Consider the following 71,939-nt stretch of genomic DNA (forward strand, 5'->3'; position numbering starts at 1 on the left):
AGAAACGGGGAGAGATGCAGAAGGGAGCAGCTGAGCTTCACAAACAAACATACATAACTGACAAACCCCGTGCCAGATAAATCACTAGAAACCTCCAACCAAGCACACACGGAGATCTCTATAAACAACCTAACCCAGCAAACTCTTTTGAGGAAAACCTCAAAAACTTTGATCATTGTTGCCATGGTGATGTGATTTGGAATAAGTGTGGCGGAGTGTTTTTTATGATCAGCCTTTGTCATAAACAAATAACCTGCTGTAGACTTAGAAAAAAGGGATAGAGCTGGGCTCAGACCATCTAATCATCAGACCCAGCGGCTGCAACTAATAAATCAAGGAAATGGGAAGATTGTAAATTCCTCCAGAGGTCACTTGGTTAAACAAAGTGCAGGCATGGGAGACAGCCCGAGTGGGTGGGGAGTGAATTAACGGCAAGGTCTGGTCACTGTCACTTAGCATTCAGATTCTGGTTTATGGTGACAGGCACCTCATCTCCAAAAGCCTTTAGGAGATACAGCCTGCATACTAAGCACGGGCTAGCTGGTGAGACTGTGGCTTGTCTGGGGAGATGTTGCCCTGTGGTTTTCACTCCGGGGATGTGGGCTAGGCTCTCCCTTGTGTAACATCATCCAGTAGTTTGACTCTAGTGGAGGCATGAGCAGCCCCTGTCCTGCCAGAGGTCCTAAATCGCTCTGCTGGTGAAGATTGCTACCCCCAGAACACACTGGTTGCAACAGACTTAACTTCTTGTGCGTGTGGTGGCCCCGTGGTCCTTGTGCATCTCTGTGATCTGGGGCATTTAGTAAATTGCTGGATTCTGCCAATTGTGCCCCAGTAGCAAATGATACCTACATGAAAAGTCGCACTTCTGTTTCTCCTCCACATCGGCTTAAAAGGTGAAGTGGGGGTGAGCACAGAGCTTGCAACTCACATCTTGTGGGGTTTGTGCTCAGCGCTGGCCATGCTGCAACATGGATCCACAACCTGGGGTTCATCGATCTGGTTCCTCGTCAGCAGCTGATGACCATCAGTGCTGGTGAATGGTACCCTGGGGAGAAAGATGCCAAGACCAGACAGCAGGAGTGTGGTGAGAAGAAACATGGCTTTCCCCATCCCAACCCAAGATCTGGACGTTACCTGGAGCCAGCACAAAAGCATATTGAGGCTGGCTTCTTCTGTGAATGTTGTTGGGGCCAGGGGTGAGGCAGCCCTGGACTGCTCGATGCTCTCAAGAACCAGAGCACATGGGTGCATAACCCCGGGAGAAAAGAGAGCCCCAGCAAACCTGGTAATCCGTTAGAGCTGTGGGAACACTCTGTGCCATGTGGCTCTTTAGATTTGTCTTGGAGACATGATTTCTGTGGCCTCAGTTTCTCAGGTTCGCAAGTGTGCCAATTTGACAGCCAGACTGACCAAGGGAACAAGGCTGTGAGCTCACAGATGGAAGGGACGCTTTGCTCTGTGTCACCTCTGCCCATAAGTGTAGGTCATCTCCTGCAATTCCTCTGCCTCTGACTTTTGGTGTGGATATAATGAAAAGTAACAGCAAAATGTGCGTATGAACATGAAATACTTCCTAGGCCTCTCCCAAGTTCCCATGAGTCTCATCTACTCTTCTAGCAAAACCTTGCCCACTGTAGTGCAAAATCTAATCCCACGGGTCATCAGCATCACACAGGTGGTGGCTATGCAGAACAGGGTGACACTGAATTTCCAATACAAAGCAGCTACTGTGACCCATTTTCTTCTAATTCAAAACACCCCTGACTCTGAACACCTTTACAGCTGTGGTGCTTCCATCTTGCTGAAGCCCAGAGCAGCACATCAGTTTTGGTTTATCCAGAGGAAGCTTGAACCTCTGTCAGCCTAATTAGTGGCTGTGAATGCGGCATCGCTCTGTCCAGCTCTCCCTGGAGATGCGGTAGATCAGATGCCCTGGATTACGCTCAGAGAGCTTTTCCTTCTGCCTCGTTCTGATGCTCCCACCAGTGCTCTGCTTCCATGAGTCAACCACATCCCGTTCTCGTCGTTCAGCCTTAGCCTGGCACCGAATCCTGCCAGATAAGCCACTGCTCCTCACAGCCTGGTTTCGCTTCGCTGGCACTCCCAGTCTGAGCGATGCCCTCATCTCTGTCCTGCATCTTTGGAGAAGAGGGAAATCTGGTGTGATGACTTCTGGGAGTGAAACAAAGTCCCTCTTTGTTTCATTGTTTCATCATTTCATCCTTTCACACCTCACGTCTCCAGCTTGAGCTCGTTCATCTCTTAAACCATTTGTCTGTTCTGCTTTCCCTGGGGTTATGTGGCATGGCATGGCTTTTGTGTAAAGCTCAGGCTGCTAATGAACATCTCGTGGTCTCCTTCTGTGTGCAGAAGGCCATGCAAACACCACATGCATGTGCATGAAGGTTGCAACCTCAGAAAGCAGGAAATGAGACACGTGAACTCTTCTAGGGAGCGTCTGACCACCTTGTGGCTCAGCCTCAGCCAGTTGCTCAGCTGCATACGGGATCTAAACGCTCTTCATTGGGGCAAGCAGGGAAAGGAGGAGAGGTTATGTTTTAGTTTTGGATTAAGCAGAAGTCATGGAGAGGTGGCTGCAGAGAAGGCGTTGTATGAGCAGCAGGAGAATTCACTTTTTCAGCTCGAGCTTGGAGCTCATTTCAAAAGTAATTATCTCCTGTGAGTTAATTTTCTAGAAGCTTGGTCTGAGCGGTGGTTTGAAACTCCTATGTTTGAGTACCTCAGCTCTAGCCCTGGGGCAAGTATAGAGATAAAACTGCCACGTAAGAAGCACGTCCCACTCGAGGAAATGTTTTTCCTGCACAGAGAATCTGGTCTGAAACCTCCTAGAAACGTGCACCCACTCAGCAAAGGTGACTCTCATACTCACTGCTTATAACAAGGCAGCACTTTGGTCCACAGCATGGTTGTTTTGGGTGCAGGACAAATCCCTAACAAAGACAAAGTGTTTTACTGAAGAGGTTTTCTCTAATAAATGATACAAACATCACAAAACACAGCACATGGCCACTGCTGTTGTAGCGGTGACAGAGGGAACCACGAGTGACGTCCTGGGGCTGCTACTACCAAAGTACAGAACAGGGCTATGAAATCTGCTGTTTTTATGACGCTGTGACTGAAGCAAGAACCTCCGGTGGTCAGGACATCCCTGCAAGAGACAGGAGATTGTCAAGGGCCAATGCCTTGAGGAGTCTGAAGCCTCATTGCTGCAAGCAGGTTCTGTGTGCTGGGCCATGCTGCACAGGAGAGAGGAGGAACAGCGCGGGCATGACTAGAGCAAACCATGATGGCCTTGAACACTTCTCTTGACACATCTCCCCATGTTTGTGATGTGTGGTCATGTACAGATGCAACCCTGGCATTTCCTGCAATGATGGTAGTCACTGCTTGGACAATTTCTGTGATATCTTCTCAGCTGTATTAAATAAATCATTCCTGGTCTAGTGGAAGATGTCCCTGCCCATGGGAGGGGAGCTGGAACTAGAAGAACTTGAAGATCCCTTCCAACCCAAACCATTGTATAATTCTATGATTCTTTGGCCAAAAAAGCCAATGAAGATGCATGCATCCATTGTAAAGCCTAAACCGCCAAAGAGCTGCTGTGAAGGGTACATTTTCCTCACTATCCAAGCACCGGAGCACCTAACTCCAACTGGTGCCTTCCAAAACGGCTTCCCCCCATTACAGCTGTGCAGAAGGCTACCTGTCCTTCTGATATTCCCCATTACAGCAATGATTCTCTGCTGACAGCAATGGTCCTAGCTGAGAAATGCAATTTGTATCCTTTTTTTCCACCCACAGCACTGATTCTGGGTCATAATTTGTAATTCCAGAGTGGGCACTTTAGCCAGCCCCCACAAAATACTTTGCTGACCAAATTTGCTCAGCTTCTGCGTCAGATAATTTCTCCCTCATATTCAAGAGCCTACTGCCATCTACAAACAAATTCTAAAACTGCCCTCTTTCAGCTTGAGCCATCTACACCAAAGTCACCCTACCTTCATCCTCCTTTTTACTCCTAGCCCCTGCTCAGCCATTCCGGTGGGATGCGGGAACAAAACCGTGTGAGTTAAGTGATAAAATGTACACCCTGAATCCCATTGTGGAATGTGGCTGGCAACCAGCTGAACTCTTCAAGGCACGCTGAATCTCTGAATGACTCATGAAAACTAGTGAAAAAACCCTCTTACAAAATGACCCAGTTGAAGAAATCGGAATCTGCTCAAAAACAATTTGCTAACCAAAGAATGAGTCCATGGAGCCTGTATCTCATGGCCTGACTCATCCTCAGTAGTATTTCTTTTTTCTTCTTCGAGCAGTTCAAAAAATTTGTATGGAATTGCTAGAGTATTTTATAGATATTACTCACCAGCTCAGCATGATTAAATGTAACCTATAACACATATAAAGAGGGCAAAATTTTCAAAAAATGTCAGACTGGCTCAGGAGCTAAATTTCCCAGGAGCCTTAAGTGTTGCAAATGCTGAGGACTGCAACACATCATTTTCAGGCTCTGTGCCACCCGAGAGCACTTCTCCTTAGCTCTGGGGCTGCCTAGGCAGTGCAGGGGGACTCGCTTACACTGCCCAGCTCCTCTTCAAGCATAGGTAGCATTTGCCAGATGCAGGATAGAGTCTCTTTTAACCCAGAACTGTCTTTTAGGGTGAAACTTTTAAATTCAGGTAACTTCAGTGAATAGACTCATCCTTAGCTGTCTCCATTGATGAGAAAGGGACTTTAGGCACTTGATGTAGGAGGACTGCTCTGCCCCAGGATAAGCTCCTCCAAGGTAGGTGTGGCTGTACCTATTTAAAGATCATAGAATCATGGAATGGTTTGGGTTGGAAGGGACCTTAAAGATCATCCAGTTCCAACCCCCCTGCCATGGATAGGGACACCTTCCACTAGATCAGGTTGCTCAAAGCCTCATCCAACCTGGCCTTGAACACTGCCAGGGATGGGGCAGCCACAGCTTCTCTGGGCAACCTGGTCCAGTGCCTCACCACCCTCAGAGTGAAAAATTTCTTCCTTAGATCTAATTGAAATCTTCCCTCTTTCAGTTTAAAGCCATTGCCCCGTGTCCTGTCACTACACACCCTTGTCCAAAGCCCCTCTCCAGCTTTCTTGTAGCCCCTTTAGGCACTGGAAGGTGCTGGAAGGTCTCTCTGGAGCCTTCTCTTCTCCAGGCTGAACAGCCTCAACTCTCTCAGCCTGTCTCCATAGCAGAGGTGCTTCAGCCTTCCCATCATCTCCGTGGCCTCCTCTGGACCCGCTCCAACAGCTCCATGTCCTGCTGATGTTGGGGACCCCAGAGCTGAACGTAGCACTGCAGGGGGGGTCTCACGAGAGCAGAGGGGCAGAATCCCCTCCCTTGACCTGCTGCCCATGCTGCTTTGGATGCTAAAAGTTAATCCCAGGGGATCTATTTTTTCCTTCTGAAACCAGGGAAAGGATCAGAAATCACATCTTCAGGAAGAGAAGGTGACTAGGGAGGGCCGAACCTCTGTTGCACTCTTAGAAGAGCCTCTTGGAGTCGAACATCTCGCTGCACGGTGGATCAAAGCCAGTGAATTTGAGCCGGTGCTCAGAGTATGGGAAAAACACAGCTCTGCTGAACTGCTTATCCCTGAGCAGAGACAGCTTAAGGCTTCCGGAAGGATCAGAAGCTTTGAATTTTTGCCCCTTATAAGTGCCGGGAGAGACTACGAGGACACAATGTGATGGAGGCAGAGCGAGCTCTTGAGAACCTGCTTGTTCCTCAGGCTGCTTTGGGGAGCACCCACCTGCCCCCCAGCCGCTACCCTTCTCATTTGGGAGAAGAGATCACATCCGTCCTGCGTTGCTCCAAACATCCAGCACAGGCAAAACAACTTTTGTGGCCAGAGCAGCTCTCTGCTCGATTTCTGCCTGTAGCTGATGCTGCCTCTGGGAAACTTCCAAGCAACACACGGTACTAAAGGTAAAGCAAATCAAGGGGACACCTGGGGTGGGAAAGTATTTCTAATCCCCTTCGATGCTGAAACTCAGGAAACTTGCAAGAGTGACCAGGGAAAGGCTTGAGCAGGGCTGCGCCCCGTCCGTGCAAGCAATGGGTGTTTGCAAAGAGATTAGTCAGCAGCTCCCGTTCTGACAGCAAGAGCAATCTTGGCTTTTGTTAGCTCTCTGCTAGCTCAGGAAGAAGGAGCAGCTGACCATGAAACAGCAGCAAGGGCATCTGAAGAGGCCTAAAAATGTAACATGTGAATGATATGTTTTTAAATAGAGCACACAAAGGGAAAGAGAAAACTTGGGATAAATCCAAAGCTGAGAATCCACTTTGGGGGAGTAAGTGAACGCTCGGTAAAGAGCAAATTATCACTTAGCTCTCCAGTGAGAGGGAAGGGCTGAGCTGGCAGAATTACACCCGTTCCTGGAGAAAGAGATTCAAAGTTTCCAAACGGAGAACACTTTGGGAGGGCACATTACGCTCTGCACCCATCAGGGTTTTGGCTATCGGGATGTTCTGGGCTCTCAGTTGTCCAGCTGGGTCAAATCCCAACACATTACAAAGAAAACGAAAAATCCTTAGCAAAGTAGACATCACGTCTAGTACTTCTCTCAGTGGGTCAGCTATCACAGAAAAGAAAGGAATGCCCCTAGCCTGATGTGATTTGTTCTTCAGAAATCCATACCTGGCATCTTTATTACCTTACCTTTTGGGTGGCCATAATCTAATTGTTTAATATTGTTTGCCTGAAAAGTCTCCAGGCTCTGGAGTCAAACTATCATTTGAAGCTGGTCTGTAATTTCAAACCCCTTTATACTTCTGCCTCAGCCCCTTCTCACCCTCCCATGTTCTTATGGCTCCTTGAAAGTGCAGCGAACAGTTCAGAGAGAGCTTCAGCTGAATCCTCGGATGGATGTCACCAGGTGCTGCGTATCTGGGTACCTCTGTGCTGGTTCAGTCATCTTTAACTCATCCTTCCTCGCACCTGGCCCCTCTAATCTCTTTGTGAAACGCCTTGCCTTACACAGCTTGTTGCAATTATTTCTTTATTCTGAGCGTTGAAGAACACGCTGAATGCTTCAGCCTCATCTGTGTCATCTGTTATTTGCTGTCGTGGTCCCACAGGGCTAGGCTTCCCTTTGTCATCTTCTTACTTTGAAGGTATTTCTGGAGCCTTTTCTTGTGCCCTTTCCGCTCCTCGCCAGCCGGGCACGTGTCGGGAATGCTGTTTCTATTCCGGTATGATTGTGCTGCTGCTCTACACGATCCGCGCTCACATGTTCACGTGTCCCTACTCCCATTTACTGTGCAATTCTTTATTTTTAAGCCCTAAAGAGCTCGCAATGCGGCCGTAATGGCTCTTATTATTCTTCCCTTTCCTCTGCACCAGTATCATTTGCTCTGAAAAGGGAAACATTTTCCACTGCAAGCAGGAGAGAGATATCTGGGGAGACGTGAATCCGGTAGGCACACTCCGAGGAGTCCCTGGGCACTGGGGGGGTCAGTTTGAGACAGCTCTCCAGTGAGAGGGTGTGTGATTGTGGAGGGGTGGGCAGGCAAAATCCCAGCTGCATCCTGGGCTCCTCTCTGATCTGCGCTCCTATCCATCCCTTTTGTTTTGATAATCTCACCTCTTGTCAGTGGCCCTCTGGGAACAGATTTCCTGCCAGGCTAATTAACTCTTATGGTGCTGTTCTCTTTTTTCCGCATCATTTTTTGCCGTGTTTCAGCTGGGTACAGATACCGGTGGGGGGTACCGTTAAGGTGAGGTGTGCTGTGCCAACAAGACACGATGCCTCTGATGGCAGTGAAGTGATGATCTGGTGGCCCTGTCTCTGTGTCGGTCTCACAGAGATCAGGCGTCTGCAGTCTCAAAGGAAACACAGCTTGATCTCACCTGAACAGAGGACGAGCGGAGGAGCAGCTCGTTGTGCTGTAATTCAGGGTATCAGTACAGGGTGGCCAGGACAGCACAGTTATATTTATATTATCTGTTTAAAAGGGTACTGCAGTACAAGGCAAAACTTCCTTGGAAGATACCAGAATTGGGAGCCCTAAAGCGATATAGAAAAACATGCTTAAAGCTGTGTGCAAAGGTCGTTTAAGGCTGCGAGATCCAAGAGAAGAGCTGGAGACGTTTCGTGCCGGCTTCAGAGAAACATGGACACCGAGGAAGCGCTACAAATTGTGTTTCATGCCAAAATTCGGCTTAATAAAAGAGTAGGAGATAACAACAGGAGACCGGGGTAACTGCTGTCCAGTTACACGTCAATACCCGTTAAAAGTTGATGCGTCCTTTGGGTGGGTTATAGCAGAGCTGGACAGATCAGACATGCAGCCAGAGATACAAGTCCTTTAAAATAGGAACATAAATACTTAAAACCCTTTCTAACTTAAAAAGGGCCTTCCTGGAGTCTTCAGCTGGGTTTTCCTGTCTTGGACTCAGGTCAGGCTTGGCACAGGAACGCTCTGAAATCATTCAGCTGCTTTGTGTCCTTGGACAGAAGCAGACATTTTTCTTGGGCCAAATTTGAATCCGAAGCCTGCTTGGCCAGGAACCTTTAATAGCTGGCGGTCTTTCAGCTGGTCTGCCGTAACAGAGATACAGGAAATAGGTGCTGTTTTTCAACAGCTTAAAATACAATACAAGGCAGCTTTTCGCTTGCCGTGGTAAACTCAATGTGAAGGTCATCAGGTTAATTTCTGACTTGCAACAACATAAATGTTGATAATCCAGCTCTCAGAGGGTTAATTCAAACTTCAGTTCTAGTCTCCAGATGCTATCCATCTCATGCTCTGAGACCCCCGGTGATGTTTTTAGCACATTCCCGCCTGGCTACTATATGAAAACAGAAGAGATGTTTACAGAACAGCATCCTTCATTCCTTTGGAGGCAGCTTCTCTGTTGTGAAATAGCCCAAATGACTGACTGTGAAGAAACTGTGACAGGATTTCAGTGCATCAAACTGACCCAGGACATAAATTAGATTCTTAAATGATGAAGTCCTGTTCTTGATCTAGAGCTGGAAACTGAGGCTCAGACTTCCCAATCTACAACCTGTGGCCATTGCCCCATTGCCTCTTGTTATCCTGGCTGTCACTGCTGAGAAGAGTTTGGCTTTGTGATCTTTCTGACTTCCTTTCCAGTACTCGTGGGCTGCCCCTATATCTCCTCTAATCCACCTTTTTGCTGGGCTACACAAGCCCAGGTCCTTCATCCTCTCTCCACAGGACGTGAGAGTCTGACAATGATGGTAGCCTCTGATAGACCTTCTCAGCTTTCTCCGAATTCCACTAGATCCTCAGATCCTCCTAGGACATCTGGGCTCTGAGGTGATGATAGCTTCCCTCAGCCTGCTGGCCATGCTCCTTCTGATGTACACCAGCCTGAGGTTTACCTTTTCTGCAACTAGAGCTCACTGTCATCTTAATAGCCAACCTTGTGTCCACTGGAACCTCTAGGTCATTTCCAGCATTGGTAGACTTGATTTTGATGGAAAATTAATGGATATGTTGGATCTGATAAGAAATATTAAATCTCCATTCGAGGTGGCATTTCGTAAATTACATGTCTGCAAAATTACGGAGCACTCACATCTTTTTCAGTAAAGATATTTACTCCCATTAGGAAACACAACTGGGCTGTCATTCTTGGGGTAAAAACCCAGAAGACCTAGGACCACCAGAGCTCCCATGAATGTGATTTTGATTCCATAAATCTGCAAATGCATAGACCGGAAGCTGCATTTATTGAGTGCACAGCACAGGTGCTGATATCAGTGCTGCTTTTATCTGGTCCCAGTACTCATAAAGCCCAAGTGTGGCTCGGAGTGATCCTTATCAGGACTCACATACGTAGGAAGTTTGGTTATGGCTTCAGGCTTAGCTAATGAACGAAAACAAGGGGCATGCCCCCACTCTCCATAGGGTGTTTCTGTTCAGCTGTCAGTCTCTCCAGTGTTTTCTGGGCTCTTGGCTGTTATGGCTTGTGTTGGCCCAGGCATCTGCAGGCAGGCTGTCCGTATGGATCCCACGCTGCCAGCCCACTGGGAGTCACAGTGACTCAAACAGCCATTTGGCCCTTTATTGCTTTTCTCTGTTACCATCAGATTGGTATTTTTATTTCTGAAAAAAATGTGACTTCTGACAGCAGCCCGTTGCAACCTTTGTCTGCTTTGTGGGTCATAGTGTGGGCAGGACGTCGTGGCTGTGGTGCTGTTGGCCCCTGCACTGGTGCTGAGCGTGGTGCTCGTCTGCTCTGCGGTCCTTTGTCTTTTTCTGCCCTCCGATTTTGCATAAAACCTGGGCTCAGGGTGAGCAGCAGCAGAGCTTTTAGAGGGAGATTTGTGAAGACTGCCAGCACTGGAGAGTCCTGGACGCACTGGTTTGATGGCCCAACGGCTAATTATTCTCTCTAACAAAACGTGTGTCACATTTCAGTTAGACTGATCCGATTTCAGAATTCACCCACTGGGACTTACGCGTGCGAGCCTTCCAAAATGAAGAGCTCTCTGCTTTCAGAAGCACCTTCACCTTTTAACCGATGAGCTCAGTGGGCTGAGCCGCTCTAGTTTTAGTGTTCCAGCACTTAAAAATTGTAAGCTGAGCTTTCCTATGGACATTTGCATTTTTTCCCTCAGCCTTTTGAAAGCATGGAGTGTGGACCTGAACACAGCCCCGTCCTTTTGCTTCACCAGGTACTGTCTGCACCGCCTGTAAGATTGCTCTTGCTGGCTGTCCGTGATGGTCAGCGCATGGGAGCTCTCTGGAGCATCCCTGGAGCGCCCAGTAGAGTGCAGAGCAGGGGTCCTTGGGGTGTCTAGACCTTCCAGTGCTGGAAGACTTTCCAGAAGATGACCTGCAGTCAGAGTACACCTGTCTGGAAAACCTGGAGCCCCCAGTACATGTCCCACGAGCAGTCTGATGTAGCCTCTGCTCACACTCCCGGGGCATTGAGACCCCTCACATGCACCAAGCATCGTCAGAAAATTGCCAACATAGGCAATAGAAGTAGTCCTCTCGCTTGTAATGGTGTTACCACAGCACTTACCATAGCACATGGTGTTACCATGACAGGGTTCATGCATCTTCAGCACACCTAGGTAACCATGATGCATGTCCATAAAGCTAACACCTTTGGAAGGGGAAAGGGTGTCAGTCCACCTCTGGTGAAAACCTCTGAATTGTGAAATATGGGTGGAGGGAAATGGTGGAGATCTCAGGCACCCAGCTGTTTTACCAGCAAAATGAGCGTATTCGTTCCTATCTGCTTGGCACAATGAGAAGTCAGACTGCTAACAATTGCTTTAAGCAAGACTATTAATGAGTACTAGGACAAGAGCCAATTACACAAGCAAGCAATGGGTTGATTATCCTGACTAAAGGCACTTGACGTCTGGCATTCCTAGGTGGTTGGGTTAATGTGTTTGTGAAGCACAGCTTCTCCTCCTAAGCAAAGGTTGCGGATTTCTCCTGCCTGCAGAGTGCTCTCTCTCCTGTACCGTACAACTTTGCTATGTGATTCTCCCAGCAAGAAGTGGTACAGCCATGCCTTGATTCTCCATCCTGCTTCACCCTTCAGCCAGGATGCCATCAGACAGCTGTCAAGGTTGAGCCATCTTGATGTGTTTGAGCAAGTCAGCTAAGTCACTGGAGAGTGGCACCTGCCCAACTACGAACTCAGAGTTCTTTGGCAAACATCTTACAGCCTTCACCTGTTCAGTGCTAAGGCAGGAACTGAAGTGTGGTTCAAGTGGTGTCACTGATGCCAGTGTGTGCCAGGAGCAATGGGTGTGACCCTGGAGCAGGGATGGAGGAACCCTACTCCTGGGGATAGACAATCCATGTGTCCTGCCAATGTGGTTTGCACAGGGCTCTGCCATTTCTGCCACCAGCTGAGATGTTGCCTCATTGTAGATGCTAGGAAGGACAGCAGATCCTATGATAAAGAGTAAGAGTGTGCCTGTGTGATGCCTCCTCTCTCCTAAACTGGCAGCATTAACTGAGAAACAACCATTCAAACAGGCGGATGACACCAGGGTGGACAGCCACCTTGAATCAACACCTTAGAACTCAGTTCTCTGTTGTGAGATCTGGGGTGTGTGCCAGAAATGCCTCATGAATGAAACCTGGATGAGTCTACAGTCAGTCATGCATGCAATTGCCGTTCGGTAAAGCTACAAAGCAAGTCAATGGAAAGCTGTAGAGCAAGGTGATCCTCATCCTTATCTCTCTGGTTTCTCGGATGGGGGATACTGGCTTGTGTGCTAATGGGAATCCTGGCTTTTGCCTTTTCTGGTGACTCTGACCAGAGGTCAGTAGTTGTCGATTAGGGAGATGCTTTGTCAAGGCAGGACTCAGAGCTCTCTGCAACCTCAGCTCCAGCAATGCAATGATTTACAGTGAGGGTAGAAGAGCAGAGCAGACATCCAGCACCATCATAAGCATTTGCTCTTGTTGCTGCCTGGGGTTGTGCTTGCCAGCAGCACGCCTGGTCTCCAAGATGCCCCTGGCCACATGCTGTGTGAGATGCCTGAAGCTGTAACACCACTGTGGGACGACGGCTGTTTCCAGGGCTGTGCTGGAAGGCTCCAGACACAGCTGAACCTGCTTCTCTAGTTCAGATGAGTGATGGCAGTGAGAGTGAGGATGGAACCTCCTGTGCCTTCACATCAGTGAGCCAGGGGAACAAAACCTGTACCTGGGAACCTCCCCTGCGAGTGGCTCTCTCAAAGTTCTGGAGCTGGCTCAGCACGCAGCAAAGCTGCACTTACCCCCTGAGTTCCCATGGAAGAAGGAAAGGATGGTTAGATTTCAGGGTTTCGGTTTAAGAAGGTGACTGGGGTGAGATAACCAGGACAGCTTAGTGTTTGATTAAAGAGTGGTCACTATCTATTTAACCCTGGTCACCTGCCATGTGCCATCATAGAGCAAGCAACTAATGCCAATAAAATGCAGAGTACATAATTGGTGGTGATGGCTGGAAGGTGATGGAGGATGGTCTGTAGGACACAACTCAACTGTAGAAATGGCTGAATAACCAAGACAGATTGAATTCCAGGTCTATTCAGTAGGAGATTCTCCTCTACCAAAAGCAGAATATAGAAATAATCCCCAAACACAAAAACCTTCTACACCAGGGACTGTGGCAGGCCACAGGACAGAGGTGTGGTGGAAATGTCCTCTCTCCGGCATCTCCCATGGGCAGTGGACATAGCTGAGTGTGAGAGATGTCAGATTGGATTTATCTCTCTTAACGTTAGACTCTTACAACGTAGATGTCTGCAAATGAGCCGGTCGCTTGGGGCTCTGTTAAGGTGTGTTTCACTTGATATTTAAAGTCTCTTTCAGAATGAGAAGCACATTTGTTTCTCTCTACCAACCACAGAGGAAGGCTGTGGTTCAGTTCTAGGTGGTTACATTTGGTAGAGGAATTCATCAAGTGTGAGAAGAAAAAGGGTGCAGAGACTCTTTGCATAGCTAAGGAACCATAAAAGCTTACTTATGCAAAATGAACCGCCTTGATTTATTGTAGGACATCAGTGAGTCCTGGGACAATGAGAAGGATATTCTCTGATGAGATTTCAAGTCTTGTCCACTTTGTATCCATCTGTCACTACCTTGTCTGTAATGCCAAGGAAAAACACAGCAGAATGGGGGTGTTTTCCATATTTTCATAGAACAAGAAATATTATAGTAAAAACCAGCCAGAACTGCATCTTCAGAGTGTTCCCTCTGGTACGCAGATGAAAATATCACCATCTGGAGAACTCACCTCAAGGAGGAGCCCCTTAAAAGCTACTGATCCCTCCTCTGGAGGGCCGATGGGGTTGGAATAACAGGAAATTTCAGTTCCAGCCTGGTGATACTAGCTCAACTGCCTGAATTCAAGCTAAGTGAGGAATGGATTCATCAGACAAAGTTCTGTGATGGGTCAGGGGAAATCTGAAAGGCAAGGATTTGTGCACAGTAGTAATGGGAGACACAGGTTGTAGACAGAAAAGAGAGGGATGCGTATGATACGTCAAGCTCAATTACACTTGGTAAAAGTCCAAGGATGCCCTTGGGGCTGTGCCAAGCTTAGCAGACCGTAAACTGGGTTGGAAAGGGCACAGCAAAGAAAAAAAAACACAGAGTGTCTGATGGAAGCTGCAGAAAGATCTTCTGAACCTGAAAACCAGAGAAGACAACCGGATCGGAGGTCTTCAGTTGAGAAAATTGTATAAATGTAACTGAGAATGACCTCTGGTAACAATAAAATCAGAAAATTAATGCTAGAGGCTTGCAGAGTGGAGATATGAAGTGTTTGCACAAATATTGGAAGAGAACAATGCTGTGAGGGAAATGGATCCTTGACCAATTGTGAGACTGACGAAGTCAACGGCGGCGTCAGCAAGCTGAAGCAGCTGCTGTTCTTGCAGCTTTTTCTATAAAGGGGAAACGGAGTAAGTTCTGACAACAAAGAATCTACAGCAACTTTACAAAGCAATTCCTTGGAAAAAGCAGGTTTGGAGATCCCGGGAAAGTGCACAGAGGAAATGTCTGAGTGAATGGGTTTTGGAGAAGGTAAAGGAAGTAACTGATGAGCTTTCAGACTAGCAGCAAGCTATTAAGGCAGTTCTTTGCCGGTGAGAGGGAGAGCAGTGTGTGTGTGAATGTTTTTGACTCATTATAAACTGAAACAATGAATCTTTAGTACCATAGAGCAGAGCTCAGCAACATTGCCGGACTGTAGTGCAAAAAGGATGGGTAGACATTCTTGGAGATTCCTGTCTATTAAAGCAGAGCAGGCACTGCTTTTTGGCGTGGAGGTCAAATGGCACAATATGGTTCATGTGCACACAGCGAAACGGGCTTTGCTCCTGTGCCTGGGGAGCGTCCCCTGTCTTGTGCTACGTGTGGTATCAAGTCTCGCAGTTTTCCGAGTGTGTGCTAGTTGTCCTGGGCCAGAGCTGTGCCAAGATCCATGCAAACTGTTGAATAGCCTGGACAAATGAGGGACTGTGCTAAGCCTGAGTCCTCTTTTATTTTCTAGAAAACAGGTTGGGAGTGCAGAGCCTCCTTCTTGCACCTGTGCAGTTGGTTAGGTATCTTTGCAGTGCTCTCAGCTTTCCTGTTCAGCTAGTGCAAAATATGTGATAGAGAGCTGGTGAGCCTTGCGAGGCACTCATCATCCTCAATTTCTTGGCCACGTACAGTGGTTCCGTAGCACAGTATAGCAGTAAAAACGCTGCAAGCTCCTGGCTATGCAGACATGGCTTATTCCCGTGTGGAAGGAGTATGTTGGAATATCTCTTCTCTGTTACCGTCAAATTACAACCTAAACAGGCACAGTTGCATCAGCACAAACCTGGATACTAGAATCCCAAAAACATTTAATCCAAAGCCACCACACAGGGAGAGAATGCAGATATGGACTGGGAGAGCTAGGAAGAACAGTGACGGAGTACACGCATCCTGTACTGGGAGAAATAGCAAAGACCAGCAAAAAAAAAGGAATTTGCACATAGAAATGAAGTTAAATTTGTTAGGAGTTTCCAAATCCAGCAGCTCAACAGAGGCGAAACAGCTGCAGCTCCTTGTTCCCAGGTCCAGGCAGTAGCGAAGCTGAGCCTGTGCTCCCCGTAGGTGCACACGCACGGTGTATAAATATGTGCGTACACAACCGACCGCACAGATAGACTAGACTGGACCAGGATATTTTCAGTCAGCATGGATGAGGAACACAGCACTCATGCAAATATGAACAGCGGCAATGGCCTCATCCCTGTCCCCTCTCTGGCTGATCAGGATGGAAGACCAGTAGAGGACAGTTTACATACATGCATATATGCAATATGGATCCTTCCAGTAGCCAGGCTTAGACACTCAGTCTTCCCAGTAGCTGCTCCTGGACCCTGGGTCTCCCCAGTTTTTGGCACCTGAGACCCACAGCCCTGCTCCAGTTGCTAAGACCCCTCACACACAGATGTGTGCAGACACACGCACTGAGGACTCACATCCACACCTCCCTTTTCCCATCTTTAGTTCCTCCCTTGAACATCCCAAAATAAATCTTGTGCAATCCCCAAACGCCCTTCCTGGCATCACATAAAGCATCCCATGCCCTCAGGCAGTGACTCCTCTCAGCCTGTGAGGCTATCTGGAGGGCTACTCCCATTGACTGGTCCAATGGGTGTCCCACTTGGACTATGAGGGTGATGGATCTGCGGGGTCAGCCCTGGGAGGAGCTGGAGTAGGGTGCTATGTTCACTCTGATTAGGTTATTTGAGTTCCCTTGACTTAACAGTCAATGTTCCTTTATGTTTGTGGAGATGAGCTGACGAGAATTGCAAAACTACTATTCCTGGGGAAAGGTGGCTTGGAACAAAATGTATCTTAGAGAACAGCGACAATGAGCAAGACCTTGAAGAGGAATGGAAAAATAAGACAAGGATAAGAAGAAAAGGTTAAAACCTGTAAATAATCAATGCAGATAATATTAACAAAAACATGTCAACATAACTGTACTTCCCTTGGTATCAGAGACAAAGTGTCTAAGATGTTGGAGCACTTGGCAACAGCTTCTCTGAAAGAATCTTGTTGATAGGAGCTGCGTAAACCTAACGGCAAAAACGGATTTCTCCTCAGCAGAAGCTTCGCGAGGAAGTGAAATTCAGAGAGAAGTCCAGACGGCAAGCGGGGGTTTTGCTGAGTTCTGGCTGAGGACCATCTTACCAAATCCCAAGTAATCCAGCTCTTGGGAACAATGACAAAGAGTCTGTCTACTATTCGAGGAGTTTCTGGGACTGCACAAGTGCACTGAACGTTGTCTAGCGATGTGATAAAGATATTCAAGAGGAGTGACGTGTTTGTCCTTACTGGAAACAGGTCCTTCCTTCTTTGAAAATGCTTTGCAGACAACATCCTTCTTTCCTGAACATTAAGCAGCCTCCTCTTGAAATGTGGGATATTACTTTGACAATGGAAAGAACATATTTAGGAGATCACCTGGAATAGCGTTTGTATCTGTAGTTTCACTGGACCCTGTTGCCCTGTAAATAATCCTAACCAAAACCACTTTAGATCAACCAGTCCTTTTCTTAGCACACCTCCTGTTCACTGCTCTGAGTCATGGTTTCCCTTGAAATCTAGGGCAGGGATTGGTCAAGGTCTTACTTCAGAGTAGTCTGGAGAATCTCAAGGTACTTGACCATAAATTGAAGCAAATGCGAGAGAAAGATTCCCACGTGGGACAAGTGGTGATGTTGCAGCGAAGAAAACAGACTCCAGCAGGACCTTAACACAATAATGAACAGCAAAAACCTTTCAGAAGTGCTCCAGTTCTTGTCCTTGCTATCACAGGCTGCACTAGGTGTTCAGTTAGCAGGTCTCCAGGCAACCCTGGTGTCCTGTGGTCCATATGAAATGTCTAAGGGATTGAGAGTCTTCCCTGGGCATCATCAGGGAGGGGATATCCCCAGACTGCTGGAGTCTCTTCCCTATGGCAGAGTCCAAAGGGATGGCTGCTGCTGGTGCCCCCAAAGATGCCCAGATCGCAGCATTGGGAAGGGACCAACCCAGTTGGGAACACGTGCCATGCAGCAGAATGACTGCCTTGGCAAGTGTTTGAGTCCAACGCCCTGGGGCTGCTGTGATACAGGGTGGATGCGGACTCAGGGGGTGTCTGATCTCAGTTTTATTGCCTGTATGGGATTTTATGTAATTTTCTGTGTGGAATCTCTGCAAAGAGATTGAGCTCTAGGCTGTTATTTTTATAAACTACTAGTGCTTTCTGTCCATTACCCATTCCGACATCTTCCAGCTCCCTTCCATGTCTCTCTGTGTTTCCTTGTCTTCTTTGTTGGCTTTCCTTTCTGCACCAAAATGCTACCTACAACCCAAGGCTGACGATGACCCCATACTTACAATCTCTCTGACATATAAAAAAATATTCCCTCCCTCCCAGCCTCTCATTCCTCTGTACTTCCTCCTGCTGAAGCTGATGGTGCCACAGGGGTTAAAAGATCAAACATCTTTAATGCAGGCGAATAAGAAAAGGAGCAGTACAATACAAAAAGAGCTTTGTTCCACAGTGAGAACAACGACCTCAGCTTTCAACTACCTCAGGGTTTCAGGAGTTATATCCTCCAAAGTGAGACATCTCATAACCCATGGAGATTGGAAGACACTTTAGATTAGACTCCCCATGCTGTTGACTCCTCCTGCGCTCAATACACCCAGATTTCCAGCCCCTGGCATTTCTTTTCCCACCTCACAGCAGCAGCTCCATCATCAAGCCTGCAAGTACAAGCAATGTCTTCTCCCATCCTCACTTAAACCCCAGAATAAGATCAGCAGCCAGAAACCCAGCATCAATGCTCCTGGGAGCGGCGCAGCGTGACCATATGGGCACTCAGTGCTTTTAAAGACACGTACCTATCTGTGCTGTTATCCCACAAAGTGCACATTGCTTTTTGTTGGGGTTTATGCTTCACTGTAAAGCTGGTATTTGCTGTCTTCAGTTAAGTTTTTTATTATTTTCCCTATTTGATGTTCATTAAGGTTTTTATTGACAAACGTTCAATAAAAGTTTATAAGTTACACAAATGCCTTACACCAAATAAAATGAGCTTTCATAAAAGCTCTGCCCAAAGCCTGATGAAGCTCTTCCTCTCATGGGCAGAGCACCCACATCTCTGCTTGTGATTTGCAGCTATTTGCTGGAGGAACATCTTGTAGCACTGAAGGTCTCACTGGTCCTGCCAGCATCATCATCTTCACTTCGCTCTTCCCTGTGCATGTCCCAGTGCTCATCTGTAACTACTTGGGTTATTCTTAAGCTTGCTCTTCCCTCCTGTGCCAGTGCCAAGGCTAAAACCTCGTCAGCCAGACTCAAAGCCTACGAATTGAGCCTAAAGTCCTTGAGGACTAACGGGGATGGTGAACAATTCTGACTGGAGAAGCTCTAGCTGTTGCTGAATATCCATTGCCCAATCCAAAACTGCATCACAAGGGTGCTGACCATTCTGCAGCCTTGGAGAAGCACCTTTAAATGTTGCTTTCAGTATCTGAGTGTTAAGAACCGTAATGGGGAAAGAACAAGCATGTAAATCAGATCCTCCAGTAAGAGGGAGATGCTACAGAAATGCAAATATATTGAGAACTACTTTTCTTTCCCAAGCTCTGAGATTCACTGTTTCAAAGACAAAATGGATTAGACCATCTCCTGGGAACAGGAGCCATGTTCCTTTGGCTGAAGGAGAAGTCTCCCTCACTCAACAGCTGCAGAGGACAGACGCTGTGCTGGGCTACCTGGCCCTTCTCTCTGCTACGGTGTGATGGATGTCTCAGTAAGACTCCAGAGGGAAAGGAAATGTTTTGGGTTTGTTGACATAAAATATTTCTTCTGTCCACAAAAGAAACTTCTTCCTTTTCATCAGAAGTGTTTTCTCTCCCATGAACTTTCAGTTCTGACCCCTAAGTGTCCATGTAGTGAGTCCCAGAGCACGAAGAAATGGGTTTGCAAATGCACTTAGCATGACCCAAAACACTTAGGGAAGAGGGTTATTTCCCTACAAGTCCATCCTTCACTGTCCAGATTGTCACTCAATACCGCTGCAGGCACCATGGGTGGAAAGCAAGACTTCTCAGCTTATTTAGACAAGTGCTTCAAAACACTTCTTGAACTACAGAGGCTGCAACCATCCTCTGAGGCTGCTGGGAAATAGTACGCACTGACACTGATCTGTGTATTAACAACCGGACCAACATAGCCATGGAAAGACCTTTCTGTCACCAGTCATTTCTTGCAATACTGCCAGGAGGACATGAAGGTCACGGGGATCACCCTGGTCACCAGAGCCGTTTCAAGCAGTCACTCCTCTTAACATGCAGGAAGATGTCTGTGGAGCTCCCGGAGTTTGTGCTAAATCAGCAGATAAGAAGACGTACCGCTCTTCCCTCATGATTTGAATTCTGTGCATTTGTAGAAAGAAAGACTGCTCTAACACTTAATCTAAGTCGTTATTCATGTTTAGTTTACTGTTTGTCTTTTTTTTAACACAACTGAAATTTATCATAAATGTTTCATGAGTAAACAATGATGTTAATCTATTTGCTAAGCATGGCTGCTGCTTGCAGTGCTGCAGAGAACATGACTCAAAAAAAGTCCATCTCTGACACCGGTGCTGGGCACGCTTGAAAAACACCCTCCTGTCTGCGTTCGGGGACATGGAAAGATCAGGGGCGTAGGCTGATAACAAAAGGGACAAGGCCAGTTGGGTGAGCATTGATGCAGCCACTGGGGAGGACAGTGTTATCATCAGTGCCCCAGGATGCCTTTCTTCCAGGTTTCGGTGGAGGGCACAGTGATAGAGCACATGGTGTGGGAAATGGGAACCAGACTTGTCCCCCTTACACCTCTGTCAGATGTCCTGCTGGAGACTGACTTTGTTGTGACCCCCAAGCAATGTGGTGTGATACCGGGACAAGGAAATGATCCTTCTTGGACACTCAGTGCTTGGCCAGGACATCCCAAGCATCTCCTTGCTCGCGTTTCATTGCAGGGTCAGTCAGATATTGTGCCAATGTGGGATGAGTCCTTGCTGAGGAAGGAAGGAAGTCCTTGGTGTTCCTGCTCTTCAGGTGAGAGGAGGTGCTGCTGGGATGGAGAGGTAGAACCAGGAGACTTGATGCTTTTGGGAGGCTTGGTGAGACCCTGTGCCCATGTCACCAGCAATGGTAAGAGGTGCTCAGTACCCACCGGCCTTGCAGGGTAGACGGCAGCGTTGCCCAAAACCCAGGGGCAGCCTGAGACTGTGCCTGCCAGTGTTCTCCACGAGTGAAAACACCATGGTCAGGCTCAGCATGCAGAGGAGACCAGCTCCTTCAAGGTACCTGGTCTCCAGCCTGGCCTAAAAATAGTCTTCATGTGAGATAGCAGGGACCTGCTGCTCTCTCTTCCAGACATCCAGGGGTTGGCCAGCACCAACTTGACCAGCTGTGGTAGCATCACTGTTCTTCAGCTGGCCCTGTGCTCTTTCTGGTGGGGCACCTGGTGCCAGGGTGGGCTGTATATCCTGGCAGACACACTTTCCACCTAAGGCTGAGAGCGTCAGGGGACGGTCAGGCTGGAGGGATGCCTGCTGAGAGCAGCTTCTGCTGTCTGGCAGCAGTAGCTCCTTGCGCTGGCAGAGGAACACTGCAGAGCATCTCTAGGACTCCTCCTCCCATGGAAATCCCACTCCAGTCCCCAACGGTTAGAAACTGGCTCAGCCCTGCTGTAGGAGGTTTAGTAATATCCTTTCCAAAACACGTTAGTGTTAACTCGGCTAATTGGATATTCTCATTATCCATATAAATTCCAGTCCCACCAGGGTTCTGCGCTACGGATGTGCAAATCCAACTTTACAATCCATTGCTCTGGCATTTCTGGGTTGTGCTCAGCATGATTTAAGTGAAGAACAGTAGCGGCTGATGACTGCAAAGGCATCTAAGTGTGCTGGGGATTTAAACCGAACCGCTCAGACGCATCACTTTGAAAAGTGGCTTCTCTGGGAAGCAAAGGGCTTTTCGGATAGAATTTCACAGAGTGAATATTAAGACAATTTGACTGTAAGCTCCTTGGGAGAGACAATATCTGTTCCTCACATTTGTGTAGTTCGCAGCACCACTGCCTGGATCCAACCAGCACAGCCATTTAATGGGTTTGTGACTGCCACTGATTGAACACTACCCTCCCAGCTCATTTCCTAGAAATTACTTAAATAGCCCAATCATTTGCAGTCCTTGGCCAGCTGAGGGCTGAATGTACCTCCTCATGTCTGCTCTTGGATGTGAATCAGTCCCCAACGTATCTTATTCTTGAATGGGAAAGTATTTGGAAATTCCCTGTATTGTAAGACCAAGCCAAGAAATGTGAAGCTAATGTAGAGGACAGAAACAGAAGGAGCTGGAAGACTCGACATGGCTCGGCTGTTACCACTGTGTTGGCAGATGGAAAAGAAGGGTCAGTGACACCTCCAAATGGGATCAGAGCACTCTGTATTAGCTTTTCACTGAAAAGTGTTTTTTTAATTCGTAAACAGAAAAATCTTCAAAATACCCAAATGCACATTAGTGTGGTTGGAGATTTTTCAGATGTAGGTATTTGTTTTCAATAAGAAATTATCACCGACTATGAAAAAGAGGAGAAAAGAGAAAAGGAGCTCACAGGGGTTTTTCCAGTCTAATTTTTGAATCAGCTCCAGAAAGCATGTCTTCACTAAAACAAATTGATGCAGGATATGTTTGTATGGCTATTTTGAAATACCTGTAATTTCCCTCCTCCTGTTTATAAAAGCCTCAGAACATGATCAGGGAACAAAACCAATAAAGAGCAATTCTAGCCAGTTCCCTCATTTATGGGTTGAATCTCACACTGTGAATAATGAAGAGTGAATAGCTGAAGTAAATAGTCCACAATCAATCTGCCTTGCCTGGCGCAGCAAATGCAATCAAACCAGACGCAGTGTAATACAGCTGGATGCAAGGTCACTGTCTAGAGACAAAGAATACAGGTTGCAATTACGCGATGGGGGACTGTGTCCGGGAAGGCGTGGAAGGAGCTGGGGTCATGCTGGAAACCAAGTTAACTGGCAGTGTTGTGACTATGAAGATGCATATGATCCAGAATGGATAAATAGCAGGCTATCAAATCAAAGGCAAAGGGGCTTTGTACTGTCCAGAGAACAAGGGGAGGTGATATACTGTTACCAAAAAATTTAAGCAAAAGTGTAAGATTCAAAGCCATGGTATTACTATCTGCCAGGGGTGAGTTCTTGGGAAACCTCAGGCAATGGAGGACATCAGTCTTTGGCTGCTTGGTCACCCTGTGTGAGCACAAGGCTTTGATGTGTCGAGAAGCCCTATGCCTATTGAGGTTTGCCAGGAGGTAGGTGAGTTTGATCTCTTGGGCATCCCCCTGAAAATCCAAAGGACATTGGCTTAAGCAGTGGAAAACAACTGACACCATCTGAATGCTCCCAAGAAATAGCTTTTCCCCACTTGGAAGCAAGATTCCCAATGTTCAACCAGAATGAGGCGATGCAACGGAGCAAGCTGGGGAAAGACAAGTGCTAATCTTCAGCAAGGGCGGTGGTGTCGCACCTTGCTCCCACACTGCCTCTCTGGTGCTCCTGCAGGACTCCAAGCCACTGAACACCTCAGAGGAGACACCATGGAGATTCAAGACTCTAGGAACAAGACCTGGAAGTGTGTGGAATGAAGCCAGAGTATCTGCTGCAAGGAAAGACAAGGAGCAGGGTTGAAGAGTGGGGAATAGGCAGGGCAGGGCTCCTGGAAGATTTATTCATGTTCCATTGCATCCAGGAGTTCCCTTGGCTCAAAGGAAGAAGCAAAGGGAAAGGTCTGGAGATAGCATGACCTGGGGGTCGTCAGTCATCAGACACCAGCATTGGTTATGCCAGTGCTCCCGTGCTCCCTCTGTGGAGCTGTAGTCCACCTGGGAGAGCATGACACAGTGGCAAGGGTGTTTCTGGAAATGCAGCCACTGAATTTAGGTACTCACAGGTCTTTTATAAAAGAAGCATTTGCACAACACTTGGTTTTGGATGTGCGCATCCTTGAAGAAAAAAAATGCAAAGTAGAGCTGAACGTTGCTCTTTGGGGAAGTCACCAGAGTTGTCTCTGATGCCCTAAATTTAGGTGCTGATGATTTCAGGTATAACCTGCTGCCAGTGATGCCACAGAGCCAGTCCTGTCTCTAAGCAGTGTTCACACACTGCAGAGCACGAAGAGTTAAGCCCTGCAGGTCTCAGATCAAGAACCATCTGGCTGGCAAGGCCTTTCTTAGGAAAATTACGGATTCTTGGCAGCAAGCTAATAAACCAATCAGTGGTAATTAGCATCTTTCGAGGAATGAACTGTCTGGTGGCATTCAAGGAGTAGAACATCTTGCCTGAGTGAAACGAAGTGTGAAAGAGCTCTGCAGAGAGGTGGGTCATTGCTATGGTGCTCTCTTCAGAGGCCCATCATCTTCAAACCTGCTCCAGAGGAGGAAAGCCTGGACTGTTGGTCCAGACTCCACAAACCACTTCTGTCTCCTTCTCTTTCCTTTCCGAGCTGTGATTTTTTGTTGCAGGCTGCAGCCCTGTCTTGGATGAAGAAGGACACTCGCTTGGGGCACTTTGCAGCTGGCCCAGATTTGGACCTATTGCTAAACCAGTAGTTTTCCTTTTGCTTTGTGGAACGCCTGAATTTTTAACAGAAACACATCACTCAAAATGCAAAATCACTGCTTCCGAGACTGCCCATTGACGCCTTCGTTTTCCCCCCAACAGTCTGAAACCTTCACTTTCTGTGCTCCCGTGTGCCCTCGGGGTGATTGCTCCTCTCCAGCATGTACCAGGTTACACCAGGGAAATGATGCTGCTGTACCACAGGGACAACTCTTCTGTCCCTCAGCTGAGATACTTCTCCATCAGGCTTCTAGAGTTGGAGCTATCGCCAGAAGGGAGTAAAAACAATCCTTGTTGGTTATGATGGTTTCATTGCAGCCATGTCAGGCAGAGTCCAGATGGCTGCAGCCGTCTCATGGGCTGGGTCTGGCTCTGTGCACGTGGTGGTCTGAGGAATTTGGAGTCAAGAGCAGCCATGGTTGCTGAGATCAACAGGGGCAAGGAGGAGCTGGCTGCTTACATTAAAGAAATTAGAAACTGCAGAAATTCAAAGGCAAAGGACAGCTGGGGAAGGCAAGAAAAGAGAGAGTCCAGGAGCCTGAGACATCACTTGGAAGTACTCGGCTTCTCAAGAAAGGTGGCCGCTCTCCAGCACTGATGGCTGCAAAGGTTCAACCTTGTACTTGTCTTGCTGCCGCAGCGGATGGGCTGTGCTAGACCTTTGTGTGACTGACCAGCACAGGGAAAGGGTCAGTCTGAGCCGGCCAGCGTGTGCTGTGGGAAGCGGGAGACTGATGTTGAGGAGCCCCCACTCCAGCAGTAAACATTTCCATCGGAAAAAATGCTGGGCCAAGCATGGTCAGATTTGGGCCAAAAGATTTTCATAGGAATGAAGCAGTCTAGAGAAGCTTAGATTTTTTCCTGTGGAGGAAAATTTATCCTGAGAATTTACAGTCCACAGAACCAACAAACCATTCCTGATGCCTCCATCCCAGTGACTGGCTTCCTTTGCCCTGCACGTGCCGAGAAAGAGAATATGGGACACCTTGGCAAGGTCTCCGCTACCTGTGCATCAGCACCGCTTCCTTCTAGAGCCCAAAATCTGGCTGGCAATACAACTACCAAGGCCATGGCTTGTCTGTCTGTCGGCTTGCTTCTCGTGCTACAGGCTCCATGCAGAGGCTGGTGGTTTCAGCAAAGCGTGTCTGGTCGGAGCTGTGATAAGTGGGTGAGAACAGGCCCCTCAGGATGGCAATGTGCAACATATGGCAGGCATACTGTGACATATTGCTAACAGACCTCCACTTACAGGTCCATTAGTCTCAGTTAAAGTGGATTGGAATATTTAGCACAGGTTCAAGTAAAAGTGACTGGAAATGGTGTATTGGGGCTTATCAGTGTGGCTGGTGGGGCTCAGCAGGAGCCAACAAGAAATGCTAGACTAGCATGAAACACGATGGCTCAGGGGTGGAGGGTGATGCTGCAAAGCTCTGCTGCCAGAGGACCCTCGGAGCTTGGGCACGTTGATGTGGCCGTTGTGCATCAACATCTCAAGGCTCGTCCTGAAATAAATGCTGAGCTTGAGATACACAAAGGAGCACAGTGAGAGGGTTGACCACCAAGGGATGGACTGAGGGAGCAAGCAGGTCTGCCGAGCCCTGAGCCCAGCAAGTAGCAGCATTGCTGAAGACAACCAGGCAAGCACGGGCAACTTTTTGTCTTCTGTGTAACAGAGATATGTGTCAAATGTTTCAGCCCACCTTGCCCTTGCATGCAGGCTGCAAGCTCTCCTTACCCTGTAGCCACAGTCCTGCCCCTAGCAGCAACTCACAAATTTCCATTCAAGCTCTCTCCGCAGCACTGGTCTGTATGTAACCACAGCGCTGAGGCTTGCAAAGTGTCTTGGAGAAAATGTGACACAGTGTCAGTTGTCAGTGTCGGTCCCACTGACTGGGAGGATGGGACAAGGCTGTGCCTTGCCAAGGACACATGGAGGAGTCTCACCAAAGGCAGCCATGAGCCCAGACCCAGCAAAGAGCTCAGCCAGAAAACCATCATTAAGAATGGCCTCATGGAAATGCAGACATGCTGTGAGCCCTGCTTAACTCCCCGCAACGTTTAATTGCCTCTGTGGGACACTGTAAGAAAAGGAAAAGCAAACATTAAAATACGCAGTGGGATGGGGATGACAGTTGATTGTGCAGCGAGAGAGAGATCAGAGAGTCTGGCACAGGCTGTGCATCTCCCTATGCCAGTGGAGAAGTGTGGCTACAGGCTTGGCCCTCTTCAAAACCAACTACAAAGTTCATTTCTGGAACCGTGTTTTCCCTCAATATATTATTTCTGTGTACAAACACAAATGTGCATGGACCTATGGAGAAGTGGAGGAGCAAAGAGGGAAGCATATGCGTACAATTATAAACTAATAGAATTTTCCCCTCAAAAGCTGGAAAGAGACAGCTGTTTTGATGTCTATTTTCAAATGCTTCATGCACACATGGATATGAAAGAGATGGAAGTCAAAAAATACCTGGAAAAATTATACTTCTTTCTTAAATTTCTCATGAACATAAGCTATGAGACTTCATGAGTCAAATCATTCTCTATGCACAACACACAGTGTTTCTAGCTGAGATGAACTGCTTCCTGGGAATCGCATTTGTTTGTGCATCAAAATGCTGAAAATGGATCCTCACACACATCTCAGACACATCAGATGTCTCAGTCACATGTTTAGCCCCTAAAAACTTCAAGGAGAAGTAGAGTAACTGATACCTTTGGTGGTCCTCATGCCCTCAGCATGCCACCTTGGCTCGGAGAGCTTGAATTACCCTTCTCAAGACCCAGGAGGATCCAGCCTGTGGACGAGGCGGCAGGAACAGCTAAACAAGGCTGAGACAGGGAAGCACTTGGAAACCTGCCCGCATGTCCCACAGCAGCAGCTGCTGCAGCCACCACGGTCTCTGTGGCTGGCAAGTGTGAACATGTGTGTACCATCGTGGAGCGTGAAACAGGCTCTCCTGAAGGTTAAGTGTTATTTGAGCAGATGTTCGCTGAAACAATTAACGGTGATGCTGGACTTCTGGATGGTGGCTCATTTGATCTACATGTGTCACCACTTTGTTTAATAGCAAAATAAGTGGTGAAATGATCATATTTGATGCAGTTAAAGCAGAAGAGTCTTGGTTTTGGTCATCAAGTCTCTGTTTACAGTGTGCAGACTCTGAAGATAAACCACCCATTATGTTTAGATTAATGTGATGCTAATGAGACATGAAGATAAGTGGCCAAAAATTATTTCCAGAGCAGGTACTCAGAGACCAGAAAACATTGTGTGGACACTTAATCTGTTCCCTGAGACAGTGTAATGAAGCAAGAGTGTCTGGAGCCCTATTAAATCCATGGAGACACTATTGTCTCCAGACTCTGAACTATTTTTACGTTTTCCAGCCTGTTGTTTGAGGGCTAAAGGAACATTTTCTACCCATGCGTGTAATATCAGTTATTGCACTGCCTGGATGGCATGTCGCCGTAGTCTGCTCGCTCTGGTGTGACCTCTCCTTAGGCAGCCGTGCACACAGTGACCAGTTTGGCCAGGGTCCATGCAGCACACTCTCACCATCTCCCGCAGGCTCACAGATGCAGCACGGAGCGGCCAGCACAGCCAGGTTGTGAACGTGTGACTGGTGCCTCTTCTTCCTCGCAAATGACAGCGCCGAAATCATCGGCATCATGTCTGGTTTTTATCCGTTGGAATGGTGACCAGCAGTCGTGATGCCTGGTGCTGAGCAGAGGAGGACCGAGCACGTCACAAAGGTATTTTGTCTCCTTAAAAGTCAAAATAAGACACAATGAAAATGTGAGGGAGGTGGAGCAACAAATCAAAAGCACTGAACAAGCAGCATTCGGTCTCTGTGCCTGAAAGCACATGGAGATGCCACAGTTACCAGCCTGGAGACAGGGATCCAAGGGACCTCCAGGCCTCTTCAATGGCTTGTGTTGAGGACTTTTCTGTGCCTTTCCTTCTGATGCAGTGTAGAAAGCTGAGTGAATAATGGGTAAAGGCTTGCCTGGATACTCACTCTGTCTGAAAGGTTCCTGAATAAATTTACAAGACAAAGCCCTGGATATGGTTCACTCCTGTTCATAGATGTTTAACAGTCTGCACAATAATTTGAGTATTCAAACATTTTTTTTAAACATCCTGATATTTACAAAGCAGTTTAATTTGCATGATTATTCAACCACAAAATCTCTCTGTACATGCCTTGGTTGCTATCTGTGACAATCCTGATTAAGAAGTGCAGGTTATGTAAGTAGAAAAGTTAATTCGACCAGCAACCCGAGACACAGCGCACAGAGTTAAATTCTTTGGATGTTAACAACAAAAACATGCCTAAAGGAGTCTGGCAAATTTACCAGCCATTCACCAGCTCACAGAAAAAGTGAATTATTAAGAGATTATTGTTGCAATGGGTAAATCAAACCATGCTGTTTGCAAAAGCACACTCTTAGCCCAGATGCTGCAGTGTTCACCAGACCAATTTCAGACCTTCCACTGTACACTAAAGTCTGCACTTGACATTGCAATCACAAAATACTCGATTTCATCAGAGATATGCATGGGGAAGCTGGCATGCAAGGTGCCAGGCTACAAATTTACAGTGCATTAGTCATGGCACATTAACTCTCCGTGTGTATATGGGGATTTGGATTCATCTCCATGAACCCCAGCCCTCTGAAAAGCAGCTGCCTAGTATAATCTTGTCCGTATGAGGAGTGGGAGAAACAGGCACCTCCTGGGGCAGTCCATTCTACCCGGGCAGGTGTCATGGTGAAGAATGGTTTTAAAATGAGTTCGAAGGTGATAATCAGCTTGAGTGATGCCTAGTTATCCATTAGGAGACATTAAAGACACAAGATAAAACTTCTGCTCAAAACGAAAGGAAGCTGTTCAGAGCAGGATGTGTGCATCCACTGCATGTGTGGTTGCAATAAAGTGCGGAGGGAAAAGAGAAGGAACCAGGACTAGAGTCATGAGGAACTTCACAAGAAGCTGGAAAGGAAATGTAAAAGGTCTTCCAAAGGAAACGCTGTGGGAGCAATCAATACAGCAGAAGAGGGTTGGCAGAGGGCAGACCTGGAAGATGGCTCTGCAGAAGGAGGAGGAAGGAAATTGATAGGAGAGGGGAGCTTATGTTGCATTTTGTCATGTCTCCTAGGAACAGATGAGAGCTCTGGGAAGCTGGTTAGCATGTGCTAGTTATGGAGCACATACCTGGACAACTCTGCCAAAATAGAGCAGCTTATTGAAGCTGCATAAATTGAATGTATGAATGAGTCCAGAGTCATAGTCTGGCAGGGGAGGGGATAGGACTGAGCGATGACAGTGATGCTCAAAGAGGAGAGTGCAGCACCAGAGTTGGAGGCAAAGGAGGGGATAAAGATAATTGACCACATCTTCTGGTCAAGTCAGGACTGTGAATCAAATTAAGCGGTGTGGGAGGGCAAGCAGGCTGCCAGGGTCCCTGGTGTGGGACACTGGAGCCTGAAGATAACAGAAGAATCAAAACCAGGCAGGATGGCTCCTGGGGAGGAGCAGAAAGGAGCGCAGGGAAGCCAAGCAGAGAGCTGGAGAAGAAAGGGCAGGAAGATGAGGGAAATGCTGGAATCAGGAAAGAAAGGTCAATGACAGCAGGGGAAAATGTGCTTTCATCCTGCAAGGAGAGCAATCTGCTTAGAGGTCGGGGAGATCCCTGCTGATTCATGCCCTGCTGCTGTCTGCTGCAGAGCGGGCCCTGGCAGGGAGGAGGCAGGGATGAGTTCGGGGGGATTTAACTCCTCTGTGCCTCCGTGGCAATGGCAAAAACTGCTAGAAGTGTCCCACTGAGCTCGGTTGGGTAGTGAAGTGGAAATGTATGATCTCCCCCTGAAAATCTTCCCTTTCGTCTCTGAGAGGGGAGAACTGAGCAATATAAAGAGGACACGAGTTCCCACGAGCCCTGAATCGTGGGTGCCAGCCCGCAAAGCTGAACCAGAACCTGATCAACGAGTGTCCAGGTGCTCTAGACATACGTAGTGTGCATAGGATGGCTCCATTTGCCGGGAAAGGCTCTCCACTCTCCTCCCACCAAAGGCAGCAAGGGCATGTGGGATGCGTGGCGGGTGGCAGGGCCCCCTGTGAGTCCCAGGACATGACAACGGTGACATGAACTCAGATTCGTGGGCACCATTTCCACGCACTGATGACGTCCTGCCTGCTCAGCGCTTGCTCACGTCGGGGAATCCACAGCAGAGAAGAGACACGTTTCCCGGCCGAAGCACCTCCAGCGGGCTCAGCATCTCCGACAGATCTTTGTCTGCCAGAACTTCTCAGAAAGTTGAGCTGCTTCTGGATCTTCAAACTGTCCTCTCAAACAGCAGGCTAAGCAGCCTGTCTGCAGTAACCCCCTTCTCCTTCCGCGATTTCAGGAACTACAGCTCTAACGATAACAGGAGCTGAGAGGGGCGTGTGAATACTGACGCGTTCAGGGTATTTATTGCTGGTGGTTCCTGGAGTGCCTCACGGAAAGAGGCTCTCCTGCACTGCTATTCTAAGTTTCTTTCCTGTGTGCGTTTTCACATCTTTCCTCTTATGTATCGCTTCATCATCCCCGCAGGAGAGAGGTGCTCCAGGACCCTTCAGCAGCGTCAGTGCAGGCCCACACGCCTCTCCATCCCATGGCAGGGTGACATTTCATCCATCCAGCACCGATATTCAACGAAACTCTTTGTTTCGCTGTGATAAATGGGGCAGGCAGGGAATCGATTTCCTTCCCCTGCCTGCAAGGCATCGGAGGGCTGCTTTCACCAGGAGGCCTTCTCTCTGCCTCAGCGCTCAGATTAACTTATTAGGAGTTAATTAATCAGGCCCATTGATTGGCTGTCACGAGTCTGCTCTCGGGTCGGACGGCCATATCAGAGTAGTTCCTGTGTCCTCTTTGCTGTGTGATGCCTGTTGATAACAGGCAAGAGAGGCCGAGCAGCAATGAGGAGCAGGAAGAAGAGGAAGATGAAGGTTGGCCTGTTTGCCAAACAACACGGTCAACAGAAGAATGGAAATATGACTCCCTTCCCTCTTACATGGAGTTTGCGGACTGCAAGGGATGGAGATGGCTTCCACCACTCCTCTCTTTCAAAATGAAAGAAGGACATGAGACAGCGCATGGTCAGATGGTCAGATGAAGCCTTGGCTCTTCAGCCCAGCAGACTCCCACTCCCTGCTGCCCACAGCTCTCTGATGCTGTTCATGGATACAGAAAGACGCTGCGGCCTGGGTGGGACATTGCCCACAATGAGTCGCTTGCTTGAACAGATATCCATGAGGCAATGAGCAGCGGGGTTTTGGAGCGTACAGATTTCAGGATATCAACATTGCACAACAGGAGGGAATGTATCCATCCATGAAAATCCAGGGAAAAGTTACATAAAAAGAAAGGGATCACTCTCAATGGAGTTGGGACGAGATTTTGAGGCCCAGAACCCTAGATCTTGCAAGATAACTGATGGGATTTTTAATGACCATATGTGATCAGCATCTCAAATTTTGCCTGAAGGGTCACCACCAACAGCAAAACATACTTATTAAAAAGTGATGTTTCCTGAAAACCGGCCTTAGAGCAAAGCACTGAACAGATTTATTCTGGTTTGTTTATCCAGGAGGGCATTAGGCAGTGACCTGGTGCGGGTTCATAATTATCCGCATGAGAGGGAGATTTCTGACAGCAGAGGGCTCTTCAGTTGGACAGAAGAAGGTCTAATTTAGTGTCTAAGGTTGTGAAGCCGGAGTTATAGAAAGGCTAGAAATTAAGGTCCGATTATTTAAAAGTGAGGGTTTAACTTCGAAATGTGTCTTGAGAGGTGGCCAATTCCTCCCTTCTTGTGTCTGTTTCCTGAAAGAAGGAGTGAGTGGAAGACAGGAGTTGGATGAAGATCTTGTCATCTGTTACACAGTCTGAGCTTCCTGACTGTGACCCTGCAAGATCTGTGGACCTGAGCTGGATTGGAACCTCGGCTCAGAGCACTGCTGGACCTACCAAGCACTTAATGCCACTACTATTGTCACATTCGGCATCTGTTTCACCCGCTGCATGATCCAGATCCAGAGTCTATTGATTCCACCACCAGCAACAGATCGACACTGGAAGGTTACCTGGACATCTCGGCTCAGTCCTACAAGCATTGGCTCCAACAGGTCTTGCCACAGGGAATGGTCACACTCCTCTGCCTACAGACCTTTTGCTTAAGGTGCTGAGATGAAACGATAAGCCATGCTTAGCAAGGGATGGTGAAACTCATTTTGGCCAAAGGACAGGAAAAGATTTTCTTTTGCAGAACATGCGAAGTGAACGAGATTTATGCCCCAGATGATGGTATTTGTTCACTGCTTTATCAAGACAGACTTTATCTAAAGAGTGCACATCTACTACCATTTCCTCTAATGCTCTAAAACTGAGCGTGCGTCTACAGGACCTATTGGGAAATCAGCCAAAGAGCTGAGATGATTATTTCTCCCTTTCTCTTAACCCCTGTTCCAGTTCCAGCCTTTTTGAGGATCAGCAGCAGTCAACACTGCAATTATTCCTGATGCATGGTGTTAGCTCAGCCTCTGCTTTTCTTTATCCTTTCTCCTGGAGTCCTTGTCCCATCAAACCTGACAGCGCAGACGTTGGCAGGGGATGCACAGGGCTGTGCTCCCACCACTCATCTGTGCTCTACTCTGTGGGGATTTCGTGTCTCATCTGGAAATAGAAGTGAAGGGGCACTCTGGGGCTCTCATCACACACTAGGTCTGGATCCTCAGCCATTTACACCATGAAAGTCTTCAAGGAGTATAGATAGAGGGCTGCCCTTTGTGCTTGGCCTCATGCTCTTGGTCTCCTCTCTCCACTGGTCTCCTTGTTTGGTCGTGGCCATTGGGATGTAAATATTCATTCTTATAGGGAGGAGGGAGATGGAAGTCATTGGGCAATTTTCTAGATGGGAGAGGAAGGAACCAGTCACAGCCCTGAAGATGCAGTGTGGAAATATATCTGTGTAGAGATGTTTGGTTGGCAATTTTTGGCTTTTGACAGAAAATGTACAGACACATACATGGAAAAACACAACAGCACTGTTTAGCTTAAAGAGGGACATCCCAGACCTGAGTTTTGTTTCAGACCCATTTGAATTAAAATGCTTTAATCAGACTTGTGCCACAGTATCAGAGGTTGGAGGGTGCTGGTGGGGAACCGCATTTTGCTGTGTTGTGTTTTTACCTAACCAAGTATGATGAAAGTTTGCTGCTGAGCTGCTCTGGAGCCAAGCTCCCAGTCTACCTGCCATTTGCTTTCTCCTGCTAGTGCTGGAGAGGAACCAGACCTCCTCAGCTCTGCTGAGGAAGCACTAATGAGGGTTTAGTCTGAGGGTACATGTTTGGCAAACCCTGCCTGATATCTTTTTGACATTGACAAGACCAAGAGTTTTCTGAGTGCACAGTAAACACATCAAACTCCCAAACTCGTTTTCTGCAAAGAAAACCAGCATGCCTTGATCATCAATCAGAAGGACCTACCACATGACAGGAGCTTGCAAGCAGAAAGCAGAGCCAGGCTGAGAAGCCTTGGACTCCAGCCAGCAAAGCCGGAGCTTCCCAACCACGCTCCAGGTGTGTGTGCGGTCACACCAGCCGTGCCACACGAGAGCTCCCCACGGGGTCGTGAAGCACCATCTGGGCACTTCTGCAGGGTGAGATGTCCTCTCAGTCCAGTTCATCCCAGGCCTTGCTTTCCGTTTCCTGTGCTTCCTGTGTCTGGGCAGCAGGGAACTGGAACCATTGGAATTTGGGTCTCATACTGGGCATCCTGCTGGGGAAATAGGTTATTTCCCTGTGAACCTGCAATAGGGCAGGGAACTGCAGAATGTTTTTTATTGCTGCAACCACACGCTTGCAGCCACCCGGATGTGGGCTCTCTCACACTTACATGCGTTCGAAAGAGGTGACTCCTGCCTAGCAGCTCCCTATTAAATGGCAATCTTCCTTTGGCATCCCATCTCTCCTTGTGTGATTGGCTATGCTTTGAGGCTGCAAGAAAGGAAGAAGCTGGGCTTCTTCTGCTTCTTTTGCTGCAGTGTGTTTAGCCATGGCTACAAGACAAGTAGCTCTCAGATGGCTCCCGCAGCCTGGTGTGCACAGAGCCTGGGCGGCCACCCACCCTGACATGCCCATAGCCACAAGCATTGGATGCAGCCAAGCACACCCATAGGCACGTGGGAAACTGCGCACATAGAATCACAGAATCATAGAATGATTTGGGTTGGAAGGGTCCTCAAAGATCGTCTAGTTCCAACACCCCTGCCACGGGCAGGGACGTCTTCCACTGGATCAAGTGGTTGCTCAAAGCCTCATCCAACCTGGCCTTGAACACTTCCAGGAATGGGGCAGCCACAGCTTCTCTGGGCAACTTGGTCCAGTGCCTCATCACTCTCATCGTAAAAATTTTCTTTCTTATATCTAATCACAATCTCCCCTCTTTCAGTTTAAAGCCATTGTTCCTTGTCCTGTCACTACCCACCCTTGTCCAAAACCCCTCTCCAGCTTTCTTGTAGCCCCTTTAGGTGCTGGAAGGCTGCCAGAAGGTCTCCCCACAGTCTCCTCTTCTCCAGGCTGAACAACCCCAACTCTCTCAGCCTGTCTCCATAGCAGAGGTGCTCCAGCCCTCAGATTATTTTTGTGGCCTTCTCTGGACTTGCTCCAGCAGCTCCATGTCCTTGAAACATTACCATGTGTACACACGTAAACATATACACACAAGTTTACACAACCACAAAGAAATCATCAGCCCTTGTCCCTATCAGCCTTTAACATGGACAGCCTGCACTCAACGTGCCATCCATGATGGAGACGGGCTATAGCATAATCCGTCATCATGGTAAAGTATTGCCTGTGCCTGGACATGGTCCTGCCTCCCCTTGGGAGGCTCCAGAGCCCCTTGACTCCCTAATATCTTCTGTTCAGTTAAGGGAAGCTGTTCCCATCTGCTCTGCCCACACTAACAGCCCAAGCCTCTGCAGCCAAACCCTATAATGCCATATGCACACAGTGCATATCCTGGAAAACAGCCCTCAATGTATCGTATACAGGGGATGTCTCAGGAACCACGTTTATTGTCTCTCAAGCCGTGATTTGCTTAGCTGGTGATGCCTCAGCCTTTACTTGGACCTGGATCTTGAGGTGTACTGCTTCTGCACAACACCATTACCAGCATGATGATGTCTTCACTGTACATCTCCAAGGAGCTTTGGGTGCTGGGGTTGCTCTGCAGAACAGCAGCTGGAGACTGGATTAGTACCTTTGACAGAGCCACTACTTAAGGCCTGCACTTTTAATAGGATCATACACTTGTCTGTTTTGACATGAAGATCCTGTGATGCCTGAATCACGTATGTTGCCTTGGTCACATTTCCATGTGCTTTTTTCACTGCTGTACAACCGCCATCTTGGATGCATACAGAAGAACTCACTTGTGGCAGCCATCTGTTTTCAATCTGTGGAAACAGAAGAAGCCCTTGGCATGTACCTGACTTCTACAGACCTGTGTTGATCCCACCATCCAGCTAAGCAGGCTGAGGTGGGCTGCCTGACACTCTGTCACTCCAGAAAGCAGTGCTCACTAATTATAATCAAGGAATCCCAGAATAACCCACTTTGGACGGGACTTCAGGAGGTCTGTGTTGCAGCTACCTTCCAACATCAGCAATGATATCAGACCAGGCAGCTGAGGAGTCTGCTACAGCCTCTCTGGGCAGCCTGTTTCTTTACTTGACTGCCCTAATTCGGAGAAAATTTTCTTTATATACATTCTGAACCTCTCTTGTTTCAGCTGATGTCCACTGTCTCTTACTTTGTCCAGAGAGAGGTTGCCCAGAGAAGTTGTGGCTGACTCATCCCTGGAAGTATTCAAGGCCAGGTTGGATGAGGCTTTGAGCAATACAGTCTAGTGGAAAGTGTCCTTGCCCATGGCAGGGGGGTTGGAACTAGATGATCTCTAAGGTTCCTTCCAACCCAAATCATTCTATGATTCTATGATTTTTCCACCATGCACCACTGTGAAATGCCTGAATCTATCTTCCTGATGACCTTCTCAGAGGCACTGGCAAACTGCTAGGACATGCCCCCAGAGCCTTTCCTTCTCCAGGCTGAACAAACCCCATTCCCATGCCCTCTTCTCACCAAAGCAAGTGCTCCAGCCCCATGATCATCTTGGTGACCCTCTACTGAACTCCCTCCGGTTCATCAACATCCATTACCAGGGGGCCTGAAACTGGACACAGTGTTCTAGATGAGGTCTGATAAGTACTGAGTACAAGGCAGTAACCACTTCCCATGATGTGCTGGTCATGATCCTGTTAGGATGCCCAGGATGCTGTTGGCCTTCACTCCTGGGATGCATGAGTGACACGTCAGTCTGAAGGAGGACCGGGGAGAACAAATGCGAGGGCTTACACAAGACTCAGTGCAAATTTCAACACATCAGAGAGCCTATCAGTGACTTTTCTGGGACATGGACGGGGCCTTCTCTGCCTAGATAAGATGGTGACAGCCAGTCTATAAACATCACCAACAGGTGGGGAGATGGAATAGGTCACATTGTACTTTTCTGCAGGAAATTACATTTTGCAGTCTGCGCCATGTTACTTTGTTATTACCAACACATAAATCTGCAAGTGCACAGCTTATTGAGGCTCTCTGACAGCCAGGAGATGGGGAATTGTTACCATGACAGATGGACTGACAAGCATACTCCTATAGAAAAAACTTTGTTCAGCTTGGAGTTCAGGCTGTAAATATATAAACCTTACATAAAAGGGACGTGATGAGAGCAGTGCTGTTTGAGGGGATGAGGCATCCCATGGCAGGCAGCGCTAGGAGAAGGAGCACCATGGGTGCTGGACGCAGGCAGGGCTTGGACCTGGGCTGTTATCTCCCCCTCTGGTTCCTACACGTTGTAGAGTGAGAACTGTCAGATTAGAAAAGGTGCTCAATCGTCTCGTTGTGCTGAACGCAGCCGGGGCTTGAGCCTGCAGAGCCTGAGGTCACAGGAGGTCCACGGCGTGCGCTGGGGTACGGAGTGAACCACCGGAGGAGAGATGCCAGCTGTTGGACTGGTTCGGTCTGCCACAGCATGGCTGCGGTCACACGCTTCCAGCCGTGGTGGTGTTGCTGTTCTCAGAAAGGAGAAAATCCACCTCAAAAAAGAGCTGTCATCTTGGTGCTCGGGCCAGGCAGATATTTCCTCTTGAAACAGCATTTCAACAGAAAACAAAGCTGGTGACTCCAGACACTGTCTGTGCAGGCATCTGCTGGGCTTGGAAACTTTGGACTTTCTGTGAGACAAATGAAAATGTGGGCATTTTCAGCCAAAAGCCTAACAGGAATGTCACCTTCTCATAGGGACAGCTTTTGCAGGGAAGAGATCCAGGTTCATGCAGGGATGTGAGCTGCTGGGGATCTCCTGACCTTCTCCAGTGCTTTTCTTCCTGGAGGCATGTGATGAACGTGTCTCCTGGGTAAGCCATCATTCCCCCAGCAGCTGCTTATCCAGGCCTGGTGAAACATCCCCTGTCCTGGCACATCTTCAGAGGTGTGGCATCTTCCAAGGCTGCTGCCAGCTCCCACTGCTGCAGGGTTCAAACTAAATCACCGGGAGCATAAAGCCGAGGCATGGGGCAGATGATCAGATGGACCACGTGGCCGTGCCCAGATCTTCCAGGGCACCCTGTCACCCTCTCAGCTCTTCGAGGATGACTGTGCCCACCCTTCTCCCTTTGGAGCAAGCCTTTTCCCTGCAGACACAGGCGGTGGTGACTGATGGGCGTTGCAAGTGGGGCCAGCGAGCCAGACCGAGCACCCTACGGAGACAGGGGCCGTGTCCTCCAGCACTTGTGCCGCCACCTCATGCGGAGCAGTAGCTCCCCGCAGCTCAGCGAGGCTGGTCTCTTGCTAAACATCTTTGACATTTCATTTGAGGAATAAAGGTCAGGCTTCTTGGAGAATGGTAATGTGGGTTTAATGAACAAAACCTGTCAGAGCCTGTGTTGCTGCAGACTTCTTGGAGTGCGATGGAGCCCGAGGAGCCGTGCCGCCTGCTCTGGCAGCGACGCTCTCAGCCGCCTCTGCCCTGATCTTTGCATGTCCCTGTGCCGCAGGCGCCACCGCAGCTGGTGGGGACATGCCCACAGGGAGACACGGGGTCTGACCCAGCTCCTCCAGGTCATGCTGCTAGAGTGGGGCAGGCTCCCTCTGCACCTTCATTCCCGTCTTAGGATCTCCTCCTCGTTCTCAGTGATCCAGGAGAGCAGAGGAACCTCCTTCTCCTGCAGCTCATCCTACAGCACTCATCAGCCTGCGGCCAGTGGAGCAGTGAGGGCACAGGACAGCCCAGCCCAGGTGTTGCCCAATGCTTCATGCCTTGAGCACAGCCCAGTTTCAGTGGCAGCATCACTGGCTGCTCTTGTCTTTCGTGTCGGTGGTACCTCAGTCCTACTCCAGTGACTGTACCCAAATTTCTAGTATAATACGGAGGAGTTTCGTTCTGAAACTTTTTTCTCAGCACCATATGAAGTCAAAAAAGTTTTTCAAGATGAAGAGGCAAGACATATCCAAACAAAATATTCTGCATTTCCAAAATGAGAAACGGCATTGAATTTGGCCAGTTCTTGTCAAATTCAGCACAAATTACAGGATTGTTCACATCTTGCCTCTTTTCAGACTTTTTCCCCTGTTTGTTGGGAGTGTTTTGCCAGCTCTGCAGATCCCCTTACTCCTGTGTACCCATCTCCCTCCCCCATTCCTGGGAGCTGTTCTCCCTCGTTTCCTTCGCTAACGAACATAAGCCTTGCTTTTGTGTCTCATAATGTGCACCCCACTGCGATCTCATGCTTTTACACTCACAATGTACACAGAGAATACAACTCTTTTCACATGCAAAATCACAAATACATGGCCAAACCATGACAAATTTCATATTTGCAATGAAATACTCTCATTTATAGATGTGCATGTTTTCCGGCCACAAAATGCTTAAACATTGAGCATCTCTTGAAACTAAACAATCTCTTTGAAGCTAATTTAGGAGCCATCAGCAACTCTCAGCTTTCCATAGCTGGAAATCTCTGCTGATGTATCTTCCCTCCTCCGCTTTTCTTTCTTAAATAAGAGTAAACGCTAGATATCGTGTTTACCTCTGCAAGATAGCAGAGTCAGTCAGCTCCCTATGGCCTAAGCATTAAGGTTTTCTTCCTCTTTACTTGTGGAATTACATTTAAAAATCTACTCTAAAAGTGCACTGACACTCAAAGTCAAGTGCTTCAAATGTTGGAAGCACCAAAATTAAGGCTGTCCTCAGCTTCTGCCTCTTGAGCAGGATCATTACAATGCAGTCTTTAATTACACGATCATATACTAGTTTTTCCACAGAATCCCTAACTCATTCCATGCCTGGATAGTCATTCAATATTTCTCTTAATCCTCCCCGTTCAATGTGCGCCGCAGGCTTTATTTGCTGCACACCATCCAAATCCTCTGTTGACTACACAATTATTCATTTCCTCTTGGGTGTTTCTCTGGTGCTTTCATCAGGGTCTGTGAATGATTCTCAAGTGCTAACGAATTTATTTCCACAAAACACCTATATAACGACCTTGCACTTTCTCCCTTGAGAACTGAGGCAGAAAGATGAGCACCAATATGAGAGGGAGTCTGAGTTTGGATGCTTTCATACCATCCCACGCAGCAGGCCCTGGTGCTTGATTTTCTGTGGACTTAGCATTTCTTTACATTTCGTCTGTTCCAAGCATAGCTCCTCTTGGCTTCCGTTTTGAGTGCTCAGCACTTCTGCAAACCTGACCCTAAGGATCTCCCACTGGGGACCCTGGAAATGAGAAAGGCACGACTAAGCTCAGCTCTAAATTCTGAAGGAAATGCAAGGGTAGGAGGGAACCTCCATGAAAGAGCACTTTTTCCTCATGCAATCCCTCACGTTGTTTAGTGAAGCTTTTCTAGCCTTCCCAGGGAATAAGGGATACTGCTTTATTACACAGTCCCCAGAGCAAGCCCACCCCATGCATTGCATAAAGCCTGAATGAGAACAAAACATGACTATGTAATTAAAAACAGCAAAAAAAGCCACAGCCTTTCTCGCCCTGTCCCTCACCATCCCCCTCCCATCCCCTCTCTGCCTTTAGATACTTCCTAACATCCTTGAGAATGGCTTTGCCCTTGTGTGCTGGCTCTCATGCACCTCTTCCACCAGACCTCTCAGCTCAAAGCAGTCTGCTCTCCCTTCCTTACTCCCAGGAGCACTCTTCTGGCCTGGAGAGTCTCCTCCAGCCATGGATCTTAGGCTGGAGCAGGAGTCCAGCACGATGGACATCAATTCTCCCATGAAGACAGGCTGAGAGAGTGGGGGTTGTTCAGCCTGCAGAAGAGAAGGCCCTGAGGAGACCTTCTAGCAGCCTTCCAGTACCTAAAGGGGCTACAAGAAAGCTGGAGAGGGACTTCTGACAAGGACATGTAGTGATAGGACAAGGGCAATGGCTTAAAACTGAAAGAGGGGAGATTGTGATTAGATATAAGAAAGAAATTTTTCACTCTGAGGGTGGTGAGGCACTGGACCAGGTTGCCCAGAGAAGCTGTGGCTGCCCCATCCCTGGCAGTGTTCAAGGCCAGGTTGGATGAGGCTTTGAGCAACCTGATCTAGTGGAAGGTGTCCCTATCCATGGCAGGGGTGTTGGAACTGGATGATCTTTGAGGACCCTTCCAACCCAAACTGTTCTATGATTCTATGACATACCCATGAAGATAAGAAAAAACATTCCAAGCCGGAGATGTGGGAAATGGTTTCACATTGCCCTTCCTCTGAGACCAGAAGTCCAGCCTGACATGAGATGTCCCCTGTCACACCAGAAACCTACAGGACAGCAGCACTATCTGTCCCCAGCCAGTGTTTATCTTGAACGTCCCAGCCACTTGCTGCTGACCAAGCAGAGGTTGAGCTGATGTGGAGGCAGCGGGTCTGGGGCTGTGGTGCTGCAGAGCAGACAGATCAGGAATGAGCTCAAGACCACGAGGTAAAAGCAGAAAGATGCTGCCAGGGTCCACGGGATGGTGTGCAGGGGCACAGTCCTGGCTGCCCTTCTGAGAGCCATGGTCCCAAATTTGCCATCATGGAGGCAACTTGATCCCTTCTCCAGGTTGTGGGGAAATCCTCCTGGCTCTGCTTCAGCTCCTGCTTTTCCCAGGATCATTCACTGTGCTTTTTCTACCCTTGGGACTATCCAGCCTTGGTCAGATGTGGGTGCAAGTGATGTCTGCGCATGCAGGAGCTAACAACCTGGCTGTCCGGAACCCCGGCTCCAGCTGTGGGTGACAGATAAAGAAATGGCTTAAAACACTAAGATTTAACCCAAGTTGCTCCACTTCCATCTCATGCTGGAGCTTGACGTGATGCATTTCCCGTTTTTATTTCCCAGCCACTAACAGTACTCGGCGTCTGTGGCAGTTTGCAATGCCAGGACTCCGGGTTTTAGGAAGAAACCAGAAGGATATTTGAGAGCTGATTACCCTTCTGCGCTGACAACCTGCCATGTGCCCACAGACGGGTGCTCTGTGCTCTGGGAGCCCCACGCACGATCCCAGGTGTAACAGCAGCAGCTCTCCCACCCCGTGCTTTGCACAGATCCTGCTCTTCCCAAGCTGGCGGGATCCCAGAGATGGGCAGGCAGCCGTTTGTCCCTTTCCTTGTCGTCCAAGCAGAATGCAACTCTGCTTCTCTGTTTGTTTAGAAAAGGTTTCATGTTCACCTTCCCAAACTCCCAGACAACTGCTCTGACATATTTTCCCTGTCAATGCAAAGACAACACAGTCTGGTAAAACAGCTGCCTGAGCCTCCCAGGTTACTACATTCTTGGTATTAAAAAGCCATTTTCCGAGGGATTGGCAGGGCAGTCTTGAGTCCCTTGCAATCCAGACCTGCACTCCAGCTTGCCCCCAGAGAGGCACAACATGTTCCCACTTCCAGACCTCCTTTTCTTGAGATGTTTCTCTCCAGGCAATGTGGATCAGCAGCTCATACAGCAGTGATCCATCTGCCTTCGAAAGTGGGTAACTACTCACACTAATGTCCACCTCTGCTGCCTTTTTTGGAAACACCACCAAGCTAATGAAGTGATACAGCTTCTGGCACCAAGCTGGCTCGGAGCAGGGCCAGCGGGAACTCAGAGCCATGTGCAACAGGAGGCTTTGCAGCAATCCACCAAGGAAAATACAGTTCCTGCAGAAACAGAGTTTGTGGTTGCACTGCAAGAGAGGGCAGTTTGCTGGGCACAGCTTCCCCGCTGCTGTGCCTGCCCTGTCCATGTTCCCAGTAGTCTGGTCAGGAGTCTTTTAACCTTGTGGTGCAAATCATGTCCAGAGGCTTCCAGTAATAGTCATCTTCTCCTCCATGTCCAGGGACTTTCAGTAGAAGCCAGGCTTTTCTTCAGAGTCTGTGCATCTCAGGGTAAAACTGTTCCAGGCACCTTGAGGCAGGACCTTTGGGTTCTCAGGTCTTTCATGATCCTGCGTTTCAGCTCATGCTGTTCAGCAAACTCATCTCACCGGGATGGCTGGATTGCTCCGCTGCTCAGCATGCCTTGCTGCTTGTGATGGCTCTGCTGTGCACCTTCACTGCTCCTTCCAGTCCTCTGGTAGTCACTGAACAGGATAGCCAAAAACAGACCCCAGGGAGCCCTATTCATCCCTCCTGGATGACAGTTTCTTACATTGAATGCTGCCTCACTGCAGAGTGTGGCATGTCTGCTGGCCACAGGGCCAGCCGGAGCCTCTGCGGGTCCACAGGCACTCGGTGAGAGATGGGGGCCTTGCAGAGAATGGGTATGGAGAGGAGCAGCCCCAGAAGCTGCTCAGTGATGTTGAGGACCATCAGCTGGCCCAGTCCAAAAAAAAAAAAAAAACAGAGAGGAGAGACATTGTGGCCTGCTGGCCTGAAATATCAAGTCTGTTAGAGCTCTCATGAGAAACTCTAGGACAGGAGGAGTAGGGTGTTCAACAGTCCCAAGGTGCACATCAATCTCTTCATCCACAGTGAGCTCAGCCCAGGCTGAAAATGGTCCTGCCTGCCCATCCTGCATGGCTCCTCAGCTTTCATGGATTTGGCAGGTGCTGGTTGCTGTTCACCTCCCCAAAGCCATGCAGACCATGTCTGTACGTTGCCGTGTCTGCGGCCAGACGTGAGTCCAGGCACACTGGTGTCTGCCTCTGTTTGTGACAGTGGTACTTCAAAGGGCTCGGTGGTGGCCAGCGAGGCTGGATGTCCTCGAGAAGCTTTCCCAAAACTCTTCAGGCTCTGACTCTTCTCACCTGCATACCCACAGGAAAAAAGGTAGGAGTGTGTGCGCACTAAATTTAGGGATCCAGTTAGTATTGAAAGGATCAAAATGCCTGGAGAAAATTGACTTGTTTGCTCATTCAGGAGGGAAGGACGATGCTCGTACCAAGACACTGCATTACAGAAAGCTAAAACTGTAACTGAGAAGAAACATGGTGTTTTGCAGAGTGTTGTAGGGGAATAACATCTGAAACTATCCGTGCAGTCTCATGGCTTGTGCCAAGCCTTCAAACAAACTGCTTGCCGAAATGCATAGAACCCCCCCTGTGAAGGACTGCATTGCGTTTCACTGACAAAGATGACTTGAACCAAAATGAAACAGTCGAATTAGAAAATCAGTACGATTTTGGAGAGAGTTGAAATGACTCATTAAAGGATTTGTTATTGCAGGGTACACCAGGCAAGGCAAAACGAGGGTTATTAGACTGAGTTGGGCTGACTTCTGAGCACGCACATGGAATTGTGGTATCCACAACATGCTGCTACGGATGCTGGAGAGCTGAAACCACATTGTGTGGTCTGTGCAGCAAACGGAATGAACGGTCAAGCAAAGAGGCACAGCATGGAAAACACTCAAAGACTCTGTGCTTCATATATGCAATAGCCCCGTGCTGCAAATGATTCTCAGTTCAGGAAGACATCCTACAGCTCGGGCCACAAATTGGGGTAAATGCAGAGCTAATGTGCTCATCAGTAAAAGCAAAACTTATCTTCACAACTGCAGATATAAAGATGAAGCCCAGCGAGAACGCAGCAGCACCTATGAAACTGTTTAATTAGGTTAACGGAAACAACGGGTGAGTTCTGCTTTTCTTCACAAGTGAAGGATTTCGTGCGTGGCCCGCAGGGTCTCTCGTTTCACAGCAGGATTACTCACAGAGCCAAAACACTAGCAAGTCTTGGTGGTAAAATAAACATGTACAAAAGATATCCTTGCTTTTCTGTGCTTTAAAGTGATAGTAATACAGGTGGTCTGTTGAGGAATCCCCCGTCTGTTGGCCCTCAGAGAGAGGGTCTGTGCTTATTGTGAAGGGTGGATGAGACACCATTTGCATTTTAGCAAATGGAGGACTCTGGCCCTGCAATGGGTCAGACTCTTGAGGTGGAATGGTAGTGGTGGGATGTGGTTCCCAAATGAAACCCTAAATGTAGGTGTCTCTTTGTCAGGGTCTTCATGTGCAGCAGCTGCCTGAGGCCTCATCACATCCTCTGCAGCTTCAAGTCTCCATTTGGTTCCAGCTGTGAGTCTGTGGCATCTGTATGGAACCAGCACACGCAGTCTGCAGATCTGTGGGAGACTTGGATCCTACTGAAGACACAGCTGGAAGCCCAGCAAGACCCCCAGAGCACTTGGCATGATGCTGACCACTTGTCCGTGAGCACCAGCCCTCCAGGGATGGTAATGGAAGCTCCGGTAGCCAGCACGCATGGAAGCAACAAGGTCTTGGTGCTTGAATCTCAAGCGAGTCTTGCCTGGGTGTCTTTCAAGAAGGTACCAGAGCCTTCGACACACAAACAAAGGATTGTTTGTTGTTCAAATGCAGCTCTGACCATCTCGACATCTCCACCTGAGCAGGCTGTCCAGGTGCTCTGGAAGCCAAAGCAGGGAGGTGGGCTGGCTGGAGAACTCTCAGCTTGTTCCACAGGAGCCTGCGAGGCTAGCTTAGCTTCATGCTTCGACAAACGAAAGTGTGAAGCAAAGTGAGAATAATCTCGTCTTTTGTGCTTGAAAGAGAAACGGTCCCTTCATTTTGTGCAATTTATTCAGGATGTGCTGTATCCCATGGCGGAGACAGGGCTGGGATCTCGCAGGAGTGCAACTATTTCCAGGGCCAGCTACAGGGTACAGAGAGAAGAAACACAGCTTTCCAAATCTGTAATGATTTCCAGGGTAGAATTAAAGAATAATAACAGATAATTGGCCAGGCTGCTTGCCTAGAAGAGAAGACGTATTGACCTTGCTAGCTGACAGAATGCCTTTATAAAGCTGGAATTAGTTAAATGCTGCTAATAGATGGGGATTGGAGACAGGCACAGAAGTGGCTTCAGAATCAGTACGCCATGCTCGCTGAAGTATCACAGGCTAGTGTTTGAAAGAGCATCCTCCTGAGGCACCGAGCATGGGTCATGGGCCAGGTATGGCACCTTGGCCATTGGTGTTACGTGGAGGATGCAGTGATTGGGAAGTGAAAGACAGACACTGACCAAGGCTGCATCTGCCCTCGAGCTGGGATGGCAGCACTGCAGCCACACAAGGCAGCTCCAGCTCTCAAAGGACTCGGCAAAATCATGTTCAGCATCGCTGGTGCCTGCTCACCGCTCACTGTCTAGGATGTCAGTGGAGGATTGCTCCCCAAAACCCTGCTGTCCTGAAAGGCTTTAAACCAACCTGATAGCAACTAAATGTAGTGCTGTGTTTCTGAAGATACGAATGTGGGAATCGTATGGAGAGCATCCATACACGTATGGTGCTACACATCAGTACAGAGCAGCAGTGCTTCTTTAAAAATCTGGGATAAAGATGCATTGCTGCTGCTTGGACTGGTATTCTCAGCCATGTCCTTCTTCCCTAGGTTGCACAGCCAAGGTGGAGGGAAGGGATCTACTGCCAGGCTGCAGCAAGAAGCTGGAGAAAATGGGTGTGGGGAGCCTGGACAACTGTGCTAGTGATGTGAGGGGAAGGAGGAACCTGTCTCACCCTGTGCTCTCAGCAACTCTCTCCACTGCCGCAGGCATTACGAAGGCACATCTGAGAAGAATTGTACTGAAAACCTGGGATAACGTTTTCAGAAGTCCTTGTCTTGCTCATGACTTGGGAAGGAGATGTGCATAACCTTCTCCTGCCTGTAGTTTTCATTAGGGTGTTGCGTGGTGACTCACATCTTGTGTAGATGAACAGCATCTCTAAGCAGGCTCTGTGTCCCACTCCTGCCCATGTCCTTCACATGTGCAAGGTGTCAGGTCAGAAGGAAGTGTGGCTGGGAAGGAGAGTGCCTGCAGCCCCTGTTCTGGTGAGGAGGACTCCATATCCTAGAGCTCAACATCAATCCTTACCTCAGGATGAGAATCTGGAACAAAAATTGGCTTTTCAAGCTTTCCACCTTTCCCCCAGATTGCCAGGATCCTGTTTTGGAAACGGCCAGCTGTGGCTGTCAGATGTCTGCTGCAGGCAGGGATTGCTAAATGAAGGATGGAAACCATCTCCACAAGTGTGGGAAGTCGTTCAGCTTTAACTGTTTGCTGCAGAGAGCCCCCAGTACATCACTGGACCACGAGCCATTGGCATTCACCATGCAGAGCGCATCTTTCCCAGGTAGCTTCCTAGGAAGAGGTCGTGAGCTTCTCCTCCACATACGTCCCTGGGCATACCTTGGCGCAGATCGCACTTTCCTGTGGGATGGTTAAGTGTTCCCGTGGTACCTGTCTTCATTACAGTGACAAACTACTTCTGCAATGGGGCTTGCAGATTTGTCACCAAGGCGCTCAAGGCTTGTGCATGCTGGTTTGGTGTGAAGTTGTTCGCTGCTCTAGTGGAGCTGCAACCTCTGGCTACTTTCGAAGGTCACTGAATTTGTGAATATGGTGTTCTGTGGTTACACAGCCTTGGTTTTATGTCCTGAGGCTGCTTTTTCTCTTTTTAAACATTGTGTAACTGAAGGGCTGATGATTCCAAGAGCAGTGCTGGTGGGTGAAAAAGACAGCAGGGATTCAGCAAGGCAATGAGGTGGCATCAGCAGGTGAAATTCACCCACTGCCGAGCCTCCTCGGTGCCGCACGCTCCCACTGAAAGCACAGCGACAAGGCGACACACGTGCCCACTGTCACAGCCCACTCGCCATCCTGTCTGCGCCCATCCCAGAGCTGCTCACTTACCCATCCCTGCCGCCAGCGACGGACCCTGCCTCGGGACAGCCACGCTCAGACAGGGCTGCCTTGAAATAACCAGCTTTCAAGGATCTCAGAAACATGACAATGGAACGAAATGCACAGCTGGGAGGCCCCCGTGTAGCCATTTCTCATTCGCTGTGGAGGCCCCCTGCCCACCCCCGTTTCTCACAGGGGGGATGAAATCAGAGCCAGACTGCGCGCGGCAGAAGAGGAGGGCTCGGTGAATCAGTGCAGCTCTGTGGGTGTCTGCTGGGGCCCCCGTGCGTATGGCAGCAGGTTTGAGTCCCACCCCGTGCTGTGGGCCCACGGCCACCTCAGAGGCTGAGGTTGCTCTCCCGTACGTTGTATTTTAATCCAGGGTCTCGCGGTTCATCCCCGAGAGGTGTCTGAGCCGTGGCTTCATGCCGCTCGGTAAGGCTGGGACCACCGAGCGTCAGGGATGCTGCAGGCTGCTGCCAAGGACTCTGCTGTTGGTCCAGGACACCGACAGGGAGCACTGCGAGGACAGGCTGGGCTCAGAGACCTTGGGAGCGTGTGCATTGCAGACAATGACTCTGAGAGCACTCGGAGGCGTGACTGGGATTTAGGAATGAATCAATTACTGGATTAAAATAATCAAGGAAACCGTTTGAAATGAGCTTTAGAAAACTGAAGTGTTGGTAAATTCACTGCAGGGAGCTGCGGGGCAGCGATGCGCCCTTCCCTGCTTTTCCTCCAGCTGCAAAGTGCAGGAGGGGCAGAGACTTTGCTGTCCACGCTGCTTTCCTGTCCTGCTGGCCACGTAGCTACTGCAGGGCTTGAAGGGTTCACCTCCTCTCTTGCCATGGTGGACAGGCTGAGTCGGCAGTAAACATGAGCCTAAAAGGGTCATAAAAGTGCCTGGATCTCTGACAGCTCACCCGCTGGAGCGGGTTTTACATACATTGAGCAAAGTGCTACGGAGGGAAGCTGGTAGCAGAGACTGACTCTGGGTGTGCTTTGCAGATTGTCCTGCTTTGGATTGCAAAGAGCAGCCAACGCGGGCATCCGCAGAGACCCGTCATCCGCATGAGCCAGCTGCTGTCATAAATCACCTGCTCGTATATCTCGAGCTGCCCCTCAGAGACCTGTTGGTCTGCCTGCTCCAGGGAAAGTGGGGGAGCAGAGGGATGTAGTTATGTCCCTGAACAGTCATGTCCCAGGTGAGACCCGTCGGGAGTGTGCCCTGTCCTCAGCGCCAAGCCCCAGCGGAGCTGATTTAGATTGGGAGAGAGGAGCTGAGGGGGGGTCTCAGTAGACACGCACTGTGTTCTGAGTCTTTGTACAGGGTTTGTCCTGCTCCAGGCTGCTCCCTGGGACCTCCATAACACACCGTGGGGATTGCCCTGCCGCTGAGGGGGTGTCTCAGCAGGACAGAGCCAATGAGACCAGGCTGGATGAGAGAAATGTCCCTGGGCAAATCGCTGAAATGGCTGGAGAGAGGGCAAAAGGAGGAGAAGGTCCCAGTGTCAAGCCTTGAGAGGACCATCAGGAGCTGCCAGCAGCACAGGGGAAGGGTCAGTGGGGAGAAAAGGGAAGGAAGGGGAAGAGGAGCTGGGTCACTGCAGGAGCTGAGGAGGGACAGGGAGCAAATCAGGAGGAGACCACACGTGATGCTGGAGTGGTAGTGATGAGAAGGGGGCGGTGGGATGAGTCAAAAGACGTGGGAGGTGATAGGGCTGAGATAAGTCATTTTGTGACCCATCTGGCGGGTAGAAAGGGGCATAGATTGATTTCTAGAGGTTCTCACTGAAAGCTTAAATAGCACTGACGGAAGCCCCGACTTGGAAAGCCAGGAAATAAATTTTCCTATGTGAGCTCTTCAGAGTGAGCAAACACTTCTGTGATGGATGGTGCCCGTTTTGTCTGCCTGTTTGCAGTTTTCTACACCTGTATGCCATATTCCTTTCCAAAGTGGTGGCTGGGATACCAACAAGAAGAGACTTTTTGACTGTCCAGCCAGATGCTGCATGCAGGCAGGGGTAGAACCTCCAGGGAGCAGAGCTTGGGAGACACAGGACAGAGACGAAACAGAGAGAAGAGAGCAAGAGAAAGGTTAGCAGAGAGCTTGCAGCTCCTCAGAGCCTGGGAGGCTGCTGGGAAGAGCCACGGAGAGCAATAAGGTACTGCATGGTGTTGGCTGCCCTGCCAAGGAGCACCACGCTGGGCTGAGCACAGATTGATGGAGGGACCACTCGCAAGGCACGGGGAGGTCTCGCTTCAACCCCGTTCTGCTTACTTGCACTGTGTTTTCTCGATTTGCCAACATTTTCTCTTGTTTCCTGATGCAGGTTAGTGTTGTAGGAATCCTCTTTTCTGCTCCAAACCCCTGTCTTCCACCACCAGCATGGGCAGGTGGGCACAGCTGCGGATCATCGGCTCTTTAGTCCTCCTTAGGGCTGGTCTGCCTTCGGGAGCACAGGCAGATCTTACCCGGTGGAATCAGAAACACAGGGAGCATGGTGCAAAGACAGGATTATTGGGTGTCTGCCAGCATGGTGGTGTGCCGTGCCGGGTGTCCGGGGACCCGCAGGGAGCAGGCTGCCGGGATGCAGCGGGCTGTCCTGCGGAAGTCGTGACAACTGTCAAGTGTCCCCATGAACGTTCCTTTTAATGGCTTTCTTAGTGGCTGGGGTGCCCGAGGTGCAGAAGCCAGTCAAGAACTTCCTGCCAAAACAGCTTTCATCATTAGAAAAATGCTGGCTTGTAACCAACGTGTGTCATAATGGTTTTAACAAATTAATGATAATGATTAAAAAAAACAACACACAATAATGGTGTATCTCGGGTCCAGCGTGGAACTCATCATACAGGCTTACCAGCACAGCTACGCTGGAAAGAAACAATTTAAAATATGTCAGCATCTTAGATCTGAATCTCTGCATTGTTTCAGAGGCAGCTTTTTGAAGAATACCCTCTGGGGTTCCTATTTGGAAAGTGGTTGTTTTTTGGTACTTTATTTTTCCAATTTTTTGACTCTCAAAAACTTTCCATGGGTTCCCTCAGCTTTTTGGAGTGATTTCCAAACTGTATCTTTGAGGCCTGCAGTGTCTTCTAGCCAGTCCTTTTCATGAAGCATCCCTGTGTGCCACGTGGGTTGTGGCTGGGGCTGTCCCAGGGTCCTGGCTCAGCTGTGCTGGTGAGGTGGCACACCCTGGGACATGGACACCTGGAAATGCAGGTGGGGGAAGCAGCTGAGTGACTCCACTGGTGTGAAGGTGTGGAGGGCAGGGCTAAGAAAGTTTACATTTTAAAGTATGGTATGGTTCCTGGAGGTGTGTTTGTCCTTGCAGCCTCCTTCAGCTCCTGCTCCACTCAGGTGAAAGGCTGAGCTGGGGTGACGGTGATGTCTCTGCTCATGGGATGCCTCTGGGCATTCCTATGTCATCATCTTGGCCTGGATAAGAACAGGGGATGGATCGTGATTTCCATTTCTTGCTCTGCGTGGAAGGGTCGGTGAGGCCAACTTCTCTGACCACTGTCAGTCATAGGAACTTGCTGCCAGGGCAGGCAGCACATCCGAGGGCAGGGAGGCTGGGCATGGCTCTGCTGCAAGTTGATAGAGGGTCGATCATGATGAAGGGCCGACATTGGCTTCTCATGGGTGCCTTGGGATGCAGCACAAGCCTGCACCTGAGCACAGGTTTACTTGGGCACACTGAGCAGCAGATCAGCTTCGACTTGCCATCCCAGTGCCAAGCCCCAGTGAACTGGGTAGATTCTTCTTTGAGAGGTCCCAACAGCCTGGTCTGGCTGCTTTCCTAGCGCACAAGTTCACCTATTGGTCCATCTATGGTCTTGAAAATCTCCCAGCCTCCATCACACCAGACTAGAGCTGATCAGAAATCTGTGAACGGTTGGAGGGTTGGCATTGTATGTGGCGGTACGCACCTATCCCTGAGGTTTTAGAAGCGCACAGGGGCAGTAGTTAAATTTGCATCTCTGCAGGGCAGAGCTTCAGCAGGAAATTCTGCTTTGAGCTCTGAGCTCTTCCCTATCCAGCTCAGCCTCTGGAGACTCAGTCTCTGCAGAGCATCGCTCCTGCAAGGCTTCAGATTCCCAAGTACTTACCCTCATCCTCCTGCTCTCCTCTTGGGTGCCTGTTTTTCTGTGTTGCTGCTGAGATTTACAGCCCCTCTCTCCATCCCAGTAATCAGGATATGCTTGCAGCTCCTCTCTGCCTGGCTGCTTCACCCCCACGGCTCCTGTGTGCAACTCACGTCCCCAGTTTAAATCTCCCTTTAAGCACACACCTGTTTTCTATTGCTGTTGCGGCATGATTTTAACTGTGTATGTATTACATGTCTTTAAAATTTATGCAATTCATTTTTTTATGTGCAGAGCTTCACGATAAGCTATGAAAGGTATGCTATAAAAATGTGTAATTGCACTGTATTTTTTTTTTTTCTCGACACATGGCAAAAATGTATTTTTTCGAGGGAAATATGCGTTGGGGGAAGGGAGGAAGAAGAGGGGAGAAGCGGCAACAATCGATTCAGCAAAGACAGAGCGCAGAGCTGCCCTGTTATGCATTCACCCCGGGTGTTGCAGGAGAAGGGTTTGCAGGCAGCCGGGTGCGGGAGGACTCCGTGCTCTGTGGAGCATCCACGGTGGCCGCGAGCCATGAGCCGACGCTTCGGAGACTGTCCCTCTGCTTGGCCTCTTGCTAGTGCCCCTGCTCGTTGCCCGGTAAATCACTTTGCCAGGGCTTGCTCGCACTAATGGTGGAGATGAGAGCTTAGTGCAGGGGCTAACTGGGCTACAAAGCAGCAGCTTCCCATGCTGTTATTTCTCTGCCAGACCGGCAAGTGGTTAGGAAGCGCTGGGCTGGGCTGGGGGGTGAGGGATGGCAGGGGGTGGCCAAGCTGGGGGTCGTACAGGCACGCTCCAACCTGGCGTGGAGACATGGAGCATCAGGCGAAGGGGTGGAAGCTGCTGTGGACTGCAGGGGCGACAGGAATCTCCCTGTTCATCTCTCCTGACCTGCCTATGGAGTGCTCAGCTCCATAAATTGGAGTCGGTGGAGCAGTGCTACCATAAAAGGCCTTTAGACCCATTCCTGGTGAGGATGCTGTTGCACAAATTGGCAGGATCATCCCGGCTGGCCATGGTTCCCACGCTGCCCCTGGGAAAGCAGGGCTCCCCTGGGCTTGGGGGGGTCCTCTGGCAGGGTGAGCAGCGTTCAGCATGGCAGGTACTGCGGCAGGTCATCCTGATCACGTCTTTCTGCCTGCTTTGTGACCGGGTGACCGAAATGTCTATGCATAGGACTGGCCTGACACTTGGGGGTTTAAATTTCTCAGTTGAAGTGCAGGTCCAGGAAGAGCTGAGGTAGCTGACATCTCTTCCTTTCCTGCTTGCCCCAAAGCACAGGATTGTCTCTGGGCTGTCAGAGACATGGATATCTTCCAGCACGGGGAGGGGGAGGAGAAGATCAATCATTAACAGCGCGATTTGCTGACTGCTACCAGCAGATGGTACCGGCAATTTTCACTTCTCTGCCTGCTTTAACATATTGAATTACAAACCAAACAAAACAAAACATAACTCCCTCTAAACAAACAAACACCAACAGCCAAACAACCTCTGAAGAATAGGTGAAATGTCTCCGCAACGGGCATCAGCTGTGGCTTGTCACAGTGAGAATCAGCGACTTCCCTGCTTGCGCTTGCTCTCCCCATCACCATGGGCAGGTGCTGTCCTGTCCAGTTTGGGCTCTCAGCTCAGTGAAAACACAGCAGCTTTCCAGGCAGTAGCAGGTTTGGGGAGGGGGACTGTGACCCACAATTGTTGCTGTCATGGGAGCTCATCGGAACTGGGGAGCACGCCTGTAGATGGCTGAGAAACCTGTTGACTCTCCATCTTCTCTGCTTCTGCTCTGCTACATGCAGCCAGGGAGCATCCTACTGGGAGCTCATCCACCCCACATGGTTCCCACCCGTTTCTCCTTCTGTTTAAACAGGAAAAAGATAAGAGTCACAAAAGTCAGAACTGCGAAGCATCCAGCATCCAAAGCATCCGTCCCACACCAGTACCACCTCCCAAGATCTGCCCAGAGCATGTTGGTTTTGTAACCCCTGCCCACCCCCCTGGCTCCAGAGGCTTGGATGAGGCTTTGAGCAACCTGGTCTATTGGAAGATGTCCCTCCCCATGTCAGGAGAGTTGGAAATAGACGATCTTGAAGGTCCCTTCCAACCCAAACCATTCTATGATTCTATGTTCAGTCCTTTGGGGCTAGAAGGTAGCATATCCCCAGGGAGAGGAGAAATGTTGGTGTGTTCCAGATCCACGCCCTTCACAGACAGCCTCAAGGCACCAGAAACCAGTCACACCCTGGGATAATTTTTTCCATCACTGAAAGCAGCTGTTGATACTTTTGGTGTTGCTCTAGGATCCCTTCAGGTTTCAGCCTCAGCTGGGCACCTGTCTCCAGTCTGCCCTAGACCAGCTGTACCATCTGGGCTGTGACCTCCTAAAGATGTGTCTGTCTCCGTGCCCTTCCCTGGGACAGTGTGGCCACAAAGTGAGGAGAGGCCAAGACTTCTGCCTCATGCAACAGCCTCATCTCCAGTGCCATCGTCTCCTTCACTTGGAAAGGGGCTGCTGGAGGACTGGGACAAGTGGTGCAAGCCATGCCATGCCATGGAGCCTTTTAAGGTACGTGTGGGTGGGGAGGCAGACCTGGCGGCTGCGCTGGGGCGGTTGTGGGGGTCTGCAGAGGGTGGGTGCTCCTCAGCTTTCCTGCTTGTGTACCAATGGGGACAATCTCAGGACAGTCAGGGGGTGTGTGGGGAATTGCACACGGTGGCCAGGCATCATGCTTGGCCTGAGGGCTCTGCTGAGTGGCTGTAACAAGCCAGAGGAGACACAGCCGTGCTGTGACCTGTGCAGATGACATCAGGGCACAGAGGCAAGCAGGCACCGGCAGCAGGAGACCTGAAGTGACCTGCTGTGCAAGGAAGGCTCCTGGGCTGCTTCCTACAGAGAGCACCATGTTTTCCCTGGCATAAAGCCTTCCTCGGCACCTCTCCCAGCCTGTCCTTGCCTTCTGCGAAGGGACGTGGTGAGGGGAGGGAGCATCCCTGCCGCAGCCAAGTTCAAGGTCTGGGAAGTAAAACATCAGGGTGTGCTTATTCTCATTGCAGAGCAGTCCCTTCTCCATGCACAACACCACAGACATCACCTCTTCTGCTGTCCAAAATAACTCAATGAATTACTAACCAGCAACTTTTTTTCCTGCCCCGCTGTTCCCCCAAGCCATCCCCATGTTTCACGGGCAGCGTACAGTTAGCAGAAAAACTCTTTGCTCCCTTCCAGGCAGATTTCCTTGATGACATGCATCCCTCGAGAGAGGTTGTAAAGACTTCTGAAGGGGCAAGGCCAGCCTGGAGATGGGGATGTTTTATCTTCTCTCTGCGGCGTTCCCTAGGAGGACTTCACTGCTTTTCACTCGCGCTTCACTCTGTCAGATCTCGCTGAAAAACATCAACCGGCAAGATGCAGCTTGATTAATTGTTCATAGGGATGGTCTCTGTATGGTTTGCATCTGCAATGTATGAGCTGTGCCTTCTCTATTTGTGGAATAAATGCAGCCCAGCAACAACTTATAGAAGCAGGAATTTCCCCCAAGTAATAGCAGCAATACGGTGAGCAATAACATGCATTAAAAAAAACCCAACTTTGAAGCTATTAGTCAATTTTAGCTGCACGAAATTTTGGTCATACAGCTCTTCACTTCTGGTAATATCTTCTCCTAAGTGCAATAGAGCTGTGATTGCCTCATACTGTCTCCATGTGTAGAAGATTGCTTCTTCAGGAAAAGATGTAATGGGCATTTTAATATCTATTGTGTTGCACAGGCAAATAACTCGCAAAGGTTTGAACCGTCCTGACAGCTACGATCAACAGGAAAAGGGAAAGCTCCACTCTGACCAAATACGTGCACTGTCGCTTGTAACGTCTCTGTCATGTTAATATTCCTTTGCTGATTTATCTTCTGATCCAGCCTGGGGCCTAGGACCTACTGGTCACATGCCAATAGACAGGCCTCATTTGTTTCCTCACTGGAAGCTGAACCCTCTAATCCTTAAATAAAATGCAAAGAAAAAATCCTCTGGGAGCTGCAAAAGCCGTTGCTGATGCAAGACAGCGTCGGCTCTGAAGGGAAGGGAGGGGTAAAACGCTGCGTGGCAAACGGTCCATGCACTGGCTCTGGGACCAGCTGTGGGACCCCTGCTCTCTCGGGCCCTGCACGCACTGGTGCATCCGTGCCGCACGTGCAGCTGAGAGCCCCGCAGCACCCCGCCTGCCTCCGGTCTGTTCTACGCAACACCAACCTGAGCCATAGAATCATAAAATGGTTTGGGCATCTTCAAGGGATCTTCAAGGTCATCTAGTTCCAACCCTTTTGTCATGGGCAGGGACACCTTCCCCTAGATCAGGTCACCCAAAGCCCCATCCAGTACCTGGCCTTGGGTCGTAACTCGTCCTTGCGATGTCCCACTGTCAGAGACACCCAGCCTGCACATGTTGAACTAGAACCACCTTCTCCCGTCCAGCACTTACCAGCTGGTCTCCTACTATGTTTTGGAGGAAGCACAGCCCTTGCTCAGCTCTTGTAATGTGCTTGGTTGAGACAACCCTGGGTACCATACACATCCGTTCCTTGGGAGCGAAGTGACCCCTTCCTGATATATCTCCTTGGGGTTTGTCTTTCTTGCCACTGAACAAGATTAAGGAAAATGGAAATCAAGTGTGTGCAGCAAAGTGCGTGATTAGGCATTTGATTGCAAAATTGGAGTGATGAAAAGGCAAGGCACACAAATCCGAGCCTGCCTTTGTTGCTAACTCATGCTGCAGGACTGATCACAAAGCAACGTCCCCTGCTCCAAACTCCATCTCACAAATGAAGAACCAAGACTTGGTGTTCAGCCTGGGAGCTATTGGCATCCTTTCTACACAAAAAGAGCACAGATCCTGTTCTCTGGAATCCCTTATTTTTCCTGTCTTGTCTCATTCTTTATAAGGAAGAAATTTTTCACTCATAGGGTGGTGAGATACTGGACCAGGTTGCCCAGAGAAGCTGTGGCTGCCCCATCCCTGGAAGTGTTCAAAGCCAGGTTGGATGAGGCTTTGGGCAACCTGGTGTAGTGGAAGGTTTCCCTGCCCATGGCAGGGGGTTGGAACTGGATGATCTTTGAGGTCCCTCCCAACCCTAACCATTCTGTGATTCTATGATTCTATGATTCTTTATTTCAACAAAATACAGTGGCACTCTCGTTTTCCTCTCTGCTTGGAAGATCGAAACCTTCACTGGACACCTGTCCTCAGAAATACCCCGCACATTTTATCTGAGACATTTCCACTACAGTATGCATCCTATCATACCACGTTTTGGTTATATAAGGTTACTTGTGACCTTTTGACAGTGGTACCGCACTAGTTTTGCCTGGGTACCACCTGGGACACACCGTTTACGCAGATGACTGACGTCGCAACACAGGGTTTAGGCAATAAACACTCTCCTCCTGCCATGTAAACGGTGCTCATTTGGGAAATGTCACCTCTGCTATTTAAAGCATTTTTCTGGATCACTGCATTATTCTTAAGCCTGTCACCATACTTTATAAATCACATAAGAAGAATTTATGATACAAACATCTTTCTGTTTTTTTAACTTCAGAATCTCCAGATCATCCCTGGTGTTACGTATGGATCAGATACTACACATCTCCAGGGATAAGACAGATATGAGAATGGGGGTGCGTGCTCTCTGCAGCCACCCCCTCCTCCCCAAAAAAACTGTCACTCGGGGTCCCTCTCACGGTGCATCACTGAGAAAACCGCCTCCTCTTCGTCTCCGGTGATGCTGAGTCAGACCCTCTTCTCCCTGCTTGGCCATGCGGATGGCATGGCACCATGTGCACAGCAGACCTGAGGGGTGCTGTGCACAGAGGTGTCAGGATTGTGCTCTTGACTGATCCCTTGATGACGTGTGTTTCTGATGTCCCCATCCTGATGAACCTTGTTTTTTATATCCTGGGTCACTATCCGTCCCTGCTCTGGGCCATTCTTGCTCAATCCTGGGGGAGAGCTGCGTGACGGCTCACGGAGAAGACCTGGATCTATGCTCCTGCCTGCATGCCTGGGTCTATTGTTGGAAGGGAGCATTAATATTCGCTCCCATGGAGCACAGACCTCTGCTGGGTGCTGTCCCCCAGTCTTCCCCTGCTCCTCTGGATCTGCAAGCACAGCTTCTCCTGCTCCTCGTGCCACTGCACAGCTGCCGCTGGTGCTGGACACCTGCAGGAGGTGAAGACGAGAAACCTTGTGCTTATCTCCGTAAGCCTTGAACAAAGAGACAATCACAGCCTCCTTAAAGCCAAGTCTGGCCCTCTGAGACACTCCAGATCTTGAGGGAGAGCATTTCACAGCTGAAAAAAAACTCATTGAAAGCTTTTGGGTGATGAGAACTGGTTAGGGTAGGATTACTGACCAGTGTAGGCTTAGGTGGCAAGTATCCATTGCAGCAGCACACTGATGCTGACTTTGCACACTCGGCTCCTGTGCTCCAGCCACCTGCTGAACAGCTGTGGTGGATTCCTCTTCTTCTGTGAGTTGCAGAAGAAAAGCAGAGTTGTAAATGAATGTTCGCAATTATTACAGCAAGCAGTTGATAAGAATTATTTTGAAACTTCTGTCTCCAAGGACCACAAACTCAGCCCTGGGTGAACTAAATATGCATATTATGCTATGCTCCTGCTATTGAGCAAAGAAAAAAACCCACAAAAGCTAATATGGAAATGCAGAAATGGTGAATTACTGTAAAATTTCAGGATTGTGAACAAACTAACACATTTCTAGAAAAGCAGGTTAAGTTTTACTTTCCACTGAAATCAGTCTGGTTTACAAATAAAAATTTTCATGAAAACAGTATTTTACTAAAAGATGAAAAAAAAGAAATTCTTTGCTCTCTCTAAATCCTACCCTGCACTCCAGAGAGACATCAGTCATTCTGAACTGGAGGTGTGGAGACGTTGCATCACAGAGTCCATGGGGTATGCGGGGCCCTGTAGGATGTGCTGGTTTTGTTGGGTTCATCCGTTTGCAAAGCTTGTGACATAATGCTCTGTGCCTTATTCCATCTTAGTCCAAAGACACACTCTCAGGACAAGTCCATTACAAATTCTCCTCTAATTCACCACTAACTCTCAAATGCACTGTTTCTTCATAGAGTATAGGGTTGGAAAGAGTACTAAATGGTGGTCTTGTTCATCTCTTGTCACAGAGCAAGATCATCTCCACTTGGGTCATTCCTAATAGATGTTTTTCCATAGTGATCTTAAAAGCTGCTAGTGATACCGATTCTCTGACCTTTCCAGACACTCTGTCACCACGCCTTGGCATTTTCCTAATGTCTGATCTGAAAAGGTGCCATTTAACCCCATGGCTTCTTGTCCCATCAGTCGTGGGGAAACAAATTTCGCTTTCCCTTCCTTCACAAAGATTTCTGTGTGTCTCCTTCTACTGTCTTCTTCTTCTGTCTATGTCTCCTTCTACTCTTCTCTTCTACCTTGCAATCCCTTCCAGTCTTGCCTGTTGGGACCAGTTTTCCCTGGTCTATGACCATTCTTGTTAATCTCTTTTGAAGACCCTCCAACTCACCCTTGGAAAAAATTACTGCAGCTGACACCTTATGAGTGAAGACCAGGAGGAAGAGCATGTTTTTTTACGAGTGATTTTTTGTGTGCTCCCCAGATGAAATGTGTCCTTTTTTTGGTGCTGCTTTGTCTTGTTGAATCATTTTCTCACTGGGACACCTCCAAGCCCCTTCCTGCTAGCAGCTGGACCCTCACAGTTCTTGTAGAACTGTATCCTGCTCTTTTCTGGTCTGTTTCCCTAATTAGTGAAGAGATTTGGAATTTGAATCCTGTCCTTCTGTGTACAATGTGGTCTCTCAAAACTTGGTGTTATCTAGGAAATGAAGTAAGCCTACTATTTCTTCCATCATCTGGGCCATTAATAAAAACACTATTAGTGCTGGAGTCAAGACATACCCCTAAGGAACTCTACCCAGCCCTGAGATTAATGAAACTTTTTAATTAGAAATGGTGGGAGGGGTGGTAAGTATCCAACTTTCTGGTGTTTTGAGCACTGTGCCAGAAGAAGAAGGGCCCATTTTTAGGCTGGTTTTAGCCCCCAGGAGTTCACCCTGGAGCACACACCTCCCAGGAGTGCCTGACCAGTGGGTTGAGGGTGAGGAGGAAGAGCCGGAGGTGCTTTCCATGAATGAGGCACAGGTCAATTGAACAACAAGGGAGCGTTATCCCACAAGAGGCCTGAGCCCTGCCTGTTTTTTGGGCACTACTAGTGGATTTTGTATTAAATTGTATTCTTGAATTTGGGTATAGGATGTGTCTCCAGAACGGAGTTTTTCTTTAACATGTCTTTTTTCCTGAACGTATCTGTGGTTTGGACTCCTTTGTGTGCTCACGGTAAGTGCTGCCTGTTGCTTTTTACGTCAGTTAACAACATTTTGAAAGTAACCGTATGCGTGAGCCCTGACCTCCAGCCTAGCATCCTTTTTGTCCCATGCTGCGTCTCAGACACCCCATGACAAGTTGCCCTACAGCCTCTCCAACAGCTTCCTCATCTTCTTGTGCGGAGAACGTTGCCCTTTGCTCAGCATTTGGAAGCATCTTCCTGTTCAGCTGATGGAGTAAGCTGGTTACAATCACATGCATTTGGGAATCTTTTCCCAGGGTCCTTGTTTTCTGTAGTGGGTGCACTGGAAAGCTCTGGTTGCTCTCACGGGGGTGGGCTCTGGCTACCACAAGAACTGGAGCCTCCTCACCCCGCTGCGATGAGTGAGGAGCTCACAGGGCAATGGACTGGCGCGGCGATGCAGACATCACCCCTGCATCCTTCTTTGGCTGTCATGGGATGTATCCTTGGTCCAGGGACTCTGCTAGCCTTGCAGCTGGCTCAGGCTGGGGCAGAGGATGAAGATGTGCCCTGTGACCACCCTCTTGTCATGTGCCTGCTTGAGCCTGTTGGAAAGTTCTCCCTGGCACCTCCAGAAAAACACTCGCTTGATTTTGTCCCCTCTCTCCAGCACGGACAAGGACAACACAGAGCGTGCGTTCGGCTTGAGCCTGTGTCTCTTAGGAACGAGCTAATTTTCCTCTTATTTCCTAAGATATGGCTGCAGGGTTCATTGTAATTAGGTGACTGTGCTCACCGCTAACTCCTGCAAGGTGATGCTGCTGCACAGGGCGAGATACGCTGAGCCTGGGAAAGCAGGGTGCGGTGACTGTGTGAGAAGAGACGGTCCGGGTGACGCTGCTAATGAGGCAGGACGTGTGCCGGGAGGCACTGGCAGGACGTGGCTTCCGTGGGCCCTGTCGAGTTCCAATTATACAAGTTAATTATTGAGCGTAGCCTTACACGAGGTTAACATGAACGACAGACAATTAATAGTCACGGGGCTGCATGCTGGGTCGCGGCTATGACATCCTCTGGCAGATGTTTCTGCAAGCGCACAATAATTTGTCAATGCAAGTTATACAGAGCTACAACAGGCAGCAAAATTTCTGAGTCACAAGTGCAAGCGGCGGGCACGTACTAAGGGGCATATCCATGGAAATAACGCTGTTAGTGTGGGGCGAGTGCACAGGTCTCCTTAGCAAAACAATTTAAAGTCTCAAAAACCTGGATTTTCAGTTAGTCTAGCCTGGGCGTGTATTTCCAAAAATGAGTTCGTAATGACTGTGTGCATGGGTGACCTCTGGGACTCATCAGTTAGTTGGGCACTTTCCAGCAGACACAGGGTACCAGCACGCAGGGCCTGTCCCTTGGCCCATAGAATCATAGAATCACAGAATGGTTTCGGTTGGAAGCGACCTCAAAGATCATCTCGTTCCAACCCCTCTTCCATGGGCAGGGACACCTTCCACTACACCAGGTTGCTCAAAGCCTCATCCAACCTGGCCTTGAACACTGCCAGGGACGGGGCAGCCACAACTTCTCTGGGCAACCTGTGCCAGTGCCTCACCACCCTCAGAGGGAAGAATTTCTTCCTTTATCTAATCTAAATCTCCCCTCTTTCAGTTTAAATCCATTGCCCCTTGTCCTATCACTACATGCCCTTGTAAAAGTCCCTCTCCAGCTTTCCTGTAGGCCCCCTTTAAGTACTGGAAGGCTACAATAAGATCACTCGGGAGCCTTCTCTTCTCCAGACTGAACAGCCCCAACTCTCAGCCTGTCTCCATAGCAGAGGTGCTCCAGCCCTCACATCATCTTCGTGGCCTCCTCTGGACCCGCTCCAGCAGTTGCACGTCCTTCTTGTGTTGGGGACTCCGGAACTGAACGCAATGTTCCAGGTGGGGTCTCACGAGAGCAGAGCAGAGGGGCAGAATCACCTCCATCCACCTGCTGCCCACGCTGCTTTTGAAAAGTGGTTATGGTTGCTGGCTTTAAAGAACTGAGCCGGGCTCACAAATACTGTTACAGAGCTCCTGAGAAGGAAAAGGTGGGACCAGAGCCACCACCTTTGGCAGAAGAGCAGCATGTGTAGGGCATTCGCCTGGGAGGTAGAATACTTTAGTTGAGTCTCACTGGGAGCTGATACCCACACCCCCTGCTCCCAGTTCCTGCCTGATGGGACATGCCAGCTCCAACCAGGACAAGAAAGGCATTGAACATGATTTCAGTACTTTTTCTGTGAAGTCTCAGAATATCAGAGATTGTTTTTTAAAATGATGCCAGTAGACAGAAGGCACTGATGATGGAAAAGGACATGACCAGGTATGGGGGAGGTCCAGTCTGGTCAACATAGGCATGCACTCTAGGACAGGTTAGCTCCCTCAGGCAGGCAGCTTTCAGTGATGTCCACCTGAAGCACCTTGAGATAATACAGCACCCAGACAACTCCATTTCTGGGATAAGCAAAAGGAGGGGAGATGGGCTTGGGAGAGGACAACGGACTGCAGCTCAGCTCCAGTACAAATACCTGTGCACTGCAACAGGGCCAGGGCTTATTGGGCTGTGCCGGACATCTGCACTGGTCCTCTGCTCACTCCTGCCTTTTGCAGGATCCCTCCTCTGCTCTGTCAGAAAGAGCATCCTTCCTCCAACTCCTGTCCGCAGAGACCTTGTCCCATCTCCTGGTGGAACCCGCTGGCTGCTCCTGGGCTGTGCTGGAAGGCAGCAAGGGCTGGCAGACAGGCACCAGGAGAGGCTGTTTTCCCTGGATCTGGCTGTCAGCGGAGCCTGGACTGACTTAGGGGGATGGACGCCCATTTCAAGCAGCCTTACAACAAGCGTCAGCTCCGCTTTTATGCAGCAGAGAAAACAAAGGAAGGAAAGGATGGGTCTCGCTGATCCCTCCTTGCAGCGAGGCTCTTCTCCAGCACACGGAATGTCACGCTGGGCAGGATCCGTAGCAGTCTCTGGGCACCAGCCTGTCTTTGGAGCATCGCTGTCGGTCACTCTGTTACTCCTCTGCTACCTCTATTAATTGGCTTTTCCCAGCCCTCTCCAGCCCCCTTCTTCCCAGCGATCGGCAAGGAACGGAAAGGAGAAGCTGACTGAAGCTGACAAGATTTCTCCTTAAGAAAAAAAAAAGAGAAAGCTTGCATTGGCTCCATCAAAGACTTTTATTAAAGCCACATGGGGAAAGAGCTGCCCTGTCAGACAGCTTTCTGTGTTGAGAAAACATGAAAGAAGTCAACAGCTATAATCAGCTCAAGAAATTTATTGCATTTTTGACCCTGATGTGGTTGTGTGCTGCTCAAGTTTTCTTTGAAGGTGTTGCAGGTTTATTGATTGTGAAAAATGTCAATGTGTCACATGCCCAATTAACTTGGCACTTCTTGCAATCAATACCCTAATTGCCTTCTCTTTAGAGAGGCCTTTAATTTAATTAACCCCCTCTCCCCGCCCCCCTCCTGCTTGTTTTCCCAGCTAACATGTTTTAATAAATAGTTGATCTGGGGCCTGTGTTCTGTTTGTAACGGAGGAGATGAAGGAGCTTTCTTATGGAGATGCAACATCCATTTCCAAGGGCGTCTAAAATGTCTATCAGCTTACTGGGAACAACACATGAGCAGGTGCTGAAGGTGCTTTTTTCCCTTGTTTGTTGCCTGCCTTGTCCTGGTGCTTGCCTTGGGCAGCAGGAGATGAATCCTTTTTAGCAGGAAAAAGCCATGAGAGAGAGACCTGATGTCTCTGGGGCAGTGAATGGAGCTAGCACCAAAACACTACCCTGTGAAGATCATATTGGAAGTGAAATATTTGGTGTCACTTTTGGTTTTTTAGCAAATGCAATGAAGCTTTATAGATCTGTCGGTGCGTTGAGGTTGTCAAGAGTTAATTTGGGCACTCTTGCTTTGTTTTTATTAGTACTTAACAAATGGATATGGCATGATTAGCCTGGGTTTAAAAACTAGCTAACTGCTAGATCTCAGGATGTAATTGTTGGTGCTGCATCAGCCTTCAGTGCAGTCATTTCTAATTGGGTCCCACAGGTATCTCCCCGGGACTTGGTGCTATTCTGTATCTTTAGCAATGATCTGGAAGCAAGCAGAAAATCATTACTGATAAAGTTTGAAGATGACACTGAGAGACTGCTGAAGCAGTAAATAATGACAAGAGTGGGGTAATCAGGTGGTGTTGTTTATATCACTTAGTAAATTGGAGGTGATAAAACAGCCTCTGGTTTAATGCAGCTAAATGCCAGGTCATAAATGTGTGGAACCAGAAATATACGTTATGCTTGCAGGGTGGGGGAGAGGATGTGGCGAGAGCGATGTCTCTGGAAAGATCACGAGTTTGTGGTGGAAATCCATCAGGATTACGAGCTTCTCGTTTGCTGCCATGATTAAGACTGGAGGTGCAATAGGCAGAGGTAGACCAGCTTGAAGTTTAATTTCAAATAATAATATAAAAAAGAAATATTGAAAAATAACCTGAAGGTAATTGTTCTCGAGAATGGATTCCCCTCCTTTACTCCCCCCTTATTTTTGATTAGCCAAGGAAATGGTCAATCTCCCAAAATCTGATACTTTGACAGCATTATTTGGGAGGATGGAGAGACTGGAAATCAAATCTTATCTGGGAAACGGTCCATTTTGCTTTATGGCCAGCTGTATTTAAATACGAGATCAAAGATATTAAGTGGAAGGCAGCAGAGCTGTCTGAGCGGGGGCTGCTGTCCTCGGGGAGCAGAGACGCAGGCAGAGGCATCTGCACGTACCCCTTGATCTCAGACCGTGGAGAGGAAACCCCTGGAAAGCGGATTAAGAGGGAGCAAACAACCTGCTACCCCTTCTGTCAGCCATGGACCCCTTGAGAGAGAAACTGTGGGGAAACCAGCATCTCCTCCCTGGCCCAACACACACTTCATTACTTAACCAAGAGAATCCAAGCCAGCAGGAGCTGCTGGATTTCAGTTGCTGCTGGAGACCCTCGTCCAGCAGACCAGATTTCGCTCCTTTGCAACATTTCTGGCTGAGGCCAGAGGTGGGCTCCCGTGTGTCCTTGTCCCAGCTCAGGCTCTGCCCCTCCTGGCAATGCCTCATTTGTGACCCCTGCCCAAGACCTGCTGGACACCAGTCTGTGATAGTTTGATGTGTGTGGGGGGGTGTTCTGGTGGCAGGGAGGGGATTTGCTCCCTGTGCCACCAGATCTGAGTCCCATCCCCCCTCGGGGGATTGAGCCAAATCGGCGCCTCTGGGAATGGCCCTATTTAAGTTGGGACAAAGGGGCGGGAAAGGGCTTTTTGCTCAAGAGCGAGGAGAGAGCAGGAGGGCGCTGCCCTCGCTCCCGGCTCCCGGCCGGGCGGCCGCTCGGGCCCGGGCCGGCGCCATGTGCTCAAGATGGCGCCAGGGGAGCCGCATGGGGGGCTCGGGAAGCGCCTCGCTCCCGGGGTGCCCGCCGGGCCGAGCTCCCCCAGAGAGGATTAATATCTAAGAGAAAACAACCACAGCGACCGGGTCAGCCAAGATGGAGCAGGAGGAGGTGCACTGGAGCTGAGGTTTCCCTTGCAAATCGGTGTGAGATGGCAGGCGGCCCCCCTGCAGCCAGGGTGCACTCGGCGGAGCAGAGACCCACTCGTGGCCCGTGGAGAAACCCACGTCGGGAAGGAGATGCCTGAGCCCAGGAGAGGCCGTGGAGCAGGAGATGCGTGACCAGGTACTGTTAATAATGGGGCATGGAATGCACGACGAGGTCGTGGAGGCATCTGGAATCCGTGGGACGCCCCACGCCGACGCGAGTGGCAGCAGCTCCCTAAGGGGCCGAGACTGGTAAAGCCCGAACTGGTACAATCCATGGGGAAGGATTGCAATCCTGCGGGCAGGACTCACGTTGGAAAAGTTTGGGGACTTTTTCTTCGTGAGTAGGGGATCCACCGAAGCAAGGGAAAAATGGTGTAAAGGCTCCTCCTCCTTTAAGAAAGGAGCGGCAGTAACAACATGGATGAACTGACCTGTACTCTCCCATTCCCTGTCCCCCTGTGCCGCCGGGGGGGAGGTAGAGCCAGGAACGAAAGGAAATAGGGGGTGGGGAGGTGTTGTCTTAAGATCTGGCCTTGTTTTCTCTTTCTCCTCTCAAGTAACCAGTTTCGTTCCCTTATGTCTCCTGTTAAGTAACTGTTAATAAATTGTTTTGTTTTATGAAGAAAGCCTGAGTCATGTTTTGCCCGGGACCATGGTTGGTGGGTGCTCCCTCTCGGTTCTTGTCTCGACCCTCAGTCAAAAAAACCACGACACAGTCTCTCCTTTCCCTTCCCATATCAGTGCTGGGAGCTTTCTGGGCTGCCTGCTATTTCTGCAGCTTGTGTGTCTGAACCTCATTATCGGAGACTTCTGCTGCCAAGGGTCAGGAGGACTTGGGTGATGCTGGTCCCAGAGGTGTGTTGCTCTGGCTTTGGCTGTCTCCCACCCACTGAAGTGCCCAGGGATGCACTGCAGGGACCAGAACTGATGCCTTCTGACACCCGTGAACTTGCTTCAGCCCTGGGGACAGGGAATGTGTTTCTGCCTTGGGCACTCAAGGACACCTGTGCTTGGGAGCCTGAAGCCCCTTCATCCACCCTCGGAGGTACTCAGCTTGGGAAGCATTTTCTCAGCACACGCCCACGTGTGCTGCAGACACCTACAACACAGCTGCTGCCAGGGGAGGTGCTGCCTGGCTTCCAGCAGGCACCGTGTGATCAGCGTGTGTCCCAGGAACCCGTGAGGCTTTGTGCAGTGCCCTTTGCAGCTCATCAGGACTCACTTATGAACCAGACCAGCTTTGCTGCTGGGCTGTGTCCTGCTGCAGGGTGGGATGCTCTCTGCACCCTGGGAGCAGTGACACCTCAGTGTGCCCCAGGGACAGCATCTCCCCCATGCTGGGCGACATACTCTAACAACCCACTGCCATGTAGAGGAGGGCCACAAGGTTTCTCATGGTGCTTTGCTCTGTACTGGCCATGCCATGGAGAAGGTGCTTTGCTCAAGGCTCGGTCAAGCCTCTGGGCACGGTCCAGACTAGGTGCTGCTGTTCCTGGGTGTCACTTTGGGGTTGTGCAGTCCTCTTCACACTCATGGCTCGCTCTGGACCACAGCAAAGAAAATCTGTTCAATAAAGTGCCCAAGGGCATCCCTGCTATAAACCACTTCTCAGTTGACACTATGAGCCCAATCAGTGGCTCGTCCTCACTGGGGTGACTGTCACTGTGATGGCAGGAGAATCTCATGGCACAGCTAAGCACTGCCCGAACATGAAGGAGCAGGCAGCACTGTGACAAGAGCCATGGATTCAGGGGTGTTCATTAATTTATCTCCTGGCTGGGGTAGCACTCATGGGCTGGCTCTCACAGGCACTTCAGTCCAGGGGAGGGGGAGCGGGAGAAGGTGGTGTAGCATTGTCTAGGCAAGGCACGGGTCCAGAGCAGATGAGAACGTGGAGATGGCCATGGGAGAGGCAGCTGAAGGAGGCTTCTGACACTTGTGGCTGGGGATGGCCTCACTGGCAGAAGGAGAGGATGAGCAGGGATGAAAGACACAAGCCGAGCAGTTGACAAGCAATTAATATTAATGCGTCGTTCCCTAGGCATCCCCTAAACTAACAGGCCATGAACAAATGTCACCTGGAGTAAACCTTTTGTAAGCAACCCACCGCCTGCAGGGACTGTCCCAAAGCACCTCCAAATGGCTGCTACCTGCCTGCTCTGCCTCTAACAGAAGCAATGATTTTGCTGGTCGGTCCCTTGAGCGGTCTCTTAGGACAGATTTCGCTGGACTGGCAGAGACAAAACTGTAAAGACTTTACTGCCAGCCCCTGCGTTTCAGAGCTGCATCTGCCTGTTAATAAGAAATTTACAGTACATCTAAAGTAGCCTGCTGCTGTCTGGGCTTCTCCTGTTCTGAAAGTCAGTGTTCTTCTACGTGTACAGAGCTCAAAGGCTGGTCTGAGCTCAGGTAGCTCCTTGGGCCCCAGCATGGCTCCTGTCCCGGAGGGGGGTGGTCCCCACACCTGACAGCGATGACCCACGATGCACAGGAACCTCCACTGAGCAGTGCCAGGCAAAGGAACAAAGCAGGAAAGACACTGGAAAGAGACCTTCAATCATGCTCCCAGCCAAATGCTGTGACCATCTCTACCCTTCCACATTGAGGGTGGCTGTACAAACCCAAGATCCAGGCAAGCTCCATCTGTGCCTGTAATGCAGACTGAGGCAGGTGCAAGAAGGAGCTCCTGAGTTTAGCCCAGTGCCAGCAGACCATGGGATCCTGTGTATTGTGCTGTCGGGGGTCAGAGGGACCAAAAGCCATGGAGCAGAGTGAGGGGATGAGACTGAGAGATGGGAAGCAATCACAGGAGACTGTCTGTATCCCGTCAGGAGGAAAAGGCTTTTCCAGGGTGTGGGGACCTGATGTGGCTTCTCAGCATGGAGGAAAGCTCCCTGAATACCCAGAGCACGTAGAGAACCCAGGGTTGGGGAGGGTTGTAGTGAAGGCTGTTGCAAACTTTCTGATCCAGAAAGAGTTAAGGAGCTGTAGAAATCTGCCCTGTGGCACTTTGTGCAGGTTTGGGGATGCCACGTCAGCAGGAGCAGTGGGAAATCCTTGCTCTGTTTATTCTCCGACAAGGAGCTTTGCTCCCCAGGCTTCTCCTTCCCTACTTTCCTCAAGAGCTGGGTTTTCTCAGAAGACACTCTCTGATTTCTAAGGATTAAAACTCCCGAAGCCTGCCGGGGAGCTAGTGTGCATCACATGTTCTCTGCACGGCTGCTCCCAGCAGTGACTCATCGGCCCCTACCCACCTGGGGTTGCTGGAAAATCTTCCCAGAAAGGTCTTGGGCTGCCTTTCAGGAGCCAAAGTTAGCTCTGCGCGTGTGCGTGCATGTGGGTAAGCATTCCTCGGGCCATATGGTGGGAGATATCTGCTGAATGGACATACCCACCACGTTTCTCTAAGCTTCCTGATAGCAGAGAAAGCGGATGGTTTCAGAGCTAAATGAGATTGTCAGCCAACCTGAGGGGCCCCATGGCTTCCTCCAGGAAAAAAAAAGACAGAGTGATCCATGGATGCCACATTATTCTTCTCCTGGCAGGGGGGAAGGCGTTATGCCTATCCATTCCAAGGTGTTGCTGTGGCTGCGGTGGCAAAGGGGCTCTGTGCCGTAGCTGGGAGAACAGGGCTGGCAGGGTGTCCAACTCTTGAAGCATCCAAAATGTTTTCTTCTACCCATGTGTTAGGCTGGAAGAAACATAAGATATTCCCGGTGGGACACCCTGGGCCTCTGGGAAGGAGGACAACTGTGTGCCTGCTCTTGCTGTCCTTCGCTTTCGGCGTAGCGCTGCCCATCCTCTGCCTCAGCCTGCTCCTGTTCAAACACATTAGAGTATTTCCCACCTTGCAGGGATTAAGCATAGCTGTTTGAAAGGGGTACCAGATACGAAGAGAGCACTTTAGCCTTTTGAATAGGCCTTGAGTGCCCACGGAGAAGAGTAGGATGTGAGAAACACTCCAGGTTAAGCAGCCAGTGTGGAGGTGGGCACCCCGGCTGTCGCAGGTTGCAGCCTGCCTCCCCGCGCAGTTACCCTCCATAGGTGAGCTCTCTAGTCTTATTTCCAGAAAAAAAACACAGCTGACCGTTATCCTTGAACAGGTTCTTGCTTCGAGCCAGCATCTCTTCGGCAGAATGCTTTAATTTAAAATTTGTAGTGTTGGTGAATCCCCTGCAATCCTTGGTAAATTAGTTCCAAATCTCCGTGTTAAGACTTCCGTGCCCTATTGCTCGTTCCAGTGTGGCATCGCTTTGTATCTTGTTAGATCTTTGCTGGTTTGAAGAGCTCCGGGCTATCGGATTTCTGCTCCCTGAGCAGGCGGCTGCAGATAATGATCAAGTCACTCTTGACCTTCTGCCTGATAAATGAAGCAGAGCGAGAGTCTGAGATCAGTTCTCCCAACTCCCTCCTGCATGTTCTCCCGTTTATCCGTGGGACTCTGGCACGGGGCAGGCTATTCCAGCAGCGATACCACCAGTGCTAAACTCAGAGGCACAGACTTTCCTTGTCCTTGGTAATTCGGAGTAGTCATTTGACTCTTTGGCTTCATATATGGAATCACTCTGAACTAATTGCCTGCCAGTTAGTTACCCCAACTTCTTCCTAACATGTGACTCCCCAAGAATGACACCCCCCCTCCATATACCCAGTCGGAATTATTAATTCCTAGGTGGATGCTTTCACGTTTGGCCGTTTTCTCAGTCTCATTACCAAGTTTTCCAGAGTGCTTTGGGGGTTAACCTATCCCCTGCTGTGTTTAACCAGCCCTTCTGGTCCGCGTGCTGCCTGTGTACCTTGGCAAGGATGGTGTTACTCTCTTTTCCAGGTTGTTGGTAAAAACATTAACTATTGTATGGCCAAGAGCCAGTCTCCTTTACAGCCCTCAAGAAACCTCCCAGCTGTGCCATGCTTTTTGTGCACATTTACATTTTGAGGCTTATCCATTCAGAGCACGTTATGTTCATCCTCTGTTCATTTCAGAAACGTGGAGCAATTGTGGCTCCAAAGCATCTTCTGATTGTGCTGTGGGACCTGATGGAATGACCTGAGCCCCATCCTACTCTGGCTTGCATCTTCTGCTCTGTGCCCAGACTGTTGTCCTGTGTATCTGCCAAGGGGAAAAAGTCCTTTGAGAGCATGAGGTGATGGGAAGAAGGAGCATTTGATCAGCCAGTCACTGGTCTCTGTCTGAACGTGTGGTTCTGCCTCCAAACAAACAAGTGGGAGAAAATCTCATAATGAAAGATTCAAATACCTTCTGGACTGAGAGTGGGGAGGGCTCCTGTCCCAGTTCTCCGCTCCTCTTAGGAGCTCTCCATCAAAAGCAGAGCAGGCTTATACGTCATTGGGCAACGATGAAGGTCACAAGTGCAATCTCTTCCTCTCTGAGTGACGAACGCTGCTGGTTTTGCTCTGATTTAAAGGATGCCACTGGGAATCTGTAGGATTTGCCTTTGGCTTTGAGCCTACTAGCCAATTTTACAAGAAGATTAAGAAATTGTAATAGAAAAGATCCAAACACCCCTGCTGCTCCCAAAGGCAGCCTCCCTTCTGAAAACAGCAGGAAACCCCTGCTCTTTCTGGTGAGCACCAACCCAGCCGTTTCTGCTGAGCAGGATGCATGCACTAGGTGAACGCCATTATGGTTGACTCGCTCTTGGCCTTGATCACAGCCCCGATTCCCACTCACCCTGCTCGCAAGTTGTCAAATCTGATGTACCATATTTCTTGGAGCCTGACGCTCCTCTTACACCCACTAGTGCAAACTGGAGAGACGTGTACTGGTGCCAGGAGAACAACGTCGCCTCAACATGACACCCACTAGAAGGAGCTGCAAGGAGTTCTGTGCTCAGCCACTCTGGACAGTGGAGGGTCATGTTTGACACATTGCACATCCCTGGACCATGATATTGCAGCAGAGACAGTGCTGAACTGAGTAGTCCACAGAGAGGCATTCCAGGAGATGGACACAAGAAAAGCTTCTCTCTCATGGAAAGAACGAGTTTTCTGCAAAAAGCAGGGGAGCTGGCTGAGGTTGCAGTACTTCCCCCTAAAATGGTTTTCTCATGAACATCTTTGTACAGGTGATCTGCATGGAGCCAGCCAGGATGCCAAAGGTGTTTAAAGGGTGGACTGATGGACCTGTATGCAAGTGATGGTATTGCAAGGATCCACCTCCTTTGCTATCACCTGCCATTGCCTTGACATGATCTGATCTGACGACACGTCCTGCTCTTTCATCCCAAAATGTGAGTTTTGGGCTGTGAGTTACAACAGCTGAGATGCTGTATGCGAGCTGCCGATCCTGCAGCTCTTCCTGGGTGCCTGTTACCTGCCTGG

Source organism: Tauraco erythrolophus, chromosome 19, assembly GCF_009769465.1.
Source record: "Tauraco erythrolophus isolate bTauEry1 chromosome 19, bTauEry1.pri, whole genome shotgun sequence".
Classification (NCBI taxonomy): domain Eukaryota; kingdom Metazoa; phylum Chordata; class Aves; order Musophagiformes; family Musophagidae; genus Tauraco; species Tauraco erythrolophus.